Genomic DNA, 64,056 nt, shown 5'->3' with positions numbered 1-64,056 from the left:
GATCTTATTTAGATCAAGAAAAATACTCAAAAATGCTAAGAAAATATTGTTCCATCTGCAAAACAAGTTTGTTTACGGTAACATTTTTTACACAGGCAAGCAAAATGCAGCTCAAGATGAAAACCTGAAAGTTTCCTGAATTAAAATGATGAAATAATTATATGCTGCTGGTTGATTCATTTTGACTCCTCAAATTTTTATCAACTGTATGAGTGAACTTTTTCAAAAGTTAAAGAAATCTAATGAGTTCATAGCTTCCCTAATTTTTATCTGATTTTTTATCACATTTTCACTGTTGCGCTTATGAAATTTTGACTCTTTTCTGACAACTTTACACTGGTCTGAAATTCCCCTCTTAAGAAGATGACAGACCCAGTAAACTCACATACCCAAACACACATTAACATCCAACACAGACACACACTCTCAGGTTGGCGATTGCTGCAAAACCAGAAATATTTGCATGCATTTTAATCCCGCGGATTTCTTGAGAGCCAAGATTCGTGAATCAAAATGCACACAAAAGTTCTTGTCTGCACTATGATTTGCATTATTTGAATTGCAGCAGCAATTTGAGAACATTATTTTTTTATGCCAGGTAAAAGGCCCATGGCTCCACTTTGCAAAAATGTCATGCCACGAATGATTAAAACATGTTCAAGCCCAGCTCTGTCACTTTCTCTCATCTCTAGACAGACAGACATACATATACCACACACACAAACACACACACACACACACAAACACACACACACACACACACACACAACACACACCTGTACTTGACTTTACTAATGTACATAGTACCAATTTCAGGAGAAAATACACAAATCCAAATCAGCAAACCTGGTGATAGGCAATTATATCTTTTATTGTCTGAGCATTAATCAACCATTCCCAAATGAGCTGGGATTCTACAACTTCTATCATAGTTACTTCTTGATTACAACACAATGGATTTACAGAATTAAAACGGCTTGAACCACACCCCGTATACATCATGTTTGAAGTTCAAAACATTATATACATTTTTATTGCCATGAAAATATGATCTTGATCAGACCAAACCATTTCATTCGTTTGATTATGTTGTGATCTACTCTCTCTACAGATAAGAGGTAGTGGGTTATCCACATAAATACTCAAGTCTTTTGGTGAATCTGGTGGATTTGGATAGAAAATTCAACTTGAGAAGTCCACAAAGTCTTTCTTTTCCCCCTTCAAACTACTGAAGGACGATTTAAGAAAATAAACCCTGGCTGGACCATTCCATTTCTCAACAGAAAACCTGGGACTCGAAAGGAAAAACCCAAACCTAGTTTGATCTCCAAAGGTCTTAGGGTGGAACAAAATGATAATTGCTCAAAAAAAAAGAAAAAGAAAAGAAAAAAACCTTTTAAAAAATTGAATGGGCAGTGGAGTACCTGGTAACACTACCTATCAATGATCCCCCCCCCCCCCCTTCATACTCACATGTTCTACTCAGCACAATGTTCAGAGCTTAGGTAACAAAGTTCACTCATATATACCGGTAGTTGTACCAGAAAAAAAAAAAAAAGGACTCTACAGAATACACATTGTTACATCATCTTTTCTTTGAAGGATTCTGAGTAAAATTGAGAGAGTTAAAATACCATTATAAACCTCATACACAGTACTTTAATACATACACAAGTTTGTGTCAGTAATATGTTACACTGTATAGGAAACAAAACAAAAAAAAAAATGCCTCAGGCACCCTTCAGGCAGAGGCATAGAAATGAACACCGTGTCTCCAGTGCGAACGACAGGACATGACAAATGTAGTGGTGTGCCTTTTGAAGGAAGAACTGTAATGCAAACCAATGCACTAAATGCCACTATGACAGTGGATTGGTTTAGAAGGGATGATTTCTTCACTCTTCTCAGCATTTACCTGTCTAAATACCAACCATCCCCCGTGCTCATTTGTTTTGATAATGCACTTTGTGACTGATTTGTCATCAGTTACAGTGCAGTTTGTGCGACCAACAACTTGAAATGCACCACAGCGATTAGGTATGCGAATAAGGAATACATGTAATTTCTCTCTGCATTTCGAAGTTGTTCATATAACGTTGCCTTTCATACCAAAAGAAATTTTTCAATCCAGACAACATATTTTCAAAATATATTTTAAAACATCTTTCAAATTATATACAAAGCATATTTCTGCTCATTCCTGTAAGAAAAGATACAAGAGATTATTGGGAGAAAAGCATATTTCACCTTTGAAGGTTTGTGCAAGTCTAAGATTCACATTTATGTAAGCAGAATCAGCAGCATGAAAAAAAAAGAAACGAAGGAAAAAACCTCTTAAAACTATTTTGTACTTCATAGTTTTGATCGACATACACAAATTATATGAAGGGTTTGTTTGCAAAAACCGATAAGTCCATTTTTGAAGTACGATCTCTGTCACAAAGTACAAAATAATACCTTTTAAATGATATATTGGTCACTACATATAAAGGTATATTTTTTAAGTTATGGTCGAAAGAAGCCAAAAAAATCTTATTATTTTCTTTATTTTTCTTGACCTTTAATCGCAAATATCTCCATTTGGCAAATATGGACTTATCGGTTTTTGCAAACAAACTCTTCATATCTTGGGTGGTACAGCGAATTATTACCCCTCCAAAGTGCCATGCACATTCTCTGACAGAATGCAGTGTTTGTGATAGCTTACAAGCCCACGGTAGAGTTGATCTTGTCAGACTGTAATGTACACACAAGTGACTCCATTGCAGGGATAATCTTACATTACAATGTTACATATTTGTCTCATCAAGCAATAGTCATTAGGATAATTTCATTTTCTTCATTGCTGGAGTCACATGTTATGATCTTTATCTCCGATTCTCCATACTACAGTCCGACCTCAATTATCTGGCCCTCTCTTATGCAGATTTCTCTATCATCTGGGCCCCATTTCATAAAAGATGTTAGGATGGCAACTCTTGCTGGAATGGCAACTTCCATTAGCAACAGCCAATCAGGAAGCTGGATTCTTGTCATTGTCATGATAATTACCATTCCAGCAAGATATCATATCAACTTTTTATGAAATGGGGCCCTGGACACCTCCAAGCAGTGAAGACAAAAAAAAAGAAAGAAAAAAAGAAAAGACTGATTCAAAACACAGTTAAAACTCTGACAAAACTTGCGCAATTTACCCATGATATCCCCTACAAGAATATGTTATGAATTTTACAGTGAAAGGTTTCAAATTCAGGACTATGATTTTAAGTAGGCTAGCGAAAATCACACATTACTGTTGCAGTGTACACTACAATGTACCTATGTAGCTATCACAGGGTCGGCAGCCTACTTGCACTCAAATATACATAAAAGTCAGTTTCTTCCATATCCGGATTGAGCGTTTAACCTGGCAGGCGCGAGTCCCGACATGGCCGGATAGCAGAGGTTCAACTCTAATCTGCCAAGGGATATGCTGCAGCACCATGGCAGTGAGTGAAAAATTAGTGTGGACTTCAGGGACTAAATGCAGCTGCATGACCACAACAGTCTCCACATTCCCTGGTGCTGTATCAATGCGAAGACCCTTAATATTAAACATCGCACACACGGCCTCCAAGTCCTGAACTGTGCCTTGACCTTTGACCCTGCTTTGTTAATAGGCCAGTTTGCATGCGATTTCACAATGTTATGGATATTCATCACCAAAGATGGCAAGCTATTGTATTCACCTGCACATACAATTTGTAATTGATGCATTTCAATACTCGGAATGAAATTTGCAGCATTAGTTATTGCTATGTCAGGAAAGCCTGAGGCAGGCTTTGATGCAAACCATCTGGTTGTCAAGAGAAACCTTTGATTAAAGGTATAAGTACATACAGTAAGAAAAATGATCTCTTTCTAGAGTCAATCGGATTTACCTTACATACTACACATTATCATGTAGTACACTATGTAAGATACCATCATTACTCATTGAAAACAGCTTTCGCATTACACAGAAAGTACATGTGCACATGTAAGATCTTTTGATCAAATTCGGCAATGCTTGCAGTGTCCAGAATGACTACAGTGACCCAATGCGCAACAAGACTATGGCACAGAGTGTGCTACACGAGACTAATGCACCGTAACGTGACCTGAATACCCATTTGCCATTGGCTACCCTCCTGGAATTTGTCCTAGGACATCTAAATTATCATGCAAAAACTACAGCTTTGGCGAAACAGGAAATATACATGGTGCAACAATGGCGTTTGGAGTTGTCTGCACAATGACCACTTCGATCCGTACAGAGAATGAAGAATGCTTGGATACAAGTTCATTGCTCTTCTCTGTCTTGAAGTGAGTATTGTCTTTTAGATACTGAGATTGTTTTGAAGGGTTTGGAATTGAGGTTTGTTTGTATGTTTGTGGTTTTTGTTTTTTTTTTGCAATATAACAGCTACCTTTTGCAAGCAAATTGAGCAGTGTGTATGGCAAGCAAAATGGGGAGCATGACTGAAACATTTTTGTCAAATCGCACAGGCATAAAACTGCAGGTGTGAATTCCAATGCAGCCACTGATGCTCAGCTGCTGCTGTACTCCTGAGTATGGCATGCCAAGCGTGTTGAGCACGACATTTATTGCAAAATAAAAGAGACAACACCACGTTCTCTCGAAAACGGCAAGAACATGCTTGCCAAAATGTCGGGAGTGGGTAGGCCCTTTCCAGGGCCACATACATACCCAAGAAAGAATATGTGGTGCACCGTTAGGCCTTCTACCAATAAATTTGGCTGAATCATTTTACCATATTTTGGAGTTTACAGACCCTCATTACTACTACTGTGAGCAGTGCCTAGATGGTGTGCACCCATCCTCCAATGAAACAGGTATTTGCACACACAGAGAGCAAATCTGAGATATTGTGGCATGTTGGACTTTCAGAAGGAAACTTTGTTTTTGAAGACGTTGACATTTTTATTTAGACAATGACATTTCGGTTTGACCGTACTCTTGCGCTACTGCGCTACCGTGGATATTCCAAGATGACAATACTCATGCAACACAAAAGAAACATAATGCATTAGCAGCTTTTGCTGTGAAGTTGGAATGAATGGTTACTTGAAGTCTTTTTTTTTTCAGTCTGCTAGCTAAATGTAAAAATCCACTTCAATATTGCACGCACACGACTTGAAGTGGCCAGTGTTCTAGAAATGGCCACACGCGCAGGGTACATGAATGTAATTATGTCAGCACGAGCATAAATGGAACTTTCCGAGACAAAACATACAAATTTCACCAGCAAATTATTGGTTATTTACACAAAAAGTCATGCGTATGATTATACTAACAAAAGTGATGACATTTCTACTGAAGAAGAAATGCACGAAAATATGGGCAGCTTTCAGCGAGAAAAAATTGGTTACACGACAAACAATACTGACACATGCTGTATCTCTTGGGCTAAGAAAAAATTCGGGCAAAGTTGACAAAAAGCATCAAACTTGCGTCAAAATCAGTGCAGCCGCAGAAACTGGCTTTTCCTGAGAGAGATCGAAACTCTTTGCATTCTCAATCAAAAGCGATGTTGCACATGTAAAACATCTCTTTTTTTCTTTTCTTTTTTTCTCCTGCCTTCATTGTTGAAAGACTGATTAGATTTGATCCCTAAATGCTCTGTACATTTCTGCACTACTTTGGCAAAAGGAAGCAAGTGACTTACCATCCGAATTTGACTTATTGATGTTTTCATAATTCGCATAATGAGCTCTTCTTCCAGGCTAAATTTCATGCAGAAACACTCATCCTACTAAGAGATATGTTAGATAAGACATCATGATAGTCCATTGACATCAGTGTAAATGACAGACACATTTTGCTCTCTTACGAGAAATGTCACTTTTGTCACTTGCTTCCTTTTGCCACAGTAGGGCAGATTTGGCATTAAAACCGTATGTTTACTTTTAGACGAGATATGAAATTACTGACAATCCAGCATTAGGCATCGCTCACAGAAAATTTAGTGGCACGGAAGGCCAGTAAAGATGTTGAATGCTTTTACAAAAACAAAACAAAACAAACGAGCAGGAATTTCACCACACGTGATCCATAAAACATTATTCTAATCTTGGTGATACAAGGCAAAAGATCTCCACCTTTGATTAGTTCATCGAAAAAGAAATATGACAACAATATCTAAAGAGATTCGTACAACTTTGTGCAGTGTAGCATATCATTTCACAGTGGAAGGTGAAGTGGTAAGATATTTAAACATACTACTAGATTTTCAAACAAACTGCTGTGTCTGTGTGATTTCTGGATTCGTCAGATATAGAAATAGAAACTTATACGTTATACATATTTCTTTCCATTCTGTGCGGGTGAATTTTGGAATTGTCAACCTCATTGTTCAGTAGAAATAGAAACCCAAATAAATGCATTTGGTGTTTATATTCTAGTTTGATTTGACACTGTCTGGACAGGGTTAGTAATTCAATAAAAGATTTTATTCAAATAAAATAAGCAGAAATCTGAAAACAACTTTCGCAATAATGTATGCTCATTGTTAGTTATGTGTTATGTGTATATCTTTGTTGACAAAGTTAAGAAGTCATATTTTCTTTAGTAACTTGATATAACAAAATCTAAAATACTACAGCCATTGATATTGTAACCTAAGTCCTTTCATTCTAAGAGTCACTTCTCTATTAAATCATTTATTTTTTATAAATGCCTGACTCAGAAGCAAAGTGTTGAGAAGTGATATTTGATTGCCAAGTGGCAATACATGACTGGCTTCTGTCAAACAAACTATGACAGCAGCAAACTTCTGATTGACTGATTTCCATAGTAATCTTTAATTTCCTCTTGTGAAGTAGAGACTGAATGGAGGAGGGCAAATACAAACAACAGCACGACAAAAATTCAGAAATACCATGTAGGTTGCTGGGAATTTCACTGATTGTCTACAAGTTTGCAACTTAGGACAAAAACAATAAGAACCAAACACACAATAAACAAAGACAATAATCAACTGAAAGTATGACTTTTTTATCTGAAAGTATGTGTTCCCACATTTATATTTCAGGATCACAAAAGGCCACAAACAATGGTTTTAAAAATTAGGCCTACATATTGACATGAACTTCACAGATCTGAAAAGAATTTTTGACACAATCCTTGGTGGGAGATGAATAATATCTCGACCTGAATGAATATGGCAACTGTCGAGAATTTAAGTTTTCATAGCTTTGCTCTCTCACAATCTTCAGCCTGGACAAAACTGAAAACAGCTGCTCTTATGAATCGAGATGCTTGGGACGGTTGGCGAAGAGGACGTCGACGACGGATGAATCGGCCATCGTGGAGACGTCGCCGAGGTCGTGGTCATTGACAGCGATCTTGCGCAGCACGCGGCGCATGATCTTGCCGGAGCGGGTCTTGGGCAGGCCCGGCGCGTTGTGGACGACCTCTGGAGCGGCAAACGGGCCGATCTTGGCACGGACTGCATGGTAAACAAGGTGTGACAGGGAATTTTTGTGATATACAGTTACCAGCGTCGCACCTGTGGATTAACCTCCCCTTGATCATTACCAAACTCCATTCCAAACTGCATGGTATAACAAGGTGCGACAAGGAATTTTTGTGATATGCAGTTACCAGTATCGCACCTGTGGATTAACCTCCCCTTGATCATTAAAAAGTCTGTATCCACAAACTCTTTTAAAATAAATCTCTGAAAACATTTCCATTTTAAACCCAATCTCCGCTCTACACAGGTACATAATGTGTACGCATATCATCGCTGGGGTGACAAGACCTTGTATCTCAAATTTTGGTGAAAATGGATATTTAAGATTAATGGTCAGAAAATCAGTTAACCCGTTGAGGACGAGTCCCGAGTATACTCGGGCAGATGTCTATGGGCAATGCGTGCTGTAGCAAAATCAAACCGTCCTCAATGGGTTAAGTGATGTCCTGTCCAAATCCTAGCTGTCTTACCCCCAAAAATGAAGCCACCATGGCTTGTCAAAGGAAAGGCTATTGCATTTGATATTAAAGTGCTTTGGGTGTCATGTTTTGGGGCTCTTATTGTTTGCGGTACACTATGTGGGAAGTTCTGAAAAGGACTGTAGAGAGAATAGATGGGGAAAGTGAAAAGGAAAGTGTAAAGGAATGAGAGAAGAGACTTCTCATGTAGTGAATCGGTGTGATGTGAAGGTGGAATGGCCATGTGAATGGTCCTGATGAGTCCGGGTATTCCTAAGGGGGATGATCACCTAACGGAGGCTCTGATAAGAAGCTCTGAAAATGAGCTGTAGGGGGTGCGCGTTTTTTTTTTTCTTTTTTCCTTTATTGCAGAAGTGGTTGAAAGCTCATTCATAAACTCTGCCCCCCCCCCCCCCCAAAAAAAAAAAATACATGAATTGGAGATCAATCCGTTCACACGTCTGTTTCTCGTTCCACAGTTCCGGAGAATCATGATAGGACAAACACCTCCAGACCGTCGTTTGAGCCACGATTGGAATTACCATTTAAATCACCCTCTGCGATTCCAGTTTGCATACACATCAGGCCAAAATGTGCCATTTGAATCATGATTCTAGTTTTGCGTCATTAGAGTTGCGATTCAAATTACGCACTCTTGGTACGTGTGTAAACAGCATCGGTCACTTACCATGTGTAACAAGCTCCTTGATGAGATCTCCGGAAAACTCGGCTCCCTATTGAGTAGAAGAAAGGAGAGAGAGAATGTTAGAATTTATCTATTTGTGATCACTACTCTAGCAACAGTTTGTGCATTGAAAAATGTAAATCCTTTCACCTTGAAGTAATTAATCACATTGCTACCAGTCCGTTACATGCCAAACAGATTCCATGTGAATGATATCATTTGTTTTACTCGATTACCTTGAAACAAAAAGAACAGAAAACCAACATTTGAGTGCAGGTCAACGACAGACTCGGCAGGTGATGACATCCTTACTTCATTATTTGAATAACGTCGTCAGGGTGACAAAACCTTGTATCAAAAATATTGGTGAAAGTCACTTTTTTGGATTAATTGTCAGATAGTCACTTCAGTGATGTCCTGTCCAAATCCCAGCTGTCTTACCCCTCAAGAAATGGAGCCACCACGGCATGCCAAGGGAAAGGCAATCCCATAATTTTTTATAGTGCTCTGGCTGCAATATTTTCTCACTTGCCCAAACATTCGACATCTTATTTTTTTAGATGCGAGGTTTTGGTACCCCAATAGTAACAAGTTGCTGTGACCAATATAACTTTTTGTGAAAACATAAGTATTTCAATTCTGTTACAAGTATTTCTATGATTTTTCTCCAATTCAATGAAATGCCTTGTTTAATTTGTTACAATTAATAGAGTCTACATTATTCACAGAAATCAAGTTGCCCTTGGCGTGGAAATTTGTTCAAATTCCTTAAATAAATTGGAAGGACTAACATCCAATCAGCATGCTGAGAGTTTGAGGAAATGATGTGTCGGTCCTCATAAATGCAAAAATTGAGCACTAAGGCTTCAAACATCCGACTCACCTCGACAAGGGTCACGAAGCAGTAACAAGCCTCTCCCTTGGTCTTGTGAGGGTAGGCCACTGCGGCTGCTTCCGCCACCTTCGGGTTTTCGATGACGGCAGACTCGATCTCTGCCGTGCTGAGGAGGTGGCCCGAGACGTTGAACATGTCGTCGATTCGCCCCGTGATCCAAAAGTAGCCATCTTCGTCCCTCTTGCAGCCTGAAAATGATATATGATTGATTGACTGATTGATTGCTTCATGATTGTTTTTCCATTGACGGTTGATTAGCTGCTCTATCCATTTACACATTTTCTAAAAATAGCATTTCTCTTAAGAAGTAAAGCAAAGTCACTATCGGAATTGAAACAGCACAGCTATATTAAAGGAACGATGTAAAAAAAATAAAGAATTAAAAAAAAATCATTTAAGTGCTTTGCTGTATGCATTATGTGAGAACAGAAGAGGAGAACCAAGGGAATGGGAGGTGAATGGGGAGGGGGATGGGAGAGGAGAGGGGGTGCTGGAGTTTAAAAGTTCTCACCATCTCCTGTCTTGTAGTATCCAGGAAATTGCCTGAAGTAGGTATCTTCGTAGCGATTGTGATCACCGTACACAGTCCTCATTATACCAGGCCACGGCTTCTTGAACACCTGAATGGTTGAATATCAAAGGCAAACAACAGAAATCAAACAATCGCTGAACTACAGCTGAAACCTTTCCACAGAGGAGATGTACACAGGGAGTTATATACCATCATTCATATTTACAAACTGTAGCTAAATACCCAAAACAATACCAAAAAAAAAAAAAAAATCTTACAAATGCATAAAATTCAGACTGAAGTTTCTTCACAGGGACCAATTTACTATTCTAATCTTAGCAGATACTAACACAAGTGAACAGCACTTGCTATAAAACTGATTAAACTGATAAGTGTGTTTCTAAGCCAGTCACAGGGTAAAAAGTTTTATGAAATTTCAATATGAAGGTTGGGGAGGGGGGGGGGGGGGGAAGAAGATGATACTTACCAGATACCCTTCACATGCACCCTCCAGTTCTTCTCCCTTCTCGTTGACCACTGCTGCGTCGATGCCAAAGAAGGGAAAGGTCTGAAAAGTTTGAGAAGATGACATCTCACTTGTAAAGGCGTTCCAAAATGCATATGATAAGGTAGTGTGGCCACATCTTGACACCAAGGGGTGGCCTCTTCAGTGTTAGCCTGTAAGCCCTGATCTACCACAGGGGCTTGTTATTTTATCATCCCAGCATTGCCAGATATCAAGTAGCTACTTTTGCATGTGGGTAAGGAGGGATATCATGGTGGTGACAAGACATTTGCTCCACAATTATTGCTCCGATCTTATTTTCTCCATGGACTTAGGATAGAGTTAGGGTTGTGATAGGGCTTTAGGTTTAGCTTGATGTGAGGAGTAGGATTAAGGTCAGGGTTATGCTTGCTTGCAAGTAGAATTTTTGTTTGGCTAAGTTTGCAGATATTTCATGGGAGCAATTGTCGCAGGAGCAAATGTCATGGAACCATCATGGGGGATGGGGGAGGGAAACGGGATATCATCTCTTAAGAAGACACATGCACTTGGTAGGATGTAGGGCCAGGTAGTCTGGTTTACAATTCTCAAGGTTCATGCACACTCTATGTAGCACAGCTGGGGTCAACGCTGGCAAATCCACAAAATGACCACTAGACAAAATCTGGGATTTCAAGAATATCAGGATAACTCTTCACTGTCAGCACCAAGTTCATTTCTATCCAGTCAGCTGTGTTTCGTAAAGTTGAACAGACTGTTTCAGGGCAGATTCTCAGTAGATTCTAAGGACAGTGGTTCTCGGAGTATGCCTAACAATCTCTCAACGAGTGCTCAACAGCCTCAATGATTGATTGACAAATTGCCCTACATCAATGTTAATAAGCCCTGAATTGATCAGTGTTTTAGTAGTAGCCATGATAAAAAAAAATCATGGGGGTACATACTCGAGCAGGATTTGAACCTACGACCTCCTGATCACCGAACAGGCGTCATCTCCACTAGACCACCGAGCTTTCGCCCGACAGCAAGTGTTGGTTCTAATCCTTATAGCATGCAGCAGGTACTGCGTAATTATTCAAATTCATAAAATTCTTCCGTCGAGGTGTTTTCATTGCAACTGATTGACAAATTGCCCTACATCGACGTAAATAAGCACTAATTTCATGAATTTGAATAGCCTCAATGATCTTTCAATGATTCCTATTTTAATGAGGCCTGTCACGAAATGCTGCAGATGGTGAATTTTACACAATAATTTTGATGATGTCAATGAGATATTGCTGACCGCCCACTGAAAGCAGCCACTGAAATACTCTGGCAAAGATCCTCGAGAAAACACATGATTTGATAGCAAATACTAGGAGGTGCACTGCAACTATTGTCATAACATTTTCTGTGAGGGGAACAATGATCAATACCTCCACAGCTATAATTTAGCAAATTAATTGCACTGCTGTGTATGACATATATTCAGTATCCAGCTAAACGAATTTGGCAGTCAGGGAGTTCAGTGCTCGGCAAATGGCACATTGAAAACTCAAAGGGGGAATAAGTGGTTGAACTTACCGCAGAGCCAGGCTTCATGGGAGTTGCTCCGGGAAGAGGGGTGAGGGTGTGACCTCCCTGAAAGGAGTAATACAGGTGTAAGGGAGAGACAGATACGTTGGGGGGGGGGGGGGGGGGGGGCAAGATGAAGAAACATCAAGAATGAAGAATAACTGGTGTTCCTCACAGCACTGCACTCTGATTACATTTCATTCAGAAAGGCTGGTTAACTTGTGTATTTCAACAAAAAAAAAGAAGAAAGTATTGTGAATATGGGATAATGACCTTCACCATACCTTAGAATTGAGACCTTCCCTTGAAACTTAGTCCTTGCCCCCCCCCCCCAAAAAAAAAAAAGAATGATGATACACCACTGAGCAAAACATACAGCTTGGAATGTCCTTTGTTTACCAACTGTTGCTGAACTACGAAAGCTTACTACATTTCAGATATCTTTTTTTCTCCAAGGACCTGGTGAACAAACGGGCTATTCTGCCCATCTGCACACTGTAAAGCAAAATGCATTTCAATACTGAGATCGTCTTTGCATCCACTGGTTGCTGCTATGTGGGACAGGCAATCTACTGGTTGCTGCTATGTGAGGCAGGCAATCCACTGGTTGCTGCTATGTGAGGCAGGTCCCCGGCAAGTTTTCTTGTCATAGTGCGTGTTTATACAGGAGCCTCTCGCATCGGCGCGCATGAGCCGGTATTTTACCTCCCGCATGAGCGCTTATTTCTCGTGTTTATACAGAAGTCAAAATACCGGCTCATGCGAGCCGATGCGAGCCAATGCGAGCGGACCTCGGCTGAACCAGGCCTCTCGAATTTTGGGGTCAAGCATAGGTCACGTTCGCAGTGCAGTTAATTGCATGATGGGAAAAAATGAAAAAAATCAAGATGGCACCGGCAAAGTCATCAGGACCACCAAGCTTGAAGGTCATTCTTGTAACGTTTCTCTTGACAACCACCCGGCCAAATGATCAATTGAAATCCAATTTTTCAGTAAGAAGGAGAAGACGTGGTTCGATCACGACAGATATTAAAATACGCGCTTTCCGGTTACCTCTCGAATTTCGGTCGTCTGTATAAACACACAGTAAAATACGCGAGGCTCCTCTCGCATCGGCCACCTCAAAAGGTGGCGGACGGAACCTCTCGCATGAGCCTGCATTTGGCGGCGTATGCCAGCATACGCCGTGTTTATACAGAGCAAAATTCGAGAGGTCCTCTCGCATGAGCCGGCATGAGCCGGCATGAGCGCGTATTTTGCTTCTCTGTATAATCATAATTTGCACATTGCTGTCAACATTGGAATACAAATTTCACTTCTTGCCATATGTTTAAACAAGCTCAATGATAGTGATATCTACAGATACTGATTCTGATATCAATATTGGAATTTGATAATTTTCCTTGTTTCCATTCTTTTTCTCCATCAAAACTAAAATCACTTCAATTTTACAACTTATTGAAAATGCACTTACGTATATTCACTAATAAATAGTAAAAAGTATTTGATTCAGCAATTCAATTTACTAAAATACTACTATATAGGCTCATCAGACATTAAACAGAAACAACACAAATGAAAGTGAAAACAGGGCAATAAGTATTCCTTTGCGTTTGTTTGGGTTCTATCTTTTGCAACACTCACCGTTTCAGTTTGCCAGAACGTGTCAGAAATGGAGCATCGTGCATCGCCAATGACGTTGTAGTAGAACAGCCATGCCTCTGGGTTGATCGGTTCACCGACCGTGGCCAGAACCCGCAGTGATTCTCGGCTATACCTGGTAACAACGGACAAAGACAATATTTCAAAGGAACACGTAGAACAAGTGTGGCAAACGCGACAACAACAACACCTAAAAATTATTAGGAATTATGTTACTTGATGAGCTGTTTTTCCAAACCTGAAAAAAAAAACATTGTGTTCCTGAATTAGTGTCCCCATGAATAACTTCCCTTTGTACTATGCATAGACTTTGAATAACTTCTCATACTATAAAGGTATAAAAATTAAATCAACTCATCTGGACTTACTATTTTAATTCCAAAAACGGTTTCACTTCCCATCCTGGAAGCTTCCATCAGCTCGTCGGACTTGACGGCGGGAACCTCTCCCCGGTATACAGCTCTGTCATCTGGAGAATTCCCTGACGACTGACTCTAAACAAAAACATTGGTAGTGTGTCTGTTCCAATTGGCAAGGACACCTTCCCGCCATCAAATCAGACGATCTGATGAAGCATCCAGGATCGCACACACCATTCTCGAGAATAAAACAGTAAGTCCAGATGAATTGATTCAATTTTGCACTTTTATTGAAATTAATCTGGATGAATCACAACTTACACCAACTGAGTTTCCCGTATTATGCACAGATTTTGACGTACATAAAGTCTACAACCCACGTGCTTTATAGCTGATTATCTCTTACTGCTGGCATACAAAGTATTCAAGACTTACTTTTTGACAGGAGCTTCTCCGTACTTCATGAGCGTTCGTATAAGGGTGGGCGCCGTGTAGAGGATCGTCACTTTGTACTTGTCGACAATCTGCCAGCATCGGGTTTCGTCTGGGTACAGAGGAGTTCCTTCGAACTACACAACAAAAAGACCAAGGAGGCACTTTTTTTTAATAAAGGAAAGTTTGCTTCACACAGTAAGTCTTCTCTTTTTTTCCTTAATGAATTGAATTTTTTTCTTTGTGTTTGCTTGTTGTTTTATAACCTCTGCTCTTGATTCATTTCACATGAACATTTTTCATCTCCTCTGACATTATCCTGGAAGTCTCCAGAAGATTGACAGAATTGGGCGATAACCACAACTACTGTGGAAATACAAACAGGGAAAAATGTGTGGTTGTGAATTTATCATTTTTTTCATTTCTGTCACAAGTGCTTCAAGTATATTCTGTGTATATATCAAGACACCATAAGTTGGGTAAACATAAACCTAGCAACATTGCAATCTACAAAGATAATCACAAATCATACATTAGAGTGTTACAAGCCAACATGCTGGCTTGTCCAGGACAACTACAAGCTGTCTGTGGGGCAAGTAAAAACTGGATATGTCCTTGACTGTTAAATGGCTATGACACTTGCCTATAAAATTCTCTTTCTGGCCAGGTGGGGAAACTATTTCGACGTCACTTCCTGATCATTGCTCTCTGGTTGTGCATTTCTATCAACACAATGCTACATAACAGTCCCAAACCTTGGTTTGAAGCACGTGCATCATTCGCAACACATAAAAAAAATTTAATGTTCCGCAGAAACTCTGCAGCACAATAAACCTACTGGGTCCCAGCAACAATATCATCCTTTTTATGGCCATCTAGTTAAAGAGGGACTTTGGACCACTTAAATGTTAGTGTGAGAAGAAAGAGTGAAAGTTTCTGAGAACAACAGAACAAATTCAATCAAAACTGGACAAACATTAAAAAGAAGTTAGGAAATTGCTTTGCTAAATTTTACAAATGCTTCTTGACTTGTATGGAAAGAGTAAGTTGATGGTGTCATTACCTTACAACTTGACATTATATAGTTTGTACTAAAAATTTTGAAATTTACAGTTTTTTGGTCAAACACAATTATGCCCCAGTTTCTGACTGATTATCATTCTGAACTCATTCAGCCCAAAATATCATGTCTTAATATATGCCAAAAATATCATACCTATATAGCAGGAAAAAAAAAAAATCTGTCAGTTTTTTTTACACAATCATGGAAAATTGTGGGGGGAAAACAGCTCACTCATTTGCAAATTCATATCAAGTGTTCGTCAACTGTTTTGCAACAATTTGCAAATTTCACAATTTTTCAAATTCTCTCATTCTTATCTGATGTTGATTGAATATGCATTCCTATTCAGTCTATCTTCTACCCGGTACAAAATTTCCCTTTAACTGTGACAATAGAAGCTCTCCTATAAAACTGACACAACTACGTGTATTTATCCTCCCTCTTGATCTCCTAGCCCAAAACACTCCCCCTCCCCCTCTAACCAACAGCACCTCAACTGACCATGACACTGGTGGCCCCGTTGGCCATGGGACCGTAGCACACGTAGGAGTGACCGGTGATCCAGCCGATGTCCGCCGTGCACCAGTAGATGTCTGACTCATGGTAGTCGAATGAATACTTGAAGGTGGTGGCGGCATAGAGGAGGTAGCCGATCTGAGTGTGGACCACACCCTTGGGCTTCCCTGTGGATCCACTGGTGATAGATGAGAATCATAATGAATTCAGCACACAGTGAATTGGCTTATCAACTATAAACCTACTGAAAAAGCAGAAATTTTCCAGTGATCAAGTAATCTTTCAAGCTGGGCCAAGTTAGACTATTCTGGGGAATCAAAACATAAAACACTGCAATATATAACGAGCAAAACACTTTGCGTGCTTTTATTTTCACACAAGTTTCGTGTCACACAATGTGCAAAAATTTCCATAGTGTGTAAAATTCCACTTTTACAGTACATGAAGAGCAAAATTCTCCATGCTCATGTGCCCTGCACACATGTGAATATGTCTTCAACAGTTTTGAGGCAATCCTATTGATCAGATAGATTAGATGTGATGACTGCATGTATCAGGTAGGTTGCCCTCTTCATTTCAGTAAAAAAAAAAAACATTTGAAAAATCTCAAATGGACGTGGGTATCATCAGCACAGATCTATACTCGCCAATCAGGAAAAGATACATGTAGCATTATCTTAACCCTATTCTAACTGGGCTATTTGAGACCAAGTTTTTACTGGGGGGGTCAATTTGACCCCCCCTTCAGATCTCGGCCACCGATCGCGCAATCGCCGCGAAATTTTGCCTGAAGATAGAGCTGGATGTCAACTACAAGATTACATGGTCATACAATAGAAAAACATTGCCTTTCTATTTTTAATAAATTAATTATGCAAATTTGTGCATGAAATCATATTTTCACCTAAAACTCCATTAAAAAGACTGAAGTATTGCTTAATTTTTGTGTTAGAATTCCTCAAGACATATCAAACAATTTTCATGTAAAAAAATAGCAAAATCAACATAAATTTCTTTTGTTTTTTATTGTTTTGTTAATTTTTTAATGTATTTTATTGTTTTTTCGACGTTTTGTTTCCTATTGTTTTTTTGCCAAAATTTGTTGTAGGCACTTTTTCAGGCTTATCTACACTAGAATTGATTAATTTCAATGGTTAAAAGTTGAAATAATCTAATTTATATCAATTTAACCAAAAAACACAATTTGCATTCAATTTGCACACGATAGCATGAATTTGAGCTGTTTTCGGGTTGACATGCATATGCATAACATTATGTAACTTCAGAACGGTGTGCCCGGACGTCGCAAATTTGGTCTCAAAATATGCGGGAGACTTCAATGAAAAAAGTCGTGAAACGACGTGGCAAAATCTTTGCGCGTTGCGGAATCGTGGCGCGAAACATCGGGGGGGGGGGTCAATTTGACCCCCTGTTAGAATAGGGTTAACTCGAAGCTACTTTGAAAAAAGTGGGAAAAACACCCCCCAAAAAAACAAACAAACAAACAATCAAAAAGGAAACAAAAAACTTTGATGTGCCCTTTCATTTCCTACATTACAACAACCACACCATTTGATCTATCAAACTTGCTAAATGCTATTCCAATACTCTCTGTCATCTACAGAAAGGGAACAGACGTTTGGCAGGAGTGACATTACATAGCAGCTATTTTCTCTTTCAAAAACACACACTTCTCGGCAGCAATAAACCAAAAAGGTACAGATGCAAACTGCAATCGGTTAACCCCAGCAGTGCCGTATATAAAGAGAGTCTGGCAAATTCGGTTTTAGTTTCCTCATGAGCTTTGAAGCCTCCGACTGGCTAAAAGCTGATCTCGTGACCTATGTGGAGCCATGTCGTTACTGAATGGAGCGCATACACAAAGCCCAATGTTAACTACACTCTACTTGGCTTGCTTTGTCTGTGACGTCTGAGCATACGTGCTAACCATGTAATGGCGTAATACGTTGAGTAAGACATGGCGTCCATTTCTTTAATAGCATTTGGCCAGACTTTCTTTATATACGGCACTGGTTAAAGCCACAGACTGAGAGACCATTGATTTGCTCACTACTGCACTCTCAAGGCAGCTGCATTCTTGTATGTTTTTGTTTGTTTTTTTCCCAATAAATGATGAGATACACATTGCCATACTATTAAAGATGGCATTAGGAAGCAGGTGACCAAAGCGCTCTTTCTTGTGAACGAGCAAAATGCACTTGTCATAGTACTACAGTGGATTGCTGCTCTTTATGACTTTACAGTCCCAAGTGGCCTAATGATGCAGGGGGAAATTATTTGTCTGTATCAACTGTCATTAAGAATGTACAACAGTACACTTTCACAAATTGTAGAGAGAAGGCATTACATATCAGGTTTGGCTTTCACATACCGGTACCGGTATTCAATATTACTATTTTCATCGTCATCATTGCCGTCGTGACCATTTACTGTTGCTTTCTGTGAATTGCTATTAGCAAGAGAGAGTGTTTGTAAACCCACTCACCTGGTGTAAAGCATGAAGAGTGGATCCTCTGCCTCCAGCCAGACTGGTTCGCACTCTTCGCTTGACCCCTCCATCACGTCGTGCCACCAGTGGTCGCGACCTTTGTGGAAGTCCGTCTTTTGAAGCGTGTGGAGGAATTCAGTATTTGAATCAAACATTATGGTTTAATCAAAGAGGTTACACATTAATATGCACTAGAGTGCTGACTTGCAATACGCCCTGTACAATTGTTCTGTGAGCGCACATAGTGAACTCCCCCGTTAGCGAGAGGGGCACAAAGAGGTTACATACTTATTACTACTAGAGGGCAGACTATGTATTCTGTCAGGACTGTATTCTCTACATCTGGCAAACTCAGGCTGCATCAAATAGTTTAAATGCATACTTTTTGTCATGTTGATCTTATCCAGTGTTCTTGCCCCTCTTAGTAACAGTTGATAGTACTCCTTGTGATCATACAGTGTGAACAGTGGTAAAACTCCCTCTAATAGGTGGTACATGTGTAGAATCTTTGGGTTTAATGCAGTCTGCACAAGTGCATAGAAAGGTCTACTCAAACATCAGTGCCATATTGAACTCCACTGGATTGTGGTGTGTTATTTTGTGTCGGAAAGCACCACGATAAGTCACACATGTGCTTGGCTTAACGCCATTGCACAAGGTAAACTTTTGTACCTATGTCATATCTATGGAAAATCACCTTTCATTGAGGGCAACAGGTTAAACACCAAATTCACACACATTACCATCCATTTTTTTTTTTAACAACCTAGAGCTGAGTTCACTGAATTATTTAATTTTAAGTCTTAAATCAATACACTCTTTAAATACTAAAAACAAAAATAAAACAGTCTAAGTATTCTCTTGATGATACTGCGTATTACAACACACAATCACATGTTCCTGAATAAACACACAAAGGATGCAATATGTGAATGGTGCTTGCTTAAATTTTTAGGGGCCTACCTACATAATGTCTTTGATATTTCCCACTGCAGGGAGTAAAAATTATGTTATACCCATGACAAGCACATTCCATATTTTCCCCCATAAAATCTTGGCCTCTTCCTGCCACTGAAAGTTTATAATGTGTCTCACCTTGAGTGTGTAGCATGGTCTCTTGGCAACCGGTGATGTTCTGTCCCCATTGGCCGCGTCAGGTGACCCCAGATGACGTACAACAAATACAGTCTCCACGACAAAGTCTCTGAAAAAATACAACAAACAAACAGAAGAGATGACAATGCCTGTATTCTATTTTGCATAATATTTCATCATACCTAACCTCTCTTAAACCACCAAAAACTGGACACATTCTGATCTATTACCAACCAGTTGAAGATGGGCTGATTTTGCTACAACACAGATTTACCCACAAACACCTATCCGAGTATACTCGGGACTCATCTTCAACAGGTTAAAAGGTCATGTCATTGCAGGTGAATAGCCTATAAACTTCAAAAGTCAGTTCATAACTTGCTCTTGTGCATATTTCCTATGAATGACCTTTCATTTCTCCCAGTTGGTCAGGAACTTCACTCATTTTCAGAGCGATATACATGCATAAGCTTGCCCCACCTGACAGTTTGTGGAATTCGTGTTCAAAGAATGAACGTATGCATACGTCATGTGACCAGAATGGCCCTTCATTTAAATGTGGGGGATCATCCACTCCATTGTTTTTGCATGTAAAGTATTGACAGACTCTTCCGTAACATCACTTTCAAATACTAAGCTTTAACTGGGAGTCTATCTCACACCTTTCTGGATTCTTAACCCGTTGAGGACGGACTGATTTTGCTACAACACGCATTTCCCATAGACACCTGCCCGAGTATACTCGGGACTCGTCCTCAACGGGTTAAAAGGAACATTTTGTTACTGTGAGGCCAGCACCACATAGAAGGACTTCATCATGAAGAATCATTACATCACAAATGCTTATCTCAGTGAATTTAAAAAGTAACATGCCTGTTGTCACTCATGACCTTTTTTCGCTCATGCGCAGAGCGACTTACACGTACGAACTGGCCTTATTGTCATCCCAAGGGCATCTTCATACTGGTAGTTGGGCCCGTGGGAAGCTTTGAGCGCACACTACACTTCTGCTGTCTTTAAGACATTAACGTGCACCTTTATCAAACTTTGTGTGTCCACACTGAAACAAAGATCGGTCATTTTGCATATTCCACGTAACAGGTAAAAGTTTGCAGTTTTTCACAAGATCATCTGTCATCTCTCACATCAGACAAACATAAAATAAAATAAAAATGAAAAAATAACATGGCTTGTAGATTGCCACTATCTCTAAAACTTAATAGCAGACCTCCTAACCTCTCTAACTAAAAAATAGAACAATTTGGCTCAAAAGTAGGAAAGATACACTGTACATGTAGCAGGACCGACATGAGTGTGCAGTAAATCTATCAAGAAAAATAGGAAACACCTCTTGAAACAAGAGCTGGGAATGCTTAAAATTCAGATTCTTTCCTCCAAATTCAGAAAGGTTGGGAGGTCTGTACCACTAATCGAAAGTAAAGTGGATATGAGCCAGCATATGTCTAGCCTACCAGCATGTACTTCACTGTCAAGTTTGTGAGCCTACCAGCAACAGCACACATTTAATTGCACCATCAAAATCTACATATTGGAACCTAAAGCAGTCACACACCATTTGTTCTGATGCTTTTATGCTGTGCTGGTAACGGTGCATGTTCATACAAGTACAGTGTACATGTATACCTTGTGGAAGGAACCCTACTGTTATGAAGTTTTCTTCTTTTGCCACAATGGTCCAAGGACTCTGGCCCCCGACCACAGCATTCCACTGATATCTGACACTGGCCAAACTCTACACTTTATGGGAGACTGTAAAGGGAAAAGAATTTAGCCTACATAATGTACTCACTGCTTTTTACACAGCGTCACCGCTTCGTCTGCAATTTCCTTCAGGTTGACCAGCTTTTTCCCCCTGTATACACCATCTTCAGAAAAAATAGAAATGTATAGAACGAGACATAGCACATAGTACGTAGTACGTAGTATGAGAATTCTGATACACATATTTCCAGCAAAAAATAATTGAAGCTCATAAAATGAAAAAAAGTTATCCATTTGTGTGCCACGTGCACATATCTGACTCAGTTGACGGCTTGCCAAATTCACATTTTGCTCAAAAGCACAATCACACAGAAACTGAACTGTAAAATAGTAGTATACCACAGTACAATGAAAGCATCACTGCCATAGATAGCTTTGTCAATAATACATTGCAGCAAAGTTTGTCTTTTTTCTTACAACTTTATTGTACTGCATTTAAGGATGATTCTAAAGAAGTACAGTGCATGGCCTTGAAACACAGAATGTTTTCCATGCATTCACCATAGCAGTCTCTGAATGATGTGACACAGTGGGAGTTTATGCTGAAGCACAAAAAGTGTCAATAAAGTGAAATTGAGCACACTTCCTTCAGCCTGCTACAATGCCCACTTGCTTCACTACTGGAATTTAAAGGTAACGACAAAGAACTAGCAACATTTCACCTCCAGGACAGAAATACAATGAACAACAATGAGGGATGCAAAGCAGAGCAATTGTTCCTGGAGCGATACCAGGGTGTTGCCAATTTGAGAATTGAACTCTTTTTATCAGACAGGAACCCAATTTTTTCATAGTCTCTTCATTACACTATGCGAAACATTCATAGAGAATAGAATATGATGCCTGGAGGGGACTACATTATGACCATCCTCAACCCCCATCCCCAGAAGAGTAAATATTTGCCTCTCAGTCTACTGCTGTGATTAAACACCATCTGCTCTCGTTGGTATGTTAAGAATATTGCTCACATAGACATGAGCTGTTTTGCCTGTTGCTTCTATTGTTTTAGTCATAATTGGTGATGGATCGAACTGCCACACATAGGTGTTTGCCCTGTCTGAAGTGGCTCATTACATGTATACACACTTCCTCCACCACCTGCTTCAGTTTGCACAGGTTTTGACAGTCACTTTTAATGTACATACTATCATGGCGCAGAACTAAAACCTATTATGCTGCTGGAAATCGGCTTGAACACTTCTCCAAAGGGTACATAAGCCTTTTAACAGTACTAGTGTACTACATATTGCACTTTATGTGATTTAGAACATATGAACAGTATGAAACGTAACTAGTTTACTTGAGGCCTGAAAAATACAATGTTCAAGTGTATGTGTGTTCTACAGAAAATTACAAGCTGTGGAACTATTAACCCCCCCCCCCCCCAAAAAAAAAAGAAGAAAAAAAAAAAGAAGAGGGACTGTCAACCTACCCCCTCCCCCACCCCCATCCCAATCTAATACATTTTGCTGCCCATTGAAATATCATAAAACTGTACTTTAACCTGTGCAGCTATCTCATACTTGAAGTCATAGGTCATATCCCATTTACAGTGTATTTCTCTCTAGTCACACCTTAAGTAAATATCAAGAATGTTCAAACTTCATTTCTAGTAATAAAATGTTTACTGCACAACATTTGAACAATAATCACTTCCACTTTGATATTGTACTAGGCACTAGAGAAAATACTGCATTATTATACAATCTATTTGACATCCGACAATTAATTTACAGAGGCATGGACCGAAACACACATATCAGCTATAGATAAAGAATAATATTCTCGAAAAACTGCGAAAAACTCCCTGAAAGTTGTTTGGAAACTTTGATTCTGCACCAAAAGTCAATTGATAAATGCACGTATGGTCTTGAGGCCATCAGTACCGTTGCAAAAATTAATTGGTTCCTTAGCAGCCATGCAAAAAAAAAAAAAAAAATCATAAAATTCAAAACAAGAATGCCTGTTTGAAACATTACAGTGGCAGATGATAATTCAAGGAAACTGCACATACAAACACACACAAGGACTAACCACAGAGATCAGCAAAATGATTGTGTTTTGTTTTATTATGGTTTGATAAGGGGGGGGGGTGATACAAAAATGCACATGTATACAACATCAGGAACATCCTGTTTTAATTTAACCCTGCATGCCATGGGTTGCAAGTCTAGGAACAAAGTCAGACATACCTGCGGTGACAAGGACGGAGGATTTGGCATCCAGCATACGACCAGCAAGGGAGTCTGACGAAAAACCACCGAACTGCCAGAACAAAATTATGAGGCACACATTCATTTATTGAAGCTTTCAAGCGATTCTCACTGTACAGGCAAACATACACACGGTGGCAGAAATGCACTGATCAATTAAACTTTGGCACCCATAGGGAGTGAAAACTGGCAAGATATTAAGGTTCACTAACTGTAGACTACACGTATCTGTATCGCCAATAATCAAATTAGCAAGCAGTGAAAACGGATGCTCTTCAATCATTTGTGCCACTTTTATTGATGCCTGAAGATCACTTAAAAGGATTAAAAACTCTACATAGCTACTAGATGGACTGAACATAATTATGCAGGTATATGATTGTGAGTGGATTATATCATTCTTCTGTTTACTCAGACACACACAGACAAAAAGACACAAAAACATGGATGCATGTCTGTCTGTGTGAATATGGATGCTTGCCAAATACATTTTATTTTTAATGACAGCTTAAAGATCACTTGAGTAACCTTTACACATGCACAGCTACAAATGGATTGTACCATTCATGCTGTGAATATGTACAGACATGAGTGACCTTTGACACGGCAAGACAGTGGGCTCTTTGTCATCGTACCATCGTGTGCATGAGCTCCAGTCAAAACATCACGCTCTCCCACCATTCGTGTGTAGCACATTCACGCATGTGCCCATCCATGTGGGATGATTCTGAATGAACTTTTTGAGAACCACCGAGAGCACAATGTGACATGCTTTGGTAAAGCTAATCTGCCCTACTTTGGCAAAAGGAAGCAAGTGACAAAAGTGACATTTCTTGTAAAAGAGCAAAATGTGTCTGTCATTTACACTGACGTCAATGGACTATCATGATGTCTTATCTAACATATCTCTTAATAGGATGAGTGTTTCTGCATGATATTTGGCCTGGAAGAAGAGATCATTATGCGAATTATGAAAGCATCAATAACTCAAATTTGGATGGTATGTCACTTGCTTCCTTTTGCCAAAGTAGGGCAGTAATGTTATGTGAATACAGCTAGAAATAGTTTACCACTGTGCGATATGTTTCATGTACTTTGACACCAGTTCATTCCCTGCCAACCCCCCCCCCCCCCAACACTACATACAGTGTACATGCATAATACATGGACAATGTACTTTCTGCATTAATGTGCAGCTCTCAAATACATGTAGATGATCTTACCACAAGAAACTGTTTCTAACATGCCCAGATTAAACCTACTGTCACTAGTTTTCATTAGCATTCAGTAATCCATAAGGGTGTGTACAGTTCTGGCCGAGGTAAGGATTTAGCTTTTAACGTTTTGCGAGATATTCAGAAACCACTCTATGAGTTGTCAAAGAGCATGCAAGTATCAAAAATTTATTTGATGAAAATCGGTTTTGAAATGGCTGAGATATCCAAAAACAAGGTGAAACAAAGAGATCCTAATAAAAAGTGTGGCCTGTCGCCTTTTATTATTATTATCATCACTTTTTTGGATATCTCAGCCATTTGAAAACCAATTCTCATCAAATAAACGTTGAATCCTTCTTAAAATGACATGCTCTTTCATATTTCATAGGAGGTTTCTCATTATCTCACTTTAATAGGAATGTTCAAAACATGAATCCCCACCTCAACCAGTACTGTACAGTCCCTTTAAAACTGGAACTAGATGTAAAGTTAGCAAACCTACTAGATACTCATGTGTAGTCATGTGCCTCAGTCTGAAAGGAAGGCAATGGTGCCACAATAGGGATAAGGAAATCTCTATTCATTGACTATTAGCTTCCAGACATCTGTGCTAATCAGCAAAGAAAGCACAGTATTTAAAGGGTTAACTAATGATACAAATTTACCTGTAGTCATGACCACCAATCTCTTCTCTCAGGCTACACATACATGTATTTTAAATAATCTCTTTCCCTTTTTTTTCTCTCTCTCTCCCTCCCTCTCTCTCCATCTATTTATCTATCTATTCTCCTCTCTCCTTATTCATCCATGTACATTAATTAAAATCAATCAATTGTCATGGGTATCTAGATCTATCAATCTATATCAAATGTGCTAACATGTCGAGAGGAAAATGACGGGAAATGAAATTTTGCTGACATACAAAACCTAGAAGTACGTAGCCCAAATTTCATATCAGATGTCGACTTCGCCAGGAGAAATTTATATCATTCTGTGAAATGTATCATACCGTATGATAATTCCGTTTAACAGGTATTAGCCTCTTCACAATTCTGCAAGAGTCTGTAAAATGAGGTCACTATATTCATCATAAGTTCTAGTACCACTACAGTATGCCCCAACATGTTTACTTCTACAGAGTTCTACCAACTATTGTATCGTGACCTTGCATCTATTCTGTGATGTACTGGTATTTGTACTTTGTTACCGGAAATCACCCTTTGAGCTTACACAGAAACTGCTTGCCCTTTTGGCTGTAATACTTAACCCTCTCAAACCAAGAACATATATTTCAGCAGCTTGATGCTGCAGCCTTTCTATCACATCCAAGAAACCATATTTCTTTGGTTTGATGCTACAATGTGCACATCTTTTTTCACCCTTCATTGCTACATGTATCATCCACTGCTACTACAATGTAATTTGAAGACTAGAATGAAGACTCTTCCATTTTAATAGAGCATCACATTGGAGATATGCATGTACATGTATATTGCTTATTTTGGTCACAAATCATCAAAAGCCTCTAAATTGCAACAATTGTCAGTGATCCCAAAATTGCCAACTTGCTGTTCAGGCCAATTTTGGCTTCAGATAGCATCTTCATAATTATATACACTGTAGGGAGGGAAAATATATCCCCATAAATTTTACAGTTGTACACAAGCATCAACATTTCACACAAGCAGATTCTTGTGTTTGTTTTGGGGAAGCCAAAATATTATCTAGCCTTGCATAAAAAAAATGAATGTAAATATGACAGTGAATACCATCATTGTTTTGGGAAAACATACACAATTGAAAAATTTCCCAAACTTTTTTTCATTCTTCTCTCTGTGACGAAATTGTCACTTTTGTTTGTGTTTGACTTCTTCTTCTTCTTTTTTTTTAAACTAAATGATAGTTTGAATGTAGGGTTAGACTCCTCCTCCAATACCAAAGCATATCAGAGGCAATTACCCCCACCCCCTACCCCGGCTTGGAGTCTGGGTTAGGGTTAGGGTTAGGATTACATTGTAGGTTCAGGATTAGGGTCAGGGGAAGGATCCGGGGTAATTGCCCAGGGGGTACAAATGTAATTGCCCTAGACCACAAAAGGTCACCTACCACTATGGATTGCATGGCTCCGATACAGGCGCAGGCCAGCATGGCTACCACCAGTTAGTTTGAATGTAGGGCTGGACTCCTCCTTCAATACCAAAAGTAGCATATCAGGGCCCCCGAAGGCAATAACCCCCCCCCCACCCCACCCCACCCCACCCCACCCCAGATTGGAGTCTGGGTTAGGGTTAGGATTAGGTTCAGGATTACGATTACGATTACGATTACTGTCTGGGGTAACTGCCCAGGGGGTAATTCCCTAGACTCCAAAAGAAGGTCACCTACCACGATGGAGTGCATGGCTCCGATACGGGCGCAGGCCAACATGGCTACCACCAGCTCTACAATCATGGGCATGTAGATGGCCACACGGTCCCCCTTCTTCACCCCTGTGGAATACAAAGAGTCATGAAAATGCCATTGCTAGTGTTGACATATTCTGTGCATTTGTCCCTTCTGAATTAAATTCTTCATCCAAAGAATATTCAGGTTGCACATGTATGACGAAAACAATTATTTTTAACAATCATGATGATCATGGTAATGACAATCACAAAATAAAAACATGAACTATCACTACTAGTAAAAGAATGAGAAATTTCTTTATGTTGCTCTGCGCCGAAACTGAATAATTGCAAATATATATGTCACATACACATCTCTATTCCTTGTACTCTGTAAATGTGATTCAATACAAATAATAGGATTCTGGCTTCAAAATGGATATTTTGTATTAGGACGACAGTGAAACTTTAGTATGACAAAGCCCGTCCCTCATATAGTAGCCAAGCATTGCCCAGTCCTATGGGCATATCCCATTTTAAGCCTAACAAGCGCAAACTACTAATTCACTCCAACAGTAAAAATGCAAGGAGGTTCTATGTTTCTGTCATTGTTGGTTTGTCTGTCTCTCTATTTGCAAAATAAATTTTAAAAAAAAAGAAAGTTGGGAACGAATTTTAATTAATTCAGGAAAAGTTGAAAACGACACAAGGAACAGATATACTGTATGATCTAAATAGGGTAGTTATTCGGATCATGGTCTTGATCTTTTCTTCTTCTTTTTTTTTTTATTTCTTGGGAGAATTCTTTATCATTGGGAAATAGGGCCAACAAATATGGGAATTTTTCAAAAAAAAGCAGTGTCTATTTGAAGTGTGCACACATGTATGTGCACTGAGTATGTGTTTGAGAGATGCAGCAAGAAGCTACTTTCAATAGCGGGAAAAATCCAGTCCAAAAAAAGTCAGTTTGATAAGAAAGACTGAAATATTATGAGTTCAATGGTACAATTTTGATCGAAATTGGGTAGAAATTAAGCAAATTATGACATTTTGAAGTTTCACTATTTTTCCAGAAACAGTTCTTGAACGGTCAATATGAATATGCAAATGGCAAAGTGAGCATGTCATCCCCTCACAACATGCCACATGGTTTGTACAAAATTTTTAAATTTCCAGTTTTTCACCCAAACACAATTACGTCTGAGGCTCAAATCCTTGTATACAGTATCTAACTGATCACTATTATGAAGTTATTCAACCAGGAATAACATCATGTTTCAGACTGCAGTGACAGAAACACTGAATTTTCATCATTTTTTTTTTTTTTTTTTTACACGATCAATGGAAATTTTGAGGTTATGACATGGTTAGCTCACTCATTTGCATATATTCATATCCACTGTACAATTGTTCTGCAGAAATTAGCAATACTTCAAAATGTTATTTAACTTCCTTATTTTTCATCCAATTTTGGTAATTTTTTTTACCATTGAGCTCGTAAGATTTAATTCATTTTTATCAGACTAACTTATATTTGGACTGGTTTTCCTCTTTAATAGGAAAGGACACTAGACAGGATTCTCTATCATTGGGTAATAGGACCATTTTCAGCATACTGCATGTGTGTATGTGGGTGGAATGAGCTGCTTGGCTGAGGTCTGCACTCTGCAAGTGCTTTTCTAGTTTTACAATATATTTTTACTATTTTAAAGTACTGGTGGAAGTTGTAAGTGTTACATGAGCAAAGAGTCCTCCCATGGACATTGCTCCCTTTTGATGGGGGGGGGGGGGGGTGAGAGAGAGAAACACCAGCTTGCACACACTTACCATGGTTCTTCAAGACGTTGGCAAACTTGCATACTTCCTTCAGGAGCTGCTTGTATGTGACCTTTGAACTGTCGTCCGGGTCATTGCCTTCCCTGGGTATGGCAGGAGTAGAGATATACATGATAACATGCCTTTATACACTGCTGTATGTTTTGGTTATCACTACTACAGTAAATTGATCTACTCTAAACAAAGCTTTTATACCACTGTGAAACAGTAAATTTCTTTTATATGTTTCTTCAAGAGTATTTTCTCTCTCTGTCTCACACACACACACACACACACACACTTTCTCTCTCTCTCTTCGTACTCGTCAATTTCTCAGGAAATTTTGCTGTGCCATAAATTATCAATGTGTCAGCACTTTCAACAGCCTGGCACCTCCTTTACTGCATACACAACTTATCGTAATGACTGGATAGGTTATCTATACATGAATCAGAAGTTAATTATTCTTTTCAAGGTTTAAAGAGACCCCGCATAGAGTGTCTGTTTATTCTCAGTTCAGAATTGAATCAAACATGTTTAGATTAGAAATCTATATCATCCCCATTATTAATGTGTAATCATGTGCAAATATTGATTCAGAATCTTTACTTCTGAAAGGCAAATTTGTACTGCAAATTGCAGGAACAAATGTTCCCTCTACACTTAAGCGGTAAACTCTCAAAGAGATTACTGAAGCATAATTCTCCTGAGCCGTGCAAAATCAAGTCACAGTATTTAAAATCTTAAACAAATATTGATTGATCTCTAATTAGAGCTTTAAAAGAAATAATAAAAACAGGTGAGCTATCTACTGTGTATTATATGATGGCTGTATACAATGCCTGTCAGGACATTTACACGTGTTGGGTGTCAGCAACGGTACGACACTTAAGATAAAAGGTAGACATCACACCACTTGTGTTTACAGTCTGACAAACAGTTTTTCATTTTTCAGTTCCTCAGTCTTGGGTCTCGAATCCAAATTCTGACTGGCTGTGGAACATTGTGTAACATTTAAACTTTTTTGTTTTCATTTTTCTTCCTTTTTTTTTTCAGCACAAGCTACTCAGCAATGACTGTACAATGTACATTCAAAATCATGACATTCTTTGAATTGAGTTGTTTTGATAGGGAACTGACTGATAATTTATGCAATGGATAGATTGTCACAGAACTCACCTCATTCTACACTGAACTGACCTCAAACACAATTTTTTATGTAAAAAAAAAAAAGAAGAAGAAGAAGAAGGCATACGACTATTTGGATAGTAATGTACAGATATATGTGCAATACAGAGAGGAACCCACTGTATGGAAACTCAATTGCAGAAATGATCATCCTCAACTCCACCTTGCTTTGCATGGGTGCACAGTCTAACAATGAACCCCGATACAATATGTACATTCATATTTATGATTTGGAGTGTATGTTTTCTTTTCTACGTATGTTGATTGGAATTCATACATTTGTACATGTAAGTATTAAAACGATCAATAGTAGTCTTCAATAGTGTACTCATCTTTTTTTCTTCAAAATGTTGATTTAATATTTCATTTTCAAACAAAGTTTTGTTGGATTAAAAAAAACTGAAGTAGGGGCTACACATACTGTACATGTTTGCTTGGCCTTTTCTTTAATAGAGTCTGTAAGTTGCAACAATTCAAGCTTACTACATTAAGTAAAGAACCTCATGAATATACTGTAATCCCTCTCAACAATTCTTTTTCTTGTTTTGCCTTATTTCCTACAAGGTCTGTGAAGTGTTATTTTCATCAAGCTACATAATTTGTACACCATTGCACAATCCTGCTTTATACAGGCCCCACTGCATTGTAAATTGTAGAGCTCATTATCAAAAGATTGTTTGTGTGAATGTTATTAAATATGTTCTGGGTGGATGCATGAATGTTAAGTGTAAAAATAAATAAAACTAAATCAAATGAAGAGACAAGCTCGTACATTGCTTCATGTGTGACAATACACATAATGTACCTGCATTATAATGTGCATACAAAACATAGCGAGCATGTATTATCACAGTGTAATACAGAATCTAATTATGAGTGTGTTATTATCACTCACTGCCACTGCCTGATGACAAATAATTGATTCCAGGGACTGCTGACCCTCTAGACAATTTAGTCACTTAATTGGCAGTAAGGCCAAAAACATTGATTACTCACTGTACCCAGTACTCATAAGCACTGTGCAGTTTGCAGCCACGATGCAGCTTGATCAGTGATGTGTACACAGCAGTACAAAAATGGAAATTAGGAACTGTAATAAGCATACATCAATGTTGTTGTGTACCCTGCCCACAATTGAGCTGTTGGAAAAAGTTAACATTCACATAACTAACAGTGTACATGATACAACATCTTATTTCTCCAGATATGCATTCACTTTTATTGGAAACTGAAATATGTATATTTGACCCTACTTGTATATTAAATATCGCCACAAGGGGAGTTAATTATTATCATGCTTGTATTATTTAATATGACCACTGAAATGTTTACATTTGTACATTTGAATTTCTTCATCACTACAATCTCTTTCAAATTGTACCACACAGAAGAAATCCAATGTATCCTGTACAATTACCGACAGTACAGTCAGTCCGCAGCACGTATGCTAATGAGCCGATCCGGCAAGATTTATTCAGCACTCTCGTTGACGATCTTTGCGGTCAAAAGGTGTCTCGTCGTGCGAGATTTTGCGAGACTTTGATAGGGCTATGGTTTTCACAGTGTAGCGACTTGTATACATTCGTCATGGCTACAAGTCACGGTAAATTGTTCTTCAGACTTTGATCTTTATTTTGATACTAAATTTGCGTATAACATCGGATCTTATCACGACTATATATAATCAGTTGAATTTGCGTAAATTTTACCTGCTTTTCACAGAAGATTTTGTCGTCTAAAGTTCTTTTTTGGTTCCTGACCGGATTAAGAAACTGTTGTTTCTGATTTTGTTTTTTTCGTAGAGAGGAAACTTAGATGCTCATCATATATTGGAGTCAAGGAGACGCAAGCATGATTTATACTAGTTTTACCGTTTTGAAATGTCTGTAAAAAATTGTTCTTCAGACTTTGATCTTTATTTTGATACTAAATTTGCGTATAACATCGGATCTTATCACGACTATATATAATCAGTTGAATTTGCGTAAATTTTACCTGCTTTTCACGGAAGATTTTGTGGAAGATTATCACGACTAGATATATAATCAGTTGAATTTGCGTAAATTTCACCTGCTTTTCACGGAAGATTTTGTCGTCTAAAGTTCCTTTTTGGTTCTTGACCGGATTAAGAAACTGTTGTTTCTGATTTTGATTTTTTCGTAGAGAGGAAACTTAGATGCTCATCATATATTGGAGTCAAGGAGACGCATGCATGATTTATACTAGTTTTTCCGTTTTGAAATGTCTGTAAAATTCACTCATAAGCCGGAAGTATGCTCAACACAAAGTGTACAGTGGCGCGAAAGAGCTCTCTCATTGGACAGTGCTTGCATTCAGCGCTTGAACTACACGCGTGCCAAGAAACCGCAAGTGGCATGAAACCGTTATGTAGCAGCGTAATGACGTAATGCAAGCGCTGAATGCAAGCGCTGTCCAATGAGAGAGCTTACTCTTGGGGCAAGTCCATGAAAAAAGTTACCTCGGGGTGAAAAAATAAATTTCACAGACTTTAACTGAATTTATGTTCAAAGTATTCAGAAAAGCCTATATTTAGATAAATATAAAGAAAATTTGGGGAAAATCTAGCGAAACTGATTTTTTTACCATGTCAAACTAAATTTAGCTTCATTTTGAATGTAGTGCTCAAAAGCACTGTTTTACACACATTTTATTAAAGAGCGAAAAATTAGAATGTTTAAGCCCATCTTGCCTGCATTTTATTTTTTTTTCTACTGTCCATGGAACGCAATAAATGAAACAAAAAGAATTTTTCAAAAATATATTATATTAAGAAAATCACAGCGTATTGAAATTTGGTGATTTCTACCTTTTTGAAAGTGTAATGTCCGTGACGTTTTAGGTATAAAAGTTTTTGTACAGAGATTTAAATTGATCCAAGTAAGTTAAAATTTGGTTTGCAAAGCTAGAATATGGTGTTACACAAGATTACAAATTAAATTTTGAAACACACGAATACTTTTCCAGTAAAATGCGTCACGGACATTACAATGTTATAAATCCCATAGACGTCACGGACATTACTAAGTATCAAACATTTAGAAATACTTCTTAAAAATGCTGAAGTTTTGTGTTTAAACAATGTTTTTCTGATTATTAATCAATCTGTTACACAAGACTATCAATTAAATTTTGAAACACATGAATACTTTTCCAGTAAAATGCGTCACGGACATTACAATGTTATAAATCCCATAGACGTCACGGACATTACGAAGTATGAAAAATTTAGAAATACCTGTTAATAATGATGAAGTTTTCTAATACTGCCTGTACATTGTAATCTTTCTTTGTTAGTGTGAATGTGTGTGTGGGGGGGGGGGGGGCATGTATGGGGGGGGGGGGTAATACCTTGTTCATCAAATCTTTACCCTTGCCTTTAATCTGTTTCTACTTTCATTATCTCACCAACCTGCAGTTGGGTCGTTCGTTTGAGTCAAGTTCTTAACTAAAAAGTCATTGAAATATTTTGTTTCTCAAATCACTGCAGTTCATGGAGATGGATGTACTGTTACATTCATGAAAAGACAGGGTACATCTAATCTGTTCGTCTATAGCAATGAAGAAGTCTTTCATCGAGAAGACAGATTATTGAGTGTCTGTCTTCTCTAACAATGGACAATCGAAATAGATGTTTCTTTAAACAAAACTTTGAAGCTGAATAACTAAACTTTTTTACAAAATAGCAGTAGCAGTAGCTCACAATCTACCCTGTAGAAGAATTACATCTAGGCATTTTTTGCTTTGGTTATGTGTTCTCTTAACTGTACTTAATTTTGTGGTATAATGAACCACTTAAATTAGTCTGTATTGTACCATGATTGTACATTCATGTTTATTATTGCCACTTATTAAAGAAAATCATGTATCAAAGAAATGTTATATGTTGTAAAGCTAGCTCATACAAAAAAGCAGAAAGAACTAAACAAAGAGTTAATCACTTATTATGTTCAAGGTTCATCAAAGGTATAATATCTGTAACATCCATAGGCTTGTTCCTATGCATATAAGAAAGTTGTACATGTATCATCAATATCATTCGAATATCAGAGATAAATATCAATATTACTGATTATGTATTCTTCATGTTATGATTTACTTATAAATGAAGATTGTTTCATTTGTCAGTATTGAGCCATTGTTTGATATCATTCATTTTTGTATTATTACATTGCATCATTCATATACACAACATGTTTATTTTTACCTTGGAAGGTGAAAAGAGAAGACATAAATATTTCAGAGAAATTGTTTAAAGTTGACATGATTTATTTCATGGCATTGTATGTTTTAAAAAATGAGAAAAAATGAGAACAAAAGAAAAAGAAAGTAAGTAACAGACTGATATTTCATATATTTTCAAAGTGCATAAGATTGTAATGTCCGTGACGTTTTAAGACTTTTCTCTTTGAGTTTTCTTTTCAGTTTAAGTTTTAGGGATTGCTTCAATGACAGTAGAAGACATACCATGTAGAATAGTCTAAATTGTGAAAGTACTTTCATTTCACCATATCTATATACATTTATTAAATAATATTGAGTTGTTTATTGTTGCCATGGAAACTGAAAAACATTGTTTATTTCACAGAATGGACTAAAAAGTATCTTTATGTACCCTACAGTCATTTGGCTTCAGAAAAAGTAGAAAAAATAGTTTTTCACTAGCCTTAATTTCAGTTTTTAATAAGTGGACAAAAGTGTAATGTCCGTGACGCTCAAAATGTAATGTCCGTGACGCCAGATTTCTTTCCATCATTGTCATTTGAAACACTTTTTAATTTGAATTTGTTTAAAATATGTTACAGCAATATCAAAACATTCATTGTAAAGGAAAAATGTCTTATTAAGATGATTAAACTCACAGAGTTTGTAAACTATTTGTTGGCATGTAAAGAGTTGTGTCCAAAAAATGTAATGTCCGTGACGCACAACATTTTCTGGCATAATTAAACAACGATTGTATATTTTTTTCCTATATTCACAGTGTTGTTTTATCTAGATGAGTGGTGTGCGATCACCAAGTATTAGCTTCAAATAAATGTTTTCTCTTTTAAAACTAACCTCATAAAGTGTCAAAAAATGTCTGAAATGTAATGTCCGTGACGCTGGACTTGCCCCTTGAGATTGCACGGTTTCAAGCTGATCAGCACTGACATCGATGTATATTTTACTGGTTCCTGACCGGATTAAGCAACAAATTGTTAAGATATTTACATGGATACAAAGATTAGGAGATGGACTACCAAATAAAGCATTTTCATTGAGACGCAAGGTGAATTTGGTATTTTTTTGACGTCTTGAACGTGTACTGCAGGAATTACTTTTTTCCTCATTTTTCAAGCTCTAATTACGCTATGATATTTTTCATTTACAATAATTTGAGTAACAGGTGATGATAGTTTACATATTTTCCTTGAATTTGATACCAAATTTGTGAACATAAGGTGTATTTTTGTTGCCGAAAGCCCAAGGACAAAATCCCCTTACGCAGCTCATTACGTATGCAAGCCTAGAGCGGGCTTTTGCATACGAGTTGAATAAATACGAGCGAATTATCGGGTGCTGCGGACTGACTGAGTACTTTGGGCAAGAAAAGGTACTGTAGAATAGTACACACATGTTTTTTAAACTGTTCAGTAAAAAGGAAGAATATATTCATTACTGGATTTTCAAAGACAATCCAGGGGGTTTAGGGCCCAGCCCAAGTTGGACTAGCAAAAGGTTTGATACAGAATGGTAAACCCTTTCATATGTTTCAGCATCTCAAAGACTTCATTACAATCCAACATTGGCTACCAAATAGCAAACCATTGCATTAAACATTGCCAGGTGCCTGTAATATAACCAATACAGTGTAGCAATTCAATTTTTCACGTTTTACTCCCCGAATACCTGCACTTGTTTGGCATGCATGGGTTGCTGTAAATTTCCTGCTCAGATGCCCACTGATTTCTTTTAACTGTAACCGCTACTACTATTAACACTGACCAATTCAGTGCTTATTTCAGTTCGGGAAACCCACTCACAAGGGGGGCCCCTCCTTATAAGTAACCCGTCCCCCTTATAAGTAACCCCGTCCCCCTTATAAGTAACCCCCGGGGCACCCCTTATAAGGAGTCTTCACGCTGTTTTGCAATGCAACGCGAAAATGAAAGGACTGCGGCAATTCGCTTGATTATGTCCATAAAGCTTCACAAGTTTCCTAGTTACTCACGAAATTTGAGCAAAATTGGTTTGAGGCATCATATCTAAAATCATGGATTTAAATGCGATGTCAAACGACCCATGCGAATGCTGAAATGCGAGCGATTACTGGCGTGAGTGTCGCCAGGCGCGGCGGCGCGGCGATGCTTGAGTGCAGACGTGGCGACTGAGTACGGAGGTCAGTCGCCACGTCTGCACTCAAACATTGCCGCGCCGCCGCGCCTGGCGACACTCACGCCAGTAATCGCTCGCATTTCAGCATTCGCATGGGTCGTTTGACATCGCATTTAAATCCATGATTTTAGATATGATGCCTCAAACCGATTTTGCTCAAATTTCGTGAGTAACTAGGAAACTTGTGAAGCTTTATGGACATAATCAAGCGAATTGCCGCAGTCCTTTCATTTTCGCGTTGCATTGCAAAAAAGCGTGGAGACTCCTTATAAGGGGTGCCCCGGGGGTTACTTATAAGGGGGACGGGTTACTTATAAGGAGGGGCCCCCCTTGTGAGTGGGTTTCCCGAACTGATTTATGGTGATGAAGGCAAGTCAATGAGTTGCAAACAAAAAAAAAAAGAAAAAAAAGAAAAAAAAAAAAAGATTTACTAAATTAAATGTTGTTTGGTTTTGAGTTTTTTTTTTTTGCTGTCAAAAACAGAAAATAGTCTGTGCATGTACTCGCCTTGCATTATTCTACGGAGAAGAAAATGAATATTACCTGTACAGGTAATGAACATGTACGCTGGTACTTTCAGCAATTACAGTCTGGTTGTACAATGTACCTGCATTTTGCACTACAGTTACTGAAATGCACTGAAAGTAACAAAACTCTTCCGGGCAGTGCTGGCATGAAAATTGTTGGGGGTACCAACTACACGAATGAATGTACAGTACACTTTGTGACTTTGCTTTGATATTGATAAAATGAACAGTTCCAGGTGATACCTGCATTTGGTGTGAAGTTGCGCATACTCGTATTCAGTTTCTAGCAATGGGGTCCACGTACTAAGTATACACAGCCCTATCGCCACAAAGCAAGTCACAACATAGTCTGGTTGGGCTAGGTCCATGACAACCTCCAATTTTTCAAAATTCTAGCTTAGCCACAACAATCACTGAAATATTTGTATGCCTCCTTCATCCATCCCCCACTGCCACAATTCAAGGTGCATGGTTCCAGTGTTTTAGTCAAATGCGTACGCGGGCGCACGGCGCAGGTTTCCTACAGAGACCTACGCTATCGACTCCTCTTTAGCGCTTACGCTTTGGCCCAATTTCCCGAGTCCGAAGAAGTCCGATCCACTGTAGTCAGTGGTCCGATCACAGTTCGGCTCATGATTCGGCTGAGGGGGATGACAGCTTTAGCAAACTTCTTTTGTGATGTCATATTAACAAGCACATATGCACGCACCCTGGCATTACTACAGACTGCGCGATGTGCAGAGAAGACAACGAAGGCAACGTTACTTAGCAACACAGACACACTTCACTCTTGATGACAGCCCAACTTCGGTAATCTTCGTATCAGTGCTAACGATGATCGGCAGTATCATCAACAGCGCCCTCTACACTACCGGGACTATGCCCCTTTCAAGCAAACGACCAGTGCATGCAAGGCATACTATGTGTGCATCTGGTGGCTGCCTGTACAGCAAATCTGTATTTGAAACTGTGTAGAAACCATCGAAGGTGCAGTAGCACTAACAGACGGATTGGGAGTTAAAGATTTTTGTGGACCTTTTTTAGGTCATCATTTAACATTTCCTCTGCAACAGGTTAATTACCGGTAGTGATCCCCTCCTTGGGATGGAATAGAGTATTGACTGAATGACAATATTGAAATAGAGTACATGTACTGGCTGAATGATAGAAGTAGGAGGGGTGATCACATGAGAGCTACATGTATCTGGGCTCAACTACAGAATCAGGAGTGTGATGAAATGAATGAACACACCTGAGTGAATGAAGAAAGAATGAAGGTGACAAAATATTGAATGAAGGTGACAAAGTATTAACTGAATGAATCAATAGAGTATTGGCTGAATGATAGAAGTAGGAGGGGTGATCATATAATGAGAGCTATCTGGGCTCAACTGTTTAAAGGCATTATATAGACCCGGTGGTTAAGTCGAATGCTACGCGGGCGCACAGCGCAGGTTTCTTACAGAGACCAATGCTACATGTACATGTAGATCTACTCCTCTTAGGCGCTTACGCTGTGACCCATTTCCAGGAGTCCGAAGAAGTCCGATCCACTGTAGTCAGTGGTCCGATCACAGTTCGGCTCATGATTCGGCTGATGATGACAGGTTCAGCAAACTTCTTCTGTGACGTCATACTAAGAAGCGCGCATCACTACAGACTGCGTGACAAGCAGAAGACAATTAAAGCGAAGTTACCTAGCAACACCTACGCGCTTTACTCTTGATGACTGCTCAATTTCGGCACACTTCGTATCATGCCAACGGTGATCAGCAGTATCATCCAACAGTGCCCCCCGCAACCACCGGGTCTATGTGCCTTTAAAAGAATCAGGAGTGAGAGTGAGACAGAATGAATGAACACACAGCTGAGTAAATGAAGAAAGAATGAAGGTGACAAAACTGATCAAGAGGAACTAGGTACATTCATATTGTTGTATCTGAAGCAATGACCATGGGGGTGACAACTGAACTGAAATACATGCTAGACTGCAAGGCAGTGCTAAAAAGCAAACTACTGCAAATTAATACAAGGTCTAGACAGACAACAAAGGGAGAGCACACAAGATACAGCAAAGATAGCTGACAAAATGGTCCTACAGTCATTATAGATATTAATAATTTTGTCAAGGACAAAGGACATAATGTTGTAGCTATGTCCTCTGTAACACAGTAATTAGTGACCCCCTTTATCTACATAATATCATATGAAGGCATCCAACACATATCAAATTACTATCGAACCTGCAGTGCGTGAAACCACTTGTAGGGACTCAAATTTGCATGCGCTGCTCGGTTTGGGTATTAACCTAGCCCGACCAGACGCTACGTACGTACAGCGACTGGGCTGTCTTAGTTAGGTATTAACCCAAATTTGCCCAACGCACCTGTGTAAACAAATACCACAGTGGCCCAGCACTGTTTACGACTCATGCGAGAATGTTTTTGATTTCGAATGGATTTCAGGTGGCAGATTAACAAAGTTTTTTAAACACGATGATGTAGATGATGCACAACGCATCCTACATTGAGGTGTGTTTATAACACAGCCGCTAATAATACATGGCACGCTATGGGCGGCGAACTACATTCAGTGCCTATCGTTAGTTCGCCAACCCGGGAGTGCATAGGAAATACACGCAAGTAGCGACTAGACTATACAGTACTAGTCAGTAGGCCTAATCAATTAAGAGTCTATCTTTTCACAAAACAGCTAACGTTAGACTAGAAAGCCAGGGCTCAGGAGTGCCTGAGGAGGAGAGATTCCATATCAGTCGACTATCGAGCAAGATCTGGTCGTCGGGGATAGGTTTCATGGAGACTGCACCTGATCTGGGTTGGCTTCACCATGTTCACGGAATCCCCTCTAACAGTTACCAACACTGCAGCAGTCTGCAGTTGGAGGAGAGCCGATAAAGTCAAAAAATGATAAAAGACGGCAAAATCGTGAAATAGGCCCCACCGCAGTGCGCGTGCACCCGTGCGTTAGCAAGCAAGGGGGTGGGTCTAACCCCGGGACGCTCCGTGTACACAGTTATACACTGTGGGAGGCGTGTTGGGGCTGGTCGCAGTTAGGGTAGGTCCTACTACCTAGGGTTAGGGTTAGGGTTAGTACTTAGGGTTAAGGGTTAGGTAGGGTTGTATTTATATCAATATGGTTAAATTGGCCGTAACTGTTACAGTGTAGGGCGTTGTATTAGTACGGACACGCAGTGGTGGGGCTTATTTCACAAGTAGGCCTATGCCTAAAAGACTCCTCATGACCATGAATGGCATGATGACAGACAGATTTTTCTGTCTCAACAGTTTAAGCAGGGACCCCCCCCCCCCCCCAAGCCCGGGCCCTCACCTCCTCCTCCCCCCCCCCCCCCCCCCCCCCCCCCCCCGCCCATATCCCAAAGTTGAGCTGGTTTCCCCGGACTGATAATGTGTTAGGCCCTACTCACATTTAATAACTCCAGGCAGGTCCAGGATTAGAAGTATAACGTTAGGTTAAACTTTACTGTGTTGTAGACAATCTAGAAACCTGACATTTGATGTGGTGAGTCATGAGCTTGCTTGCTCATAGCTCAGCTCATTCTGTTCAGCCATCTACCATGTCTTTAATACAATACTTACCAAAAGAATGCGATTCGGTCGCCCAAACCATTCTTTACATGACGATCCAAAACGTTGTAGCAGACGTTCGTCGTCGCTCCCTCTAACCACTTAACGAAAACTTTCCCATCATTGACGTTGAAGTTGTACTGCAGGAATTTCCCCGGGGTTGGTGGGGTCTTGAAATAAAACTGCTTGGCTATTTCACTCCAAAACGCCTCCGGGTCTTGGATTGATTGCTCGTAAAGCTCTTTGTATTGTGGAAGCGACTTTACGTGAGCATTTTTCTGCAAATCACCGTTGGGATTATAGAGCTCAGTTTTTTGGTCGCCACTTTCGCTCGCCATGACTGCCAAATCACCTCTAAAATCGAGCCAACACGGTCAACGGTACCAGGGATCGGGATAGTAGTGTTCGTATTGATCTAGTTATATCGTACTAGACTCTTTGTCACACACACTACACATGTACAAGCGTGTGGATAACAATACGTGCTGCAGCAATGAAATGCCTAACGCGTTAGGTATGCGCATATGCATGGGACTCGGCAGTTCAACGGAGTACAAGTCAGGTGGTTTTGTGGTCTGCGTAGCTGCGGCTGATCAGGCGAGGTGAGCGAGCCACACGCTGTCCCAGGGTTGGGTCGCTAGTGTCGGGTGATTCTGGTCGATGGACGCACCACGGTCGTCACAGTGCCGTATTTTAATATACGGCACTGGGTCGTCAATATAAAGAGCGTCCTCTTGTGGGCATGGGGAGTTTTGCCTTTACTGCTGTCTTGTAAACCAGTATAGATAGTCTAAAACACTACATTTCAACTCACTGTTCAACATAATTTATCACAAAACTTGCAATTGATTTCAGCTTGCGATGAATAGCAAACATCCATTTGTATGAAGATCCATATCAAATTGCAATCAATCTGTATAAATTGTCTTGACTTTACAACGCTGACACAATAAATATAGGCCTACACTGTACCTAACTTTTGTATCAATTTGCCTTACAAAATGAAGAGTTTGTTTGCAAAAACTGATAAGTCCATTTTTGAAGATTTTGAAGTATGGTCTCTGTCATAAAGTACAAAATAATACCTTTAAAATGATATATTGGTCACTACATATAAAGGTAAATTTTTGAAGTTATGGTCAAAAGAAGCAAAAATTTTCTTATTATTCTCTGTATTTTTCTTGACCTTTAATCGCAAATATCTCCATTTAGCAAATATGGACTTATCGTTTTTTGCGAACAAACTCTTCAAATATTAATCTTCAGTCACCTTTTCACTTCAATGGTAAAGAATCACATTTCCTCTATAAATCATCGAGGTGTATCCCTCACACCTCTCTGTTTGATGTAAAAAAAAGATGACTGCTTAAAATTTCAAATAAGATTTGTGATCAACCCTAAAAGTTGATATTCATATTAATCACAACTCATTTATAAGATTACATATTGAATTCAGTTGCATATGAAGAGTTTGTTTGCAAAAACCGATAAGTCCATATTTGCCAAATGGAGATATTTGCAATTAAAGGTCAAGAAAAATAAAGAGAATAATAAGAAAATTTTTGCTTCTTTTGACCATAACTTTAAAAATGTACCATACCTTTATATGTAGTGACCAATATATCATTTAAAAGGTATTTATGTCTTGTCGCGTACACTGAATCACCGCTACGAGTAAAAAGAGTCCAGAAGCTAGACTACTCTCAGTCCTGCCACTGGTCAGTTTCCAGAGGGCCCTGTCATGGTTGTTATTAATTCTTTTTTCCCATATTTCCAGGTCCCCACCTATGCACATCCCGGGGTTGAAAAGGACGTTAATGTAAAACGTCTCTCTCCACTAATGGGGATCAAATACTGGGGTTTAGTCCAGACCAAGAACATTCTACTAAAATCAATCATTGCCTATAAACACACACACACACACACACACACACACACACACACACACACACACCACAGTCACAAAAGTGGACTCATTCAAAGTAAGAAACAGGACATACCAATTGGTGGACGGTCTCTCCAATCACTGTGGGACTTTTTTCTGTTAATTTCTACTGGAAAATTTTTTTTTGATTTTTTTTTTTTTTTTTTTTTGGGGGGGGGGGGGGTGAGTGATTTCATTTGTGGTTGGGTGCAATGATAAATGTTTGGATGTGACTGTATCCAATCTCCCGCCCCTTTTTGCAGTAGACATTCATACATTTTCAGCCCAACTACCTCAACTGTTGACCTTCTCTGTATTTTTATCCCAAGCTAAGGCTGAATTGTTTTATGATGTGAATACAATTGTACAATTTTACAGAGGTTTTAAGACTTTCTTTCCAGTAAAGACATTTTCCAGCATTTGATCACTTCATGTACTCTGGGCATACCGTGGCAAATTATTAAATAAATTTTCACTAAGATGTTAAAAATATGGTATCTTAACAAGGTCAACATAATGCCTATGAGACCCTTTTGTGCAAAAGGAGTCCAGGGCAATTACCCTCTATAGGCAATTATCCCAGACCCTTCCCACGACCCTAACCCTAATCCTAATCCTGAACCTAATCCTAACCCTAACCCAAACTCTAACCCTAGATCTAACCATAATCTTAATTACTAGCTAACCAGTATGTAGCCAGGGGTATTATTGGTTTTGTATGTGTGTGTGTTTTGGGAGGGAGGGTAATTGTCCCTGATACAGTGCAAAAGAATAAAACATGTGGTACATTATACATCATAGCGAATTGAATCAAAATAGAAATAGTAGTAGAAGTAGTAGTAAGGATAAGTACATTATACTCTTCGGTGAAATAGGAAATGTTTGCATGCATTTCAATCTCACAAATTTCTCGAGCCAAGATTTGCAAAATTAAAATGCATGTGAAAGTTCTTGCCTGCTCTGTATGCATTGAATGCCAGTTGCAATTTGCGAAAAATTCATGTAACAAACATTACTTCTTGCTCAACACTACACAGTTTATGAAGAGTTTTCTTGCAAAGCGAGCTAAATCCATGTAGATAAAGCTGCTAAAAACAGAGAAATAATAAGAAAATACAGAATATCTTTAATCATAACTTCTGGAAAATCCTTTGTTATGTCACTAGTGAGGTATTAATCAAAAGGTTTAATTTCATTTCATTTCATTTCATTTATTTCCACATTAAAAACAACAATCATTACATTAAAGTCATAATACTTTTGCTCTATATCTGATGATGGACTTACATTAGAATGTTTAAAAATGGCACTTAGTTCATTTTTGCAATAAATCTCTTCATATATTAAATATATGAAGAGTTTGTTTGCAAAAACCGATAAGTCCATATATGCCAAATGGAGATATTTGCGATTAAAGGTCAAGAAAAATAAAGAGAATAATAAGAAAATTTTTCTTCTTTTTGCCATAACTTCAAAAATGTACCTTTAAATGAAGTGATCAATATATCATTTAAAAGGTATTATTTTGTACTTTATGACAGAGACCGTACTTCAAAATCTTCAAAAATGGACTTATCGGTTTTTGCGAACAAACTCTTCATATATTCATTATGTATGTTAATGTGTGTATTTCTATACATAAGCTTATATAACCACTTTTATGACATAATGGGTTATAATATATATATTAGTATATATATATATATATATATATATATATATATAGAATGAGATAAAGTTGCATTATGATAGAAACGTATGTTTTGAAATCAAATATTGCATATTTTAATTTGTGTATAAATGTATTTTTATGGTTAATTTGTTTGTGATTATGTAACTGTACTTGTCGAGTGTGTTTTAACTAGGTAAGATGCATTTGCATGTTTTTCTGTATTGTCCTTTGTCTTTGCCTTGCGCCTCCTGTTTAATCCAGGAGACAACATATGCCTTTCATGTTACATTGTTTATTGATATAATAAAGAATGTTGAACAACAACATATACATTATTATATATATCTATATATGTGTATGTGTGTGTGTGTGTGTGTGTGTGTTCATGTAATTTGCTGTACATACCAAATTTGTAACTAGCTTCATTTAGATGGATGTGTGCATAAGCATTATGATATATTATTGTTTAGAGCACTACTGTACAACTAGAATTTTTTTTCCTCTTTAATGCTTGCAGCATACATGGAAAACCCATTTTTTGTGGCAGCAGGTTCCACCAACATATTGATGAAGTGCATTTAACTTGTTATCGCGGGGGGGGGGGGGGGGGGGTGCTCAGTCCCCCCCAACACACTTTTTGCGCACCCTACAAAGGAATACGTAAGGTGTCATCACTTTGGGCCCCCGCCCCCACTTTTGTTTTTTTGACCTGGAAGTACGTAAGTGGCACTAAAAAGAAATAGATAGAGATCTTGAAGTGTGAGCGCAATAAGAAGACCTTCTTTTTTTTTTTTTGCTTGTCAGCTGAAGAAACCCGGAAGTGGAAGGGGAGAGATGACTTATGAAAACGCTCCGCCGCGCCCGGATTGTTACAGTACAGTGTATTGCACTTCATTCTATGCTGTTATTGTTACATGTATTTCTTTCATGAAACAGTTTCCAGGACATGGTGGAGTGTGACAACTGAGAAGTACTAATATGTGTGTTACTGAAATGGTAGATACGTATGATAGATTTGGTTACATGGCCTACAGTGTGCATGAGGATTTTATGTACAGTATACAGCAACTATTGATTTGTATGTGTGTGGTTGTTTGCATACATACAGTGTCTGTGAATATTACTTCGAAAATTACACAGTAATGAGAAAGTCAGGACACAAAAATGGGAATCTTGATGTCTTACAGTAGCAGGTCTCCATGATTTTATTTCAATTAACCATTCAAATTCAAGACTTGGATACAAAAGTTGTCATGATTCTGATGTGACACATTTTACATGATTTTTTTTTTTTTTTTTTTTGGGGGGGGGGGGGCAAATCAAGACACTGAAGTCAGAATTCATGAAGGTGGTACAATTGAAACATGCTGCCCTACTTTGGCAAAAGGAAGCAAGTGACAAAAGTGACATTTCTCGTAAAAGAGCAAAATGTGTCATTTACACTGACGACTGACGTCAATGGACTATCATGATGTCTTATCTAATATATCTCTTATTAGGATGAGTGTCTCTGCATGAAACTTGGCCTGGAAGAGCTCATTATGTGAATTATGAAAACATCAATAACTCAAATTCGGATGGTATGTCACTTGCTTCCTTTTGCCAAAGTAGGGCAGCATGGTTTAAACCATGGACAATTTGTATGGAACGCCACGTGTCGCATGGCCTATTTCGTTATGAAATCAGTGATTTTGTCGACGAAATGATCATTTTGTTTTGTTAATGAAATTAACTTTTAGTCAACGAAGTAATGATTTTGTCGATGAAATTACTGATTTGAAACAAAATAGGCCTTGCGACACTTGGCGCTCCATACAAATTGACCATGGTTTAAACCATGGTTTCAATTGTACCACCTTTGTGAATTCGGGCCTGATACACTGTTATGACTGCTAATAACACAATGTACAGAATAAAGTTTTCATTTTGGAAACAGGTGGGAGTACAAAATACCAAGGCAAACTTTGACACTGCTCTGAATCTGACATAAATAAATTGTACAATTTTCCCCGTCTTTTCGGGGAGGGGCTACAAAAATCAAGGCACATTATGATATTGTTACGACTCTCCTATTGACAAATTACATCATGTAAGACTTCGGGGGTTAAAGTCTAAGGCACATCTGATTCAGGAAAGGCTATACACACTTCCAACAAAATAGGTGTTTTTTGTTGCACTTATGGATAATACTGAAAACTTTTACATTACCGAACACATAATGTTGTTTATATCTGAGTCTTAACACAATCTTTGCGGAATGTATACAAGACTATCTTTCAATGGCAGGGAAACTCACCTACCGTAAAATTGTGACCATGCATCACAAAACAAACAAAAAGTCGCATCCCTTAATCTTATGTGAGGACTCAAAACAGGTGAAATGGGTCAACTAAGTCAATCTTGAGTTTTTCATATTTTGTGAAAGAGCTATCTTTCTTCTTCAGTATTCTTTAATTTGGGCTCATTATACGAATGTGTTTTCAGTAGTTTTTCTACAACCCCTTTTTTGGGGAGAGTAGAATGATCAGGTAGGTATGTCTTGAGGCCCCTTTTCATTTCTTGAAATCCTTTGTACTCTCTTCACTTTCAAGTCTAATAACTTTTGAAAGGATAATGCTACTGTTTTGAAATTTGGCATTAATCATGGACAGAATGTGTGAATAAAAGATGCTCAATTTCAGCTTAAATCCCTTCATTGTTGTTGCTGCAGTGGTTGACATCCTGTGTTTTGTCCCTTTCATCTCACATCTAGTGCGGCTTAGTGAAAGATTAAGCGCTTGAATAGACCCTATACTTCAAAGCCTCTTTTCTAAGTTTACACTTTTCCAGAGTGTGTGCTTTTTCCCAGTATTTAGGTAGGTTAGGGGAGTTCATTTGAATTGAGTTATACATCATTTCAAAGCTTAGAGTCTGCTCTTTCAGAATCTGCCCTTAACTAAAAATCCACATCTGGTGACTTTTTGTTGGTTTTGTGGTGCAGGGTCACAATTCATAAAAATCCATTTTCTGACTTTAAAACGGGATTTTTTTTTTAATTCTTGAAAGCCCTATGTGTATTATTCGCAGTATCCACATATGAATGGTAGTGGTTTTTATTTTGGTGGTAGTCATCACTGGATTAAACAAGGGAAAAAAATAAAACAAAAATGAAGAAATGATAACAAAGTCTGTGGATCTGGCATTTTCAGTGTGGTAAATTTGATATAGCCGGACAAATAAAGTATATGATTATAATTCACATAATTTGGGGGGATCTGAATTTTTACTTTGTTATGACCGAATTTCGTCATAACCGTGCTCATAACATACAAACTGTATACCACAGGTCTGATGCAGGCTGTAAGCAATAGACCTTGTGAACCTTTGACCCCAAATATTACATATAAACAATAGATTAATCATTTCACAAAACATCATGGCATAAACTGTATATTGACCACTTTGTATTCTTGGAGACCTTTTCATGGTGAGATGTTGCTATGTACAAATGCAGGAAGACCATACATTGATTAAACACTGCTAAAGCTGAAAAAGCTACCATGAAAATAGAATGGTCCCGAAGACAATTTGACATGGCAATGAATAATGGCACAGTTTTTTACAAAAATGGACAAACTGCAAAATTTCAGTCAGTTACCTTGATTTCAGGAACATACAATGTCAGCTGAAAATATACATATATTGCGTAACAAACAACTGTGACATCACATAAGGTTCTTGATCACTTTCAACTGGGTTGGGGATACGTAGGTAATCATACATGACCAACTTGACCCTTGTTTTAAACTACTAAGCAGCCATAATGATATATGCCAAGGTTAATAGGAACATATTGGAGAATTAACTAATTACTCGAAAATATTTCATGCACACAACTGATCAATACTACATACATACAAGTGCACATAGTAGGGTCAGCTTTTCCAGACATGGCAAATCAAATCATAGATGTGAAGTCAATACAGTGGAATCCTGTTATAACGATGTCTGCGGGACCGGCAGTTTTCTTTTGTTGTATCGAAATTCCATTATAAATGAACAAATAAACAATAAAACTGCATAGAGTGGATAATGATGTGGCCTGAATTTTTTACTTTGTTGCAGGTGGAATTTCCTTACAACCATGTTCGTTTTAAAGGGAGTGCACTGTACAATCATACTTGACATTCAGTTCATGAAAAAGTTTAAATAATTTACATGTAGTTCAAGAGGTGAACTCATCATCGATATCATTTCTATATTAAACAATTCCAAGCTGGGATACCTTTTACTATAGCATGATATATATATAATGACTAGATCCAAAATGCCATCTAGATCTACCAAGCATGGTAATGATGTGATTAGACAGAATGATGTGTTTGCTGTAGCAGAGGTTGCTGCACCACACAGATGATGTGTGCCTATTAACACACACACACACACTATTTTTTTTTTTAAACAGAAATTACATGCCAAGTAATCACGAAATTCATATGAAATGTAATATGATCTGTGTATATCTTATATCTTTTCTGCTATATAGAGAGGAAATTCATTCCATCCTGATTTCTGAATACAAAAATAGCCTAATGATTACATCTACACTCATGCATGCCCAATGACTGACCATTCTTACAATAAATTGAGTGTGACGAATACAAGTTTTACTGAAAGTTCTAAGGAATTTGAGATGGCAGGTGCAGGTTGACGGATGACATACATTTATAATCAGGGATGATATTGATTTGTTGAAAAAATTGGAAATCAAAATTTTTAGGTGATTTTGATACATGGAAAAAGCAAAATGTGCATAGACTTGAGAAAAAAAAAATCTGAAATCAGATTTAAATCTATGGAATATCATGCCTGCATAATGTATACTGTGTACACTCTGTACATGAGACAGCCACATCGCAACCTAGTGTAAGTATCTATATAAGCTGCATGTGTGGGAGCAGCTTACAATGTACACCACTGTTTTGTGAAAACATGAAAGTTCCAAAACTTTCTTATACACTGGTACATGTATCAGGTCCCATTCTGATGAAACTTATCTACCAATTCATTTGAAGACAATACACATATACTTGTGTTTCGCACATTTTTTAAAGACAGTCTTTCACGTTCCATTTTTTTTTCTTATATCGACTGCGACATATTGTTGATGTTGCTTTCCATATCAACAAAAACACACATTTCAGCAGTACAGCAAATCACAAACGTGTGTACACGATAAAAACAAAACAAACGAAGCTATCAAGTGCTTCGATTATATCACACTAAGGTCTCAAAAAACTGCTTCTACTCATCATACTGCGTTAAAACTCAGTTTGCATACTGGCTATAATTCATGGAAAACAAATACATGAAAATAAACAATTGATGGATTGATCGTATGATAAAGTAGGCCCTATAGTACATGTCTAAATAATCAAAACACATATCTTGGAAAGGACTGTTATACAAGTAACTGCAAATAGTGGAAGATGAAAGAGAATGTACTTTTTCTAAAGTTGCAGTACAATGTACTTACAACTGTACTGTAAACAGTGGAGTACTTTTTTTTTCTAAGTAAAAACATAGTTCTGGAAAGGGTAGAGAACCCATCTTGCCTTTACTTCATATCTGCTTGCAATACATCATGCATATTGAAAGAGGCTACCAAGAAACATATACCTGGCTGACGCGATTTGAGATGATGAGTTGTTTTGGAGTAGTTTGAGATCAATAGTAGTCGGTATACCAACTTTTATTCCAGAAGGATCCAGGTTAATTCAGTCTCAGGGACAACTCGGCCCTATTTCAGACAATTTACTTGCAGTTCCTGATAGTCATATTCTATACATAGGTGCACATTCATTTTGTATGCATGCCAAAGATCGGTTCTTTGATGCGCATGCTGTATCAACTCGGCCCGTAACTACAACTAGCCAGAATTAAAAGCGCTACCATTGTACAATGTGCTGTATAATCCAGAGGGACAACTCAGCCCTGCTGTCAAAGTGAGGCCGAATTGTCCCCCAGTCCACGTTTAATAGCAGATACAAACTTTTTTGGTTAATATTTTGCATTTCTATCCTTACCCAATGAATATCTTATTATTACAGTGTTATTCCACACATTATTAGGCATGCATACATTTGTAGCATTTGACAATTGTTCAGGCACACCAGTTACATACCTACATGTATGTAAATGTACAAATTGAATGCTGACAGTTATGACAGCATGGATACACTATATAATATGTGATATAATATGTTAATTACATTGTTTCTATTACAGACTATCAATACATGTGTATTTAATTGTCATCACTGATGTAGTGATCATTACCTGCTATAGGCCTGCACATTGATCCCACGCATGCACACTGTACTAAATGCATAGAAAGAAACAAGGAAGATTTTACATTTTATGCATGCATCTTCACATGTAAGACATGTACAGTGTACATGGTACAGAGATGGAAGACAATATTCTTTCTACAGTATTGACCGATTCGGGTTCGTTGAGGGCAGCAGACATTTTATGGCACTGGGCGCAGCCATGAGCTCAAATTGCGGTGTCTCAGCCGACCCCCCCTGCTCTCCCCCACCCCCCGGGCAACATGTTTATCGCGCACTTGTAACAAAGGTTCGCGCACTAAGCAAGCATTCGCGCACTCAGTACGAGACGCCCATTGGCTAAAACAACCATGCATCAGTTTTTCATTAAGCGCGCGTGAGAGGGGTGGGGAGTGGGAAGGGGGGGTCGGCTGAGACACCGCGTAATGGCGCTGCCCATGCCAAAAATACACATAGCGCGTCACAGAATCGGTCAATACTGTACCATGTTTTACTTTTAGTCATAAAGGAATGCATCCGATACTTCATCGAAAACATATTAAAACCAATAAAGTACAATGTACACACAGTATATAGGCGTAATGCATACAATAAACAGGTCTACTTGAATGTTTCAAACTGAAGAAAAGGACATTGTTTGCAGTAGGAAAGAAAGAGACTTTCTCATAGGAATGTTTAGTAAAATCATTAAAAAACAAATTAAAAAACCGAAACTGAAGTGAGAGCTTGGAATGGTCAAAATGCAGGATCTATCCAGAATGCACATGGTTGGGAGGTTCATGCAGTAACATGCATCCATGTACCGGTAAACGAATATAAAAAAAGCATGAGTTTACATAAAAACAGAATACAGTGCGTGTACACTAGTCCTCACACTGTGACATATAGGAAATAAATCAAAATACACAATATACATGTAGGATACACCCTTCCTGGTAGATCCTTGGCAATAATATCACATATAGTGAAGTACACTGTTGTACACAACTAACAGAGTAATCATACTGTTGTTTTCATTCAAATGAATCACAAACTTGGGCAACTACATTTCTACAGCCCAACAGGGCAAGAATGTACAGTTTTTATCGTGCAAAAAGTACAGCTCACAACCATTTACAATCGCTTCTATTATTACAGTGTAGGTCTTACTACGTTACAAAAATTGTAAGTGGTACAATACAGGCCTATACTATTCCAGATGTATCTATTAAAGCAAAAACAAAGTTCAGTGCATGCTCCCATTATACAGACAAAAATGAATCTGTCTTGTATGGCGACACATTTGTCCCAGTCTCTTTTCTCCAAGGACTTTATAGGGTTAGGGCTAGGGTTGTGCATGGGGTTGTGATAGGGTTTTATGTTTAGTTTGATATGGGGATTAGGATTAGGGTTAGGGTAATGTTGTGGATAGAATTTATCATTAGCTTAGCCAGGGCTGCACACTAACCAATCGTTTCTACTGGTCCGACAGACAGGTTGGACCAGTAGATATCCATTTTTTTTTTTTCATTTTTTACATATGTATGGAAAAGTTACTGGTCCTATAATGATTTTTACTGGTCCTGGACCATCGGACCAGTGCCAGTGTGTAGCTTTGGCTTAGTGTGCAGATAATTCATACAAGCAGTGTCACAGTCATGTACATACCAGGGAGGTGCTAGAGAAGGAGAGACAACTACTGCTCTCGTTTGAAGTCATGCGCGGCGCCGCCGAGAAGTTATGCGTTAAACTACAGGTGTTACCCATGTGCTTTGACAAAAGAGAGCATCAATAATCGGGACTAGCGCTCTCACATCTAGAAATACTTGCCCCTACTGCAATTCGCTCTCTCTTTCAATGTGATGGCAACAATAAATTTGTGTAACTTGAATTGGAGCAGCGAACCAAAATGCAGTGTAAAACTAACAATTTTAACAGCAAATAGTTTAAAAGCACGCTGGAATACGCTTTAGCGGAGTACTGTATTTGAAAGATCAACATATCCCAGATTAAAAGATAAAAAAAACTAACATGCGCAAATATGCGCATTATAGAAAAATATTAGGTTTTTAAGAGGGCCTAATTTTCATTTCATTTTGATTTGCGCATTACGAAGAAACTAGAAATACAAGTTTATAATAGTGAATTCTTTCCTAAACTATTCTAAATCAATTCGAGTATTTCATTTAAAATTTTACGGTGAAATAAAACTTGTAATTCAACGAAAGGTGAAATGCGTTCTTCGTCTCCGAACTTCGTCTTGCAAACCAGAGCGGTGCCGAGCATGACTTCAAAGCGTAATGGAATGCTAGACATCCCATTGTAACGCCTTGAACCCAAACATGTGTTTGCATGAAGAGTTGCCACTCCATCTCTGTAACACCTCCCTGTACATACACTGTAGCTGTACATCTATGTACAACCATTACCATTAACATATTATGCAATGTTTCACACACACTTCGCACATAGCACAGCTCTCTATTCAAATGTATTATATTGCTGCGTACAAAATGTTGCAAACTTGTGTAGATTGCCATTGTTGTATGTTAGGAAAGACTAAAAAGAAATGAAAGCATCAAATAAATCCTTTAAATAGAATGAACAATTGAAAACGTGAGAAACAGAGACAGAGTAATATGATAATGTTGGGATTATTTACCCAAAATAGGAAGCCCTGTTTTAAACACAATTGTACAGCGGCTATAAATGAAGTTCAGGCATTTCTACATTTTATGAATTGATTGATATAAAACCATTATTGCTGCAGCTCTGCTATGGTGTGCACACTGATTTTTTTTTTTTTTTTTTTTTTTTTGCGGGTGGGGGGGGGGGGGCATATAAAGCATTCCGGATGAATAACCATGCAAGGTATAACAAGTGATTGACAAAAACAAAAGTTTGAGATTTCATCTCAAACTTTATGAACAAGCAATTTATACTTTCCATATTCTACATGAATGCAAACACTACCACAACGACTCAACTAGTGTTTGTAGAAATGCTACAACTTGGTTGATCACTGTGCACACTCCATAATAAAAGGTAAATATGTCATAAATACAGTACTTTAAAGAAAAAGACTCTTCATGGCAAATAAATGCACTATGCACATGTCAACACAGATCAATACCCTGGTATCCACTGTACATCCAAAGTTGCACAGCACCCCATTCAAGGAATGAATGACACAAGCAATATCTTCAAGTGCAACACAAAGCAATTGTTACATGAGATATAATCTGTGAAAGACTTTGTCATGACCTGACGAAAGATGGTAAAAACACATCATGTACCCTCGTACGTATACATAATATATATGTACCAAGGCACTTGCACGATTACTGTACCGTATAATGTTCAACTACAAGTCCCTGTTGTTTCTTCTAAATAGAACACTTTGTACACACGCACAAGTAAAGTGCAAGAATCTTCAGGATTGAAGGCAGCAGATTTAACAGTACGAAAAGAAGATCAAATGCATACCAGTGTAATACACAATATCATGTTCCAACCTCACCCTACACACATCATGGCACTTCCTTCTACAAAGTATACACTCACACAAAAGAAAAACTGGTTATAAATGTGTACAAACTTAACATCCATGATGCAGACAGGGAAAAGACTGAAACTATATGCAGGGCCAGTGCAACTAGGGGGCTCCAGCCCCTCTCTTTTTCCGCCGCATGTTTAATAGGAATATGATTTATTATAGGGTCTAACCATTTGCCCCCCCCCCCCTTTTTCTTTAACCTGGAAGTGGTACCAGAAAAATGTAGTTCAAATAAGTTATTTGTTTTGCTGTCAAGCCAATACCAATGAACCCTGTAAGTTGTACCAAAAAATTGCAGCTGAAGGCCCCCTCCTTCTTTTTTTTTCTTGCTCGTCAGCTGATGAAACCAAGAAGTGGCACCAAAAACATAAACTGGGCCCCCTCCTTTAAAAATGGTGATACTGGCACTGCTACATTTATTGTATATTTGTATACTACATAAAAGTATCCAAATGACAGTGATTTCTCCTCCCTTTTTTGGTCCCTTAAATCTTTTGTCAAATTATTCACTGGTGTTTAAATGAGAAACGATCAAAGTATGCTCTGACAGGTTTTACGGAGTTTCTCAAACTTTGTTTTGCTGCTGACATCAGGGAGCCCATCTTTAGCTGTCGTCAGTTTGCATCAGCCTCCTGCTACATGTAAGTTCAATAACCTCATCTGACTCAGCACCACATCCCTGGCTGCCACATGCCATGGCTGAAGAATGCTTGGTATAGAACTTTGCCCCTCCTGCTGCCTCTCATTTGGTCCACTAATTGACCTACACTGCTGTAGCTTCATCTTCACCTTCTACACAAACTGTTTCTTGTACACGTGACTGGACGGAGGAACGTACATAACCATCGGCCGCTTCTCCCGATGTCTGTTGATTCGAGCCTGCCCTGCCTCTAGCTCTCTCTTTGCAGGTACTACACCCATGTAACACCTGGCATTTCATGCTGCACCAGTGATCAGGACCAGAGATACACCACACCACTAATAACAGCACGGCAAATAGCACCAAGATCGCCAACAGTACAACGACCATGACAAGGACAGCATTATAATCATAAAGTTTCCTGTTCACCTCAATTACCTCAGATTGCAATGCATTTTGCAATGTTGCGATATTTTCCAACTGTCCCTCAAAGAATGATAACAATGGATCGAGGACAGAGCACTCCTCTCCAACTCCAGGAGTTTCTTCTTGTGATTTGTTTTTCCCTGACCCATTGCTTGCAGGACTAGTTGTGTCATCTATGATTGCGGTGCTTTGGCAGCTCTCATCTGTGTTATCAGGCACATGAAGCCATACAGCACAGTGTTTGTACTGAACACCGTCGTGCTCCAGTCTGATACACAGCTGACGTTCATCAATTGTGCCAATACACGTAATGGTAACTGAAACTGTCAGAGAGTACACAGATTCATCAACGTAGGAAGACACAGATGATTTCCATCGCCGGTTTTGAGCTGGACATGAACTTGTCTGGAGACTGGCTGCACCTAAAGCATTTGCTCCCCGGATGTAGGGCTGTTCATTTTCATTTAGTCCCGTAACATAAATGTTTTCTGGAGATATCAGTTGTCCATCATACCATGGACGTGGCAGATGAATTTCTGCCTTTACAGTAATACCATGCCCCTCACACACTTTCAGTGGGAACAAATCTTCAGATGGCTCCATGGAGATACAAGGCTCTGTGCTCTGTCCAACACTACTGCCAAGTGAGTCACCAGTCACTGAACAAGATTCAATGTTTATTTTAGATTGAAGATTTGATTGTGCATCTCCAGTAATCGTAACACACACACAGACAATTAGTACAGCTAGAGAGTCTACATGTAGCTGTAGGGTGTATGCCATCTTGATTTCTAATGTTAGAATGTGGGCTGTAGTAAGTCTGTACTGTAGTTAGTATATAAATTTACTGCGGGTTCACTTGCATCCGATCTGAGTGATGTCACTAAAAATAAAGGTCTCACTCCTTTGCGGCTTTGGCTTTATGACAGATAACGTACATGTGCAAGGTGGTTGATTTTCACAGCAGACTGCACGGTGGTGGCAGGAAAGCATTAACAGGCGACAATCATCACTAAATTTGAAGTCTTCTTCTTCTTGTTTGTTACTGTTCAACACCCCTTTATTAGGGGCCAACCGGACAGGGGTGCGCTGGTGTTGTATTGCGCGGAGAGAGAAGTGTGGGGTCTGGTTGCTTTGCTCCTGGATGTACTGTAGGATTGCTGCTTTGAAGGAGCGTTTGTCTGTGCTGTGTGGCGTCAAGGCAGCAGGGGCAGGGCGCCTGTGTCTCCACTCGAAAAGCTTTTGAAGGGCAGCTACAGGTATTCAAATGTTGTTGCCCCCCTCAACTTCCGGCATTCAGCGACGAGCCTGGCCCTGGAGCCCTGGAGCCGATGTCCCGAGTGCAATCGAGTTTCAGAATAGCACTTCACTCGAGGCTTTTTGGCAAGGTTTCCTAACCTCGTTGGGTCGTACCGTGGTACTCGGGACGTAATACTAGTAGTAGATGCAGCTACCAGATGAGGAATGTCTCGTCGGGATCGTCTCTACTCATGCTACTTGCGTTATTGTAACGTAGTTTTCACAAGTATATAGGATAGGCCTACGTGCAAGCATTGGGGCAAAAAGTAGTGCCGATGTAACTAGCAGCTCTCTAGACTTTGGGTTGGTTTGTTGGTGCCGGGTGGGAAAACGTAATATAAGATGAAACATGATCCGATCGATCTAAACATGGCATAGGTACAAGTGAACATGTGCTGGATCAGAGTTCTCGAACATGATATTGCGCAATGCCACGAGAGGAAAGAAACGCGGTTTGCGAGTACGGCTTCCAGGCCACACTGGAACTTTTTTTTTTTTTTTTTTTTTACCTTAGTAGATGATTTATTTTCAGCAATACACATGCATCATCAAAATGCTGCAGTATCTAACAGTACTAGTAACAAAGAGCTTTTCCCCAGTGGAGAGGAGAAAAATCTCTGACTAGTAGTAGGCCTAATCACAACCACACGGGCTCCGGAGTCAGAATGCTTTAGCGCCATCTTTTGGTGACGAATCTCATCACGATTGATCCAATTTAGCAGCGAGCTTCCGTAATCTAACTGCCTACCAACGAAAATACCAAGCTGAAGCCAGCGCCCAAACTCAGCGCCCAAACCGTGCGCTCGATACCTCCTGTTATCGATACTACGCCTCCGCGCCGATACCGTGTAAAGTCCAAACTCGCCCTGTTATTTTTTTTTTTTATAGCCTTTATTCAGACCAATCAACATTGTTACATTGTAGTGACACAAAATATCTATATTACACTGTTTGACGGACAACAAAAAGGTTTGTGCAAAATATAGATTGAACATTAATAAATTGTACACACTTGACATGATTCAGTCACCACTCTGAATAAAGATTTTATCTAAAACAAATACACTGTACAAGAAACATGAGAGGTGATGGAATTACAAAATCTTTAAAATGTAATCTATTCACCAGTTATAAACATCATGAGAACTAATATCTCTCTGGGTCATAGGCAAGTGGAGATTGATAACCAGATAATTAAGCTTTAATAATGACGATCAGAGAAAAGGAACCAGTATATGGAGCGGGCAAAGCAAAACACAGGATATTCCATTCATTTTAAATAGATTGACTGAGATAAATACAAAAGATATGTCTTAAACGGGATGCAATAATTAAACCCGGTATTTCATGAAGTATAATTTTCCCATTTCGCGTAATGTAATATCAATTTATCCTTTAAAGTTGCTTTTTCATATTCAGACTGTTTTGAGGTGGCAATTGCCTTAGATATTTCTTTACAGGTTGGAACTCTTCCACTTTTACGGTTAGCAAAAATCATATGCTTAATCAAAATTAACACATGATTCAACAAAGCATCGAGTTTGATATTTTCCCTGAATCCAAGTAAAACGTCAAGCCAATTTATATTAACAAACTGAGGAAATTTTAGTTTATTTCCTACCTCGTTCCATATTCGATAAACTAAAGGACAGTCATAAAATATATGATAATATGTTTCAACCTCTTCCCTACAAAAGGAGCACAGATTTGATTGTGTTATTCCAAACTGGTGAAGTTTATCATTACAAAAAATAACATTGTGCAGAAGCTTATATTGGAATTCTCTCAGCTTCCAGTCTAGTGTCGAAATTCTAGGAATAGAAAAACAAACTGCAGTAGCCGATCTATCCATGTTTAATGCTAATACTTCTGGGTGTTTTGAAAGAAAAGAATCTTCAATGGTACCAATAAAAATATTGTATATCATTTTTGAAGATACTGACAATAAGGGGTACACTTTTTTGTTTATATTAAGACTAATTTCAAAAACATCAGCAGGGTTATCACTCAAAATATGATCCCTCACGTTACCTTTTCTCGCCACCTTCCATTCTGCTGGAAATTTATCATACAATTCATAAAGAGAGATTAAATCGTCTGCATTTAGGCCCTTTCTAATAAAATAAGCCCCTGGTCTAATTTTTCCACCAGCGTCAATGACATGTTTAACTTGAAAAACATTAGCTTTAAATAGTTTTTCATTAAAGGGAAAATTCCTACCTGAAATAAAAAAATTATTAAAAATTATTTGATTTTCATTATACGTTTCTTTAACAATTACATTTTTTCCTTTCAAATAATCCCAGATATCTAAAAATTCTAAATACAACTTCGGCGCTTTAATATTTAATAACCGGGGATCATAATTACAATGAAAAATTAGTCTCCCTCCTACTTTGTTAAATACATGTTCAAAAAACTGTTTCCATTTCATATTCTTATCACCTCTAAAAAGTCTCTTAATCCACATTATGCGCTGGGCATACACCATGTACCTAAAATTCAGCATTTTCATTCCCCCTTTATCATAATTCAAATACAATAAATTTCTCTTTATTTTGTCACGACCGTTCCAAATAAAATTAAAACAAATCGTTTCCACCTCTCTGAAAACCCATCGAGGTACTGACATTATGGAAGAAACGTATAATAGCTTAGATATAGCAAATACTTTAACCAGTTGAATTTTCCCAAAAAGGGTCAAATCCCTTTGCTTCCACCATCCCAACAATTTTTTTATTTTACTCAAAATTTCTTTATAATTCATTTCTTCTTTAACATTAATATCTAAAGAAAAATATATTCCTAGCACTTTAACTGTTTGAACCAATTTGCCCAGCGTTATTCCAGTCAAGTTATCATTATTCTGACTAGAAGACCCCAATTTCATAATATATGTCTTATCCCTGTTTATCTTTAATCCCGATGTATAATAAAAAGAATCCAATATATTATCTAATCTTTCTATATCACGTTTTTCTTTCACAAAAATTGAACAATCATCTGCATACATTACTATCTTTGTCTCCATATCACCAATCAAGATACCCTTTAAATCTTTTTCATTTCGAATAAACAATGCTAGTGTTTCTATAATCAACAGAAAGAGGTATGGAGACAAGGGATCCCCTTGCCTTACTCCCCTACCTATTTCGAAGTATCCCGTGGAGAAGCCTCCATTCATAACACAACTAATTGCATTGTTGTATAAGACTTCTATCCATCTACAAAAATATGGACCAAAGCCATATTTTGTCATTAATAATTTCATGTAAGAGTGTGAGACGGTGTCAAAAGCTTTCTCAAAGTCGACTGTCACTAGATAGCCCTGCACATTGTACAACTGCGTATAAAATATAATATCATCAATAACCCTAACAGCCTCTCCAATATTCCTCTCGGGCAAAAATCCAACTTGATCTACGTGTATAACTTCTCCTAATACCAGTTTTATTCTTTCAGATAAAACTTTAGATAAAAGTTTATAGTCTACATTAAGAAGGGTAATTGGTCGGTAATTACAAATATACAAAGGATCTTTATCTTCTTTTTTAATTATTGTTATTACGCCTTGTCTTTGTGAGATTGATAATTCCCCTTTCTCAAAAGCTGCATTAAAAGATTCTAAAACAAGGTTTCCTATATCAAACCAAAATGTTTGATAAAATTCAACTGTTAAACCATCATTTCCTGGTGATTTATTTAAAGGCATTTTATTTAATATCGAAATACATTCACCCATTGTAATCTTCTCATCACATGATTTTTTACTGTCTTCACCTATATTCAAATGAGGCATATTAATAAAAAGATCCTCTTTATTGTCTATTATCTCACCTTGAGAATACAAATTTTGATTTTTTTTTTTTTTTTTATTTTTTTTATTTTTATTTTTTTTTTTTTTACTAATTTCCATCCCAGAATATTTACGCCCTCTAACGACAAAAGAAGTAACAAGTTAAGCCCTGGATGGTCCTGTTCAGCAGGGCAACTTTTGGTCGCAGGCAGTGACTTCAAGTCACCGGATCCTGGCACATTTTGTAAAAAAAAAGAAAAAAGAAAGAAAAAAAAAAGGCATTTGGCTACTAGACTAGTGAGTACTCCTCTGATACAGTAATGGAGAATCCGATGCACAGACTGCACGTTAGCGATCGACGGAGTGCCATCCTCTCATTGGTCCGTTAAGGACGTGCGTATCGGGGGGGGGGGGGCGGGGGGCAAGGGGGGCACGTGCCCCGGGCGCCACTACTTGGGGCGCCAAAAACGAAAAAACGGAAAAAAAAAACAAAAAAAAAACGAAGAAGAAGAAGAAAAAAAAAGAAGAAAAAGAAGAAGAAGAAGAAGAAAAAAAATCGCTCCGACGGGGGAAGGGAGAAGGGGGGGGGGGGCAGAAAACCAAATCAAACAAGATAAAAACAAAACATGATGACGACGTGAACAAAATGACAATGTTTATTGTGTTCACACATGAATTCCATGTTTTGTTAGCTGAAATACAAAAAATTATATAAAAAAAGAAGATAAGAACAAAATGTGATGATGACGCGGACAAAATGTCCGCGTCATGAGATGTCAAAGAGCATGCAGTTCTATAGTATCAAAAGTTTATTCAATGAAAATCGGTTTTGAAATGGCTGAGATATCCTTAAAAAAAAAGGTGAAACAAAGAAATCCTAATAAAGTTGTGGCATGTCGCCTCAAAATTTGTTATTAGCACTTTTTTGGGATATCTCAGCCATTTGAAAACCAATTTTCATCAAATAAACGTTGAATCCTTCTTAAAATTACATGCTCTTTCATATTTCATAAGAGGCTTTTCATTATCTCACTTAGGAATGTTCAAAACATGAATCCCCACCTCAACCAGTAATAGTCCCTTTAAGCAGGCAAAATGTTACACGGAGCAGCGGCTGCAATATTTCTTTCGTTCTGAAGAGATCGCCGATTGGATCAAAAGAGGGCGCCAACGGTTTCGAACATGGGGGGGGGGGGGGGAGCGCAAAAAAAAACAAATCAAACAAGATAAGAACAAAACGTGATGATGACGCGGAAATATACAAATTTCGGCTCACTCGCTCGTACTAATTTAGAGTATTTTTTCAAGTCCTCTGTTTGTTGGTATAAATCGTTAAGGCCGTCACTATATCTTGATTAGAATTGAAAGATTTAATAGACAAGAATTCCATGTTCTGTAAGCTGAAATACAAAAATTTTCGGCTCGCTCGCTGCGCTCGCTCGCCAAAATTCAGATGAAAAAAATAAATAAATAAAGAATTAAAAACGTGATGATGACGCGGAAATATACAAATTTCGGCTCACTCGCTCGTACTAATTTAGAGTATTTTTTCAAGTCCTCAGTTTGTTGGTATAAATCGTTATCTATACTATAAGGCCGTCACTATATCTTGATTAGAATTGTAAGAATTAATAACCAAAAAATGACAAGAATTCCATGTTTTGTAAGCTGAAATACAAAAATTTTCGGCTTGCTCGCCAAAATTTATCAAAATTTATTACATTTAAATCACCCTCAAAAGACCCCTTTTAAGTGCTTGAAAAGCATATCATGTGGACTTTTTGTAAAGTCCCCACCGAGATGGGGTTTGGGTTGAACACTTTTTCAGAAATTAGGGGCGTAATTTTCGCGCTTGCCCCGGGCGCCGTTTTCCCTAGATATACGCCACTTTGGAGATGATAATTGGGGCCTGTTGCATAAAAGTTACAATTATGGTAACTATGCTATCCAATGGTAACTACCATGGCAACAATACTCAACAGCCAATCAGAATCAAGAATTCCATGGAAGTTACCATTGGATGGCAAAGTTACCATAATTGTAACTTTTATGCAATTCTTTGCGGGATACCAAGAAAACACTAACTTATGACATAGTACAGAGCATAGGTAGCCTACCATTTTAAGAGGAATTCAAAGTTTTTCGCAAACTATTTCTTGACTAGTCTTTATGAATAATCAAATGAGAAAGTCGACAGCTTTGTTCATTCACTAATATTTATTACTAATTTTTCATTTGGGGGTACTTTTTAGCATTTCCCGCCATTTCAAACAACTTTATTTTGGTACACGTCGTGAATATATAGCATCCATGCAGAGTTTTTTTTTTTTTTTGTATTTTCCTTTACAGGTCATGAAAAATGAAAACGATGAGGGCCAGACTGATTCAGAGAGGATAAGAAAAATTGGAAAGAGAGAGAGAGAGAGAGAGAGAGAGAGAGAGAGGGAGGGAGAGGGAGAGAAGAGAGAGAATTACGAGAGGAAGGGTGAGAGGGGGAGGGACAGCAAGAAAGAATGAGAGCGTGGGAGGGAATAGAGGGAGGGAGACAACGAAAGGGAGAGGAAGGAGAAGGGGTGGGTTGGAGGGACCGTCGACTAGACAATCTTTGGAAAGTGCAGTGTACAGTCATTGATTTTAATCCTGAAAAACAATGTAGTTTGTTTGGCGAAATGTTAGGCCATCCATATAGCCCAAACGTGCTTTGATTGAACCAAATAAACACAGATCATTTACAGGCAAATAAAATCAAGATTTATTAGGAAGGGGACCCTACATAGTAAATACAGCAATAGCATAATACGATATTAAAGACAACCTTTCTTATTATGAAGTTTTAGGAAAGTCGGACAATCTGCAAGTTCAAAGGTTCTGAATTTTTAAAGTTTTGGTGCAAAAATCACTGCATGAAAAAGACTACAGATTGTGACGTCACATATCAAATGGTGAGAAAATTCAGCAAAATTTTATCTAAAGCAAACCTGGGGTTTTTTTGTATCTTTTTATTTTTATTTTTTTATTTTTAGATCTAATCTGTCCATTGTTTATCCCTGCGGAATAAAAATAATAATGTGAACCTACACTTCACGTCTCCAAGCCAGCAAAAGCAAGCTTAGATTCAGTGTTTTTGTTTGCTGTTTTTTGAGGGATTTTGATGTTTGTTTGTTTGTTTTTTTTTTTCAGGTCCAGTGTTTAGACCTATAATGTAGCCCTGCTTTATAACCCGAAGAAAGACAAATAAAGTTCAAAAAGTTCCAAGACATGTCTATTGTCGTGCTCATGGGGACAGAGTTTCAAGCGAGCGAGTCGTTTTTTTATTCAGTGGCCATCCGACCGACCGATGTGAAGCCGCTGGCTGGCAAAGAGAATACGGATGGAGGAGGGAGGGGGAGGGGGACACAGCTGAACTCTAAACACGCAATGTGTGTGTATATAGGGTAGAGTTCTGGGGGGGGGGGGGAGGGGTGGGGGAGGGGTATTCACAAGAGGAGGACTACGTACGCACACATTACACAGCACGTACAAAATGTACGTTTAATAATCTCTT

The 64,056-nt window shown here is 38.4% G+C and overlaps 1 protein-coding gene across 1 annotated transcript; it reads right to left on the bottom strand.

The window, feature by feature from the left end:
• Positions 1 to 6,846: 6,846 nt before the first annotated feature.
• On the bottom strand, positions 6,847 to 41,229 carry LOC140233613 (acetyl-coenzyme A synthetase, cytoplasmic-like). Its single transcript, XM_072313713.1, has 16 exons — positions 40,904 to 41,229; positions 29,188 to 29,279; positions 27,362 to 27,465; positions 23,739 to 23,811; positions 21,575 to 21,650; positions 19,765 to 19,873; positions 18,667 to 18,782; positions 16,146 to 16,338; positions 14,585 to 14,718; positions 13,773 to 13,905; positions 12,138 to 12,194; positions 10,554 to 10,634; positions 10,067 to 10,175; positions 9,544 to 9,743; positions 8,664 to 8,709; positions 6,847 to 7,490 (listed from the first exon to the last, which is right to left on the bottom strand). Exons 1-16 carry the CDS (start codon positions 41,227 to 41,229, stop codon positions 7,285 to 7,287), a joined length of 2,055 nt encoding a protein of 684 aa, XP_072169814.1. The 3' UTR covers positions 6,847 to 7,284.
• Positions 41,230 to 64,056: the final 22,827 nt, after the last annotated feature.

Source organism: Diadema setosum, chromosome 10 (genome assembly GCF_964275005.1).
Source record: "Diadema setosum chromosome 10, eeDiaSeto1, whole genome shotgun sequence".
NCBI lineage: Eukaryota > Metazoa > Echinodermata > Echinoidea > Diadematoida > Diadematidae > Diadema > Diadema setosum.
Note: the sequence above shows the minus strand (reverse complement) of the source record. Positions and strands in the feature narration are given on the sequence as shown.

Excerpts from the sequence above, each read along its gene's own strand:
- LOC140233613 (XM_072313713.1), bottom strand. The coding sequence starts at position 41,229 with ATGGCGAGCGAAAGTGGCGACCAAAAAACTGAGCTCTATAATCCCAAC. Across the intron at positions 12,195-13,772 it reads CGTTCTGGCAAACTGAAACG|GGAGGTCACACCCTCACCCC; the intron begins GTGAGTGTTGCA and ends TACTCCTTTCAG. Across the intron at positions 8,710-9,543 it reads GCTTCGTGACCCTTGTCGAG|GGAGCCGAGTTTTCCGGAGA; the intron begins GTGAGTCGGATG and ends TCTACTCAATAG.